The following is a 65,102-nucleotide window of genomic DNA, read 5'->3' on the forward strand; positions in this document are numbered from 1 at the left end:
CTGGGATAGCAGATGCATAATTCGATACGTACGGGACGAGGCGACTCTGTGTACGTGTGGGTCTGTGTGCAGTTCAATATCTTGACAATGGTCATGAATGGGCTTCTTCGGATAGGCCGATTGGACACAGAGGAACAAGCGATCAACGATCATTTCACGATAATAGAGTCTCTCACTTTAGTTCTAAGCCAAGTTGGGATCGAAGAGATTAGCGATCGTAACGCTAAAACAAAAAGCGAAAAAGAAGCAAAAAAAAAAGACATCAGCGTGAGTCAGGCAAGAAATAGGCGAAAGATAGGTAAAGCATTTGGTGTGGCCAGCACAGCAGAAGGAGCAGTCTTCGTATTCTTGTGTATCTGCGGGCTTGATACATACAAATCGCTTAAGTTTTAGCGCTACACGTCTAAACGAATCAAGTCAGCCGAAAATTCGTGCAGTGTTGGGGAGTGCGTGAGATACTGGTGATAAAGGAACTAGCAACGTTCATGGTATAGATTGATAGATAGATGGCTGATACAGATTCGTTGAAATGTCAGCGAAGCCGTTGTCGCTGGAAGGCGTTTGGGGTTTGAATAACGGGGTTTGATAATGATACATCAGTTGGCGAACTAATAAAATGGTATATAGTAAAATGTGTTTTCTCGCATTCGGTGAGATGAATAGTGAAACTTTTAATGAAACAAACGCGACATAGGTATACTTAAGTGTCTATCATTTATATTATAGTTTATAGCAAGTTATAATACTTAATATGGCTTGTAACTGATTTAGTAATTGTAATGGTTGAACGAAGCGTCCAGACTTGTGCTTGTTGCGAAGTTTTCCTTTTGTAAGAACTATCATAATAATCACACAACGTCTGCTAATACCAATACGGGGCACAAGAAGGACAAGGGCCATATTTGCTAAGAGCTGCTCATTTTGCCATCTGGTTTGTACGACTTTGATTCTCCGCTGACCCCTACCCCTTAAGATATATCGAACCCCCTGTTCGCACTGCGCCTTGAAAACGCCTAATGTATGCGTAATATTTTTTGTACGTAATATTAACATGAGAATTTACATAATATGGGTGCCTTTTACTAGTTTCGTGCTAACTTACCTAACAGCGCTACCTAATGAATTATCGATCACCAATCGTTTTAATTTTTCGTTATGGAGCAGCCTTTGGCCTAAAACAAATTCTTAATGAATCCGTCGCTTTAGATATAAGGCCAAGAGCTGATCAAGTCTGGGATTTCGTAATTTCAGACTGTAGGAGCAATAGGGCAGAAGACATTTCTATCGATTGCATACAGATTAAATGCAGGTCCGCTGAGCTTTGAAATACTAGTCATTTATCATCTAGATAATTTTATGAAATTGGCGTGTAAAAGGAAACGCAATAATTTAGTAACTATTCACCGTTAACTACTTGAAAAAAGAAGTTTTATTTTATTTAGTGCGCCAGAGATTTCGTTTCGCTTAAGCACTAATCGGCACCCTAACAGGCACAGTACTCTCACTGCCTGATTCGCTTTTGACTATTCGTGGTAATACTGTTTACGTATGCTCAACTGTTGTTATCGTTGAAAATAACCGGTTTCACGGGATTTTTTTGCCAAATACGGTTCTTTTATGTAGCTTATATGTACTCAGTAGAATTCGTTTATTCAAAGAAAGTTCTAGTTCTAGATATTTACGCTGTTGACCCATGTAATTTCGCAGAAGTGTGTGGTTGGTTAGGTTAGGTTCAACAGATGCAAAATATCGATATTTTTCTTTCTAGTAAAGGCTGTGATTGTGACTGAAAACGGATGCTTCATTGTAATTTAATGGCTGGGTGAGAAATGATGGTTTGTCTTCGATATTTCTTTATCAAGTTCGACTATGCAGTATAAGCGCTTGCGCAGTGCTGAATTTCAAAGTACAGGCATATGCGCAAGAAGATGCGTTTTGTTTGAGAAGTAAAAAGTATCAGTAGCAGGATGCGTACTGTTTTCCAAAAAGCAGCCTTGACCGGCTTGAGTTAGCTATAACGATTGTGGTCATGCATGCTTCCGGTATAAGTAATTAAGCGCGGTAAATTTTGACCCATGACCGTGGTTGTTTGCACTATATATATATATATATCCTAGCGATGCTTTAGGCCGCTGAAGGCGTTGGGATTTGTTTTAAAGATAAACGCTTGTGAGATGGCGTTGAGAGCAACGACGTGTAGCACAATGACTGCAGAAAGACGCTAACTTTATTTAGCTAGGCAAATGTACGTATTTAGTTTTTTTTTTTTTCGATTTATTTGTAAGTTAGCGTCTCTAATTTCCGACCCGATAAATGCTGGAGATGTAACGGTTTTCAGCGCGGTCATATTATATAGATCACTGTACTGACTTTTAGAATAGGTAACTTGCTTCCAGTCAGTAACTAGAAATATAGCTTTGGGAGAAGGATGAAACTTTGCTAAAAATAAGCTTGTTATTTTAGTTCTCCATCGTTCAACAGAAGTTCCGCCTGTTAAAATTCAATTAAAGGAAAAATCTGGTAACGCGAATTTCACCACCTCCGTGACTTGGGGGCCTTAGAAATTTGGAAACACTGATCGTATAGAAGTCGATGTCCTCTTACTGCGATAAAACGAGGCGGCCTATATATACGTTCTGTTAACCCTACCGATAATGACCACACCACATGTCTCAGTGTATTTTTTCAACTAACATGTCGGTTTTGAAGTATTTTCGTTGTCTAGTACTATTCTACGTTTCTTATATGCAGACCATGAAAGCATCGCTAAATAAGTCCCTTGTCACACTACAAAGCCAACCCACCTTGCTTGATATCCCTGTAAAAAAACAAATGCAGGCTAGAGGTCAACTGGACGCGCACGTACATTTGTTCAACTCGACATTATTAAATAAATATTGAAAGTGTCAGTAATAACTTTTTTGTGACAAAATAATTTTGAAGTGTCATCATTTCAATAGCAAACACACAGGTAGATCACACAGATGGAGGCTTCTGTAATTGTTTTCATTATACAGTACACTGTTGGCTGTTCTCACCATACGTAGAATTATTAGCTGATATATTTTGTAAAATTCCGAGCGGCCGACCGCAGACCATACAAATTTGTTCTACCTACGGCCTCCCCTGCAAGATTTGCTAAAGGTACGCTCGTCTATTAACAAGCACTAGTTCATTTTTTCGTAGTTCCAAGAGAATAAGCTTTCAGTTGTCATTTATGTTATAGTGTTCGATGTGGGAATTTGAACGTGGCAACATTTTTCCCTTGAAGTTTATTAGTTACAAATGTGATTTCATCCGTCTGAGCTGTTTGACTCATATGATTGAAACTGTAACATGCATTTTGATAAAAGAAGGCTAGCTAATAATAGCCCCTATTCTCTTAGGGCATTGTGTTGTTAAGTTCAGTAAGTTGTAACATGCTTACGCAGGTAAGCACGTCGATGTGTACAATGTAATTACCGTCATCGCTGCTATATCAGGTTTAAATGATTAAACATTGTGTATGCTGACGAAAGTACGAAAGAATACAAAGCAGACGTTGAAAATTGCGCGCACTGGTCCGGTCTGAAAGGCATTAATGAAGCTCCTGCTCGTTATACTTCCCCTTCGGTTCAACCCGCCGGTGTGAACTGTTGGGGGTGTTCGGCTTTAACGTCAGCTCAAACGTTGTGATTAGAGACCAGAGCCGTTGCCAAGCAGATCATCCATCCGCAGTCTGGTTTTTCAGCCGTGCAGATATTCGAAAAAAGTGATTAATCAGCTTTTGTTATTTTATTTACTCATATGATAATATTTACTAAATGTTCACGGACCTTTAATGACACACCATACCACTGATAGGGCACAATGAGATTCGTCTAAGTCCATATGATTAACCTGAACCTTCGTAATAGGACGGAACGATCTGTAATACCTGTTTTAAGCGTTAATTCTCAAAAGTAACTAAGCCTTAAAATTTGTGTGTAGCCACTTTCGATAACTACCCAGCTCGGCCAGCCTAATATAATTGCTTCGAGTAAGAGCCTTACGTTCGAAATTACATCAGAGCGCCAAGCTTCGACATGACACGGAGGATTTGAGGCCAAAATTCATACGTCGTTATACTAGTATAGCTTTTCTGACCTAGACAACGGTAAATATATTACGAGGCAATGTTGACGGTATCTGCGAGCATCAATACTGAAATGAATTATGAATCAGATCGATCATTCCTTTGCGACATCAATCGACCGAAACCCTAGATTTTTATAGAAAAAAATTAACAGAGGATGGAGTGGTCAGCTTTTCTTCGAGAGCTGAAGTTTCTTTATCTGGAAATGCTTTTGAGCCTTTTGAACATACTTATACGTGCACTCTAACAAATAGGATGCTATTTATCAACAGACTTATTTATAGTTCTAAGTTAAGTGAAACAGAAACGACGTTCAACTTCTAAGTTGATCAGTAAAGCCACTTATATTGTCCTCTATCAGTCCCCATCAGCATGGAATATGAATGAGCATTAGAAACATCGTTGTGACTAACCTGTTAGGTCACTGATGGACACTGATTCTGCCGTATGAATAGTGACGTCTCTGCACTCGGATACATCATAAAACGGAAGCCATTATATGTAAATATTGCAGATACGACATTTGGCTGTCTGTTACTGTCTTGCTCTTCGCAGTGCAGCTATATAAACTCTTGTCTCACTTGTGCACCTGCATAGGTGCGCCATTGGTGGCAGCCATTAACCGGTAAATGATATTTTCCCTAACCACACTATTTGCCAGCTCATTGCAGGCTAACGATTACCTAATTAAGATTCGCCAAACCTCTGCCAGAATACAGCGGGCCCTGAGGCGAGCAAATCTATCTACCGAACTGCAGCGTTTTCAGTCACTACAGAAAATATCAAGAATAACATGGCCGATAGCACAGGCTATGCCATACAGGCGTACACATTCGAGCACTACATTCCACTACTAATCAGTATCGTATTTTTCTTCATATGCCTTCTAAGCCTAAGTTGTTTTTCATAGTATTGGACCCCCAAGAACCGCTTGCTAGCCAATGATCGCACATCCTTCTCTAAGGCGCTAAGCAAACTAACAGACAACCGAAGTAAATAAGGCCAATGTCTCCTATCTTAGTTCGTTTATTAGGTCATCTGGTGTTAAAAAGCAACGGGTCGCTATGGCTGTGCTGTTGTGGGCGCTTGCTCGACCAATAACGTGGTATAGAACAGTCGATCAGCATTTAAAAGGTAAATACTAGTACTACTATGCAATAAGGATAAATGCATAATCAGGCAATAGATTTATCTGCAGACATCCTTCCGCCCTTAGCAGTACGCAACGTCTGTGCCTAGCTGGAGAAGCTCTTTCGAACGAAGAACCCGGGCAGTATCGACAAATGGATCCGCACATGAACGCCGAACGTTAGCCTTTCCATATCCATAAGATAGACTGTATGCTTTTTAACAACTTTAACTCCCGCTATTTGTTAATTAACACGCACGCCATGTACGGTACTTCTAAAAATGCTCAATATTGAAGTCGGCCTTTTTTGCCATTGTCAAGCGGGCTAGAGGTGCTCATGTCGAGCGATAAGCTTTGTCCTTTAATTTCCTTTGATTTTCCCATTACAGAATAAATCCGGCGTGCAGCGTATTACTGAGTCTGATCTGGGATGCCGGTAGCGTGATCATTATCAAAATTGGTTCACAGCATTGAAATATACAACACAACGTTTGTTGGTCGTTATTGCAGCAACTGTTGCCTTCTTAAAACCACAGAATGAGACGTGATGGGTAGAATCCGAGAAAGAATAACCTTAGCGATATAGCTTATACCATTACCTTTCTTCGTACAGCAGGAACTTTTTCATTTTGATTTGTTCCGCAATTGTTATATTGCCGCGGGGTGAAGCACAGACCCGCTCTAATATTAAGAGACATTTGCGAAGGGACAGTATATAATTGGATTTTGGTTTGGCAATCGTAGCTGCATAGGTTAACTGCTAATCAAATATTGATGTTACGTCCAGGAAATCATCCAACTTATTCACGAATCCAAGATAACCGCCCCAAATTATTCTAATAGAATTTAAGCGCCACAGCAGAATGGGGGGAAAAAAAGCTATTTCTTGATAATCGGTTTAATATCAAACTGTGCCATTTTCGTTTAAAATGATCGTTTGTCTTTAACACATCTTAATACATTTGCCACTCATATATATCGTGCTTCCCAAACGATCCCTTCTAAACGTACTTCAGAGCACACGCTTAAAGCGTCTGAAGTATGTCGACTCTTTATTAATGAGCGCTTCTACTGTTTTTAGTTTAAAATATCCTCATACTTTCTGTTCCGTTAGTGCTTTAAGGCAAAAAGCCATGCCATGCTATGCTGTTGTGCTGCATAGATAATTACTGAACAGTTGTAAAATACCATGTAATTTTCATCTATGTATAGTTGCTAAATAAGTTTAATTTGACAACTAAAAAATATTCCAACGTGTCAAGATTTCCTTCCTTCTACAATTTTTACACCAGGTAAAATCTGTACTTATCTTTCCTTATTTTCATCGTGTCTTAGCAGCAATGCGCACATCGGGCCACAAGGTCACGGATAACATGGTACTACATTGTACGCGCTTATATATGTATATTCTTGAATCTTGTCTCTTTTTCAATTTTTTTTATTAGGAACCACATGATAGACAATATGATCTGCGTCCTAGTTTCCTTTTAGGTACATGGGATTCCAGAAGTGAGATGAAATAACATAATTCATAAACATATATTCAAGATCTGTCCACTTCGCTAGTGCCAATAGCTTTTGTTATTGCTTTGGCTATTGTCTTCTTTGCACGTTGAAAAACGATGCGATGGAACTGGGTGAATCACGGGCACGAAGACAAGCGTTCGGATGCTGCGGCGGAACTATAGCGTAAAATTTATGCCGCTTTCCTTCCTTCTTTTCTACTCGCTTCAATGCCCCTCTGTCTGTGCAAGCAGTCGACAACGTCTCCTAGCGAACCAGGCGACGAGGTAGTTACGGAAGGCAGCAAGCAATCGCCTACAACCAAACTGCTTCATTGAGCTTTTCGAACTCAACAACCTCTCGTTAAGCCACAGGGCTACAACTACCTTCAGTATGCGTGTGTCGATTGTCGATACATCGAAGATCATGATCCCACCTCCGCCTAGCATAAACGTCGGATCTGGCTTTGAAGTAGTGCAGCGAAGGTGGAGCACACTAAGGTATCAGGAAAAACTATGCGGATCGACAAGCTAGCCGATCCGTCCATAGCGCAGGATATGACAGGCCAAATGCGAAACGACCATGTATTCGCTGTGTGGTTTAGGCGAACGCGTCGTTGCAACATCGATAGAATGTACGTGGTCTTATAGGAACGCTGAAATATCTGTTGAGCGCAGAGTATTAGTACGCTTACTCTCTGAATAACTAAGTGGTATTCACCGTACACTCTAGCAATTCCTCTGCTTGTTACTCTGGCCGTCCCGTAGCCACTATATCGCAAAATTATATCACCTTTACCCTAGCATGGCCCAACTCTACAAACCATCCCGAGCACCTCCACAGCCGATCTTGTACCTGTGGCTTACGCCTCGCCGCTCAAGGGCGTTCTTTCTATAGGTAGCCTTCTCTTATGTCGCCTGAATAACGCGTGCTAGCTGATCAACATCCAATGCAAGTCAACAGATCAAACACTGCTCCTACAGGCATCGGTGCAATCGACAACATTTACTAGAATCCTCACTGTAGTAATAAGCATATTGGCCAATGTTCAGAATGAGCGATACAACATACAAATGAACTCGCCATTAGAACCATGACCTGTTGTAACCGATTTGGCCCTAAGCCAACCTGGCTAATCATTCTGCGTCAGGTTAGCTTACAAACGCAGTATTATTAGCGCTTGCTAGATAGGCCCATCCGAAATAGGTCTATAATTAGCGTTCTATGCTGCAACGCTATGTGTAATGGCTGTTATATATTTAAAATGATTTAACTAAAATTAAGTTACGGGAAAGCAGAAGACATGCATGTAACGTCGTGCATTATCATAGTGTCATTGAGTTGTGTCGAGATCTTCGATTTGATGTCGGAACGCGTGACATAGCTGGTCTGCTGTACGGCAGTAACCGGCTCGCTGTTGATAGCTTGTCGTGCCTGTGTTACTGGCCGAGAGGGCCCAGGGAGCCGCATGGTACCCGATGGCACAGACCTTTTTTGTATTATATGAGGAACAAGCACTTGACTTCTAACTGATGGACTGCTGACCGCATTATGCCGGCAGCGGTGCCATTCGTTTAGTTGGTGCCCTTGTTGCCGCTTTACGTTGTTCTTGCAGCTGTAGACGAGATCACGTCCCCGCCATCTGGTGCGTACATCTTTCCCGGGCTTCCCAAGCTCCAGGCACGTCTCGTCTACTTGACCTCCGATCTCCCCATACGATTGTCGTCAACCCAACAATAGCTCTCTACGATCACTGAAATAGACAAGTCAGTAGGGGGAAAAAAGTGAAAGGAAAATAGGCGCTGAAAGCAGACCAAGATAGTTAGAGAAAACAATGCGTAAATTATTACGTTATTATAAAAGCTATTTCTTTGAGCGCTTAAAATGTTAGCCTAAAGCGAACGTTGTAGGTTATCGACAAACGCATCGCGTGCTTTTTGCTACCTCAGTGATCTAGCATTGATACCCTTCTAGAAAAACGCACTTGTATGTATATGGCGAATTTCGAATAGGACTTCAATATAACCACCAGGTTATAGACCACGTGCATGAATGTTAAACATTACTGCTATGAACAAAATAGCGAGAGAACAGAATGACAGGGGACTCAACAACCGCTCAATAACGATGCCTGAGACCGCGATTGGTTTGGTGCCGTGGCAAACGCAACATTTAGAATAAGCGAGAACCGTTGCGATTATTACATTGTCATTGCTTGCTAAAATGTTGGAGCACGGCTTTACAACATGATATTGTAGTGACTTTGAGAGCGGAACTTTAAACGAGCATGACGCTGCACTATTTTTTGTGGTACCACATAAAGGCGCAACCGGCCTCGTTCGATTGTACCTCGAAGTTGACAACTTCCAATCACAACAATTATGGCTAAAATAACATAGGCCTTTTTGCGACACCCCAAACATCGTCCTCGTACCGACGGTTCTAACACTTTACACTAGCGTGATCTGCATACGCAACGTAACATTCACGCTACGGGGACGACGTATGATAACTAGTTTTAGTTACAGTCTGCCGTCATAAGAACGACTAATGCATGTTATTAGTAGGTATATATAGCTGGCAGGTTTTTATTATAAACTTACTATAGAGAATAAGTTTGAGCTTAGTTGTTAAGAAACATTTTAGCACGTAAGGAAGCAATAGAAGGCATTTATTCCTTCTCCATTATCAACTTATTAATCGATTTGTTAAACTGTCGGCCAGTGAAATGTTCTGATACTTTAACACAATATCTGTGTCTTAGAGAAGATCTGTTGCCTTAGCAACCGTACTCCGTGGTTTAAAGCTTTCAAGTTATTTCAGTCTCTTGGACAGACAGCATTTGCGTATTAGACACGACTACAGTAGCAAATTTCGTTCTGACCTTTTGGGCATCTTTCCAAGGAACATGTAAGGGTGTCTCGTTTTCGTTACTTGTTGGCACAAGGTACGCAACTTTAAGAGCTGCTACTGACAGAGAACTTTCATAGTTACCTGAGCTGAATGTCGAGGCACGCCGCCTATAAGTCAAGCAACACAGAGATTCTTGGATCGCAGTACTATGACTTGTGGATTACATTTGCTAATGATAAGTTAAGTTTGACATCGTCAACTCGCCCATACAGCGCTCACTGCAGTTACCTGCCTTCGCTGCTCTATGTTTACTAACTAGAACAGCGTCAATGAGATCTAGCAGATATTAGTAATACTTTCATTTATTATATCCATCAAGATCGCGCCGAATTGACGTTAATCAATACCATCGACGTTAGTAACTGAACAGACGTTAGTAGAATCTTTAAAAATATATTGAATTTTGCATACACGTGAGCTTGTGGTGTTACTATACGGACAGAGTTAGTATACCGTAAAAATGTCCGCAGTATTAGATTAGGCCGGTAGACATTTACCAGCTCCCGAGAAACTGAGACAGCATTAGAATAGTAGAAAATTGTGTGATCTAATATATATTTGTGGAAGAACATGGCAGACGCGTAGCATAGCGTTGAACTCTTCAAACGCTGTTTGACGTAGACACGGTTCCGCCATGAATTACATCGTGCACAAGTTTTGTTGTATATCGTATTTGCATACTACAAGAGTAGAGTCCCTTTAACGTTGCGCTACCACAATCGCTCGGCTCATAATTGTGACTCCTTTTCTTCACTCTTCTGTGAGGCTCTAGGTTGACGCGAACATGATACGCGTTAACAATTTTACTAAATCTGGTGGAGGTAAAGCAATCTTCATCGAACGGAAGCGTCAGTGCTATGGCGAATATCCTTGGATGCGTTGTTATCAAAAACCAGTCCTGTTTCAGTTCCCGTAATAGATTCCATAATTTCACTGTTCGGCGACATTTCCTCTACAGTCAGTACAAAAAATGTAATGCCCTCTAGCCTACGCAGCTTTTTAGTATGTTGTAAAAAATCTCGATTTTTCTCGCTCGAGAGAAAAAAGCAGAGTTTGTACGTGATCTTAGAGGCGATCGCAATAGAGATCTTAATCTTATAATAATTTGACGAATAGAAGCTATTGTGTGAAAAACATAAACTAGTACAATTTAGCGGAACGAATGAATAGTGTATCTTACGCAGATACGATGAAAAGAACCATTAGTAAGCATAACAGTATAGGATAGCGCCCTTCAATCGACCACTTCAACTATGTCGGATTGCATGACGCATACTAAATCCTAGGGCATCTCGGAAATGGCTCAGGTATTTTTTAGTGAAACTGTGATACTTTAAGTAGTTGCAACCCGTTTTTCCAATGCTCTCCATTTAATAGTTGCTTGCTACATTGGCAAGGGTGAATTAGCCGCAATTGAAGCTGATTCGGATAGCTACTAGGCATTATTATTAGGTGCTGAGTGGTTGTTCCTCTCCTAGGACAGGACATATGTATATCCACGCATATGCTATTCCAATAGTGCTCTGATGAAGCATCCTTACCTGAATCGTTCCTAGATTCGATCTCTGCAGGCACAGGGCGGCAAGGGGGAGACGGGGCGTAAGAAGGAGAAGGATGAGATAGGTGTTAAGACTAGAGCAAAAGGGATAACAATGTGCCTGTTCTTCCATGTTTCCAACGTGGAAGTAATTTCGCAACAAGTTCATTCCACCTTTCAGTGCATTGACTGTTCACACAGAAGCCGTCTGGTAATATGCCACAGCTACAGGTAGTAATCGGACGTTTCCCGCGGCTATGAGTGCTCTTTATTAGTAAGTGTTGCTTCCCTCCGTTTCTACCTTCAACTCTAACCAGTGAGAGTAGCCTAAACGTTAGGACCAAAGTACCTTACATGAGTGGCGAAAGGATACGGCTGCGAGCAGCAGCATCGAACATTTCCCCAGGGAGACAAGTGTTCCTTCGAGGAGATGGCAATGACCGCAATAATGCCCGAGCAAACTTCGATAGGCAAAGCTAAAGTCGAAAAGAACAACGTAGAGAAAGAAAGAGAAAATCGAGCACAAAAGAAAACTGGACCTAGTGGTCCTGCGCTACCGTCCAGACGCTGCTTCGGCCCTAAACAATATCACAAGTATTAAATAGACGACGTACACGTAATCTTGGATACAGTAACAGTCACGTGCGCGTTTTTCTCCTCACTGTATCAATATATGCATTTATTATTTTAAGTCATTTAGTGCCCCTGACGAGTCATTCATGAGAGATACGGGTAAATTTATCGCTTATTTTTTTTATGCATTTGACAAGTATATGGTCCCAAGGTGACGGCTTGCGCAGCAATGACACTGCGGCAAAATATCACTTATGGGCTGCATCGTAGGTCGTCATGTGTAAATGGCAGTCCTGTTGTAGTAATTGTGTATTAATTGCGTATTATATTAATATTTAGCAGCATTGAAGTGTTTGAAAGCATATATGGACACTGCGTGACTAAAAGATCGGGCTCGTACACTCCACAGATTTGATCGTAGTGTTTAAGGGGACCCCGCAGCCGGAAATCATAAGCAAGGGCTGGCGTAAATTCTAAGGCATTTTGTCCATCAAATTTTTTTTAAGCTTACCACAAACGTTCGCTTATTTAGGACAAGCTGCAACTACACGAGTTTCCTCAAACAAACCTTAATCGATAAGTAGATTGTAATGTTGTTTCACACGAGTAATCAAGCGTATGTTTAAAAACATACCGTTATTAAAAGCACAACTTATCTTGCTTCGCTCACAAGAAACTGTGTTAGTCATATCATAAGAAGCACTAGATGTAATTTTCAAGAATATTTAGCACTTACTTTTTTGATCTAGTTGAGTCGATGGTCTGCGTATGAAGGATCTAAACACATTTATAGTTTTTACATTAATAGATGTTTGGAACAATGGCTTAGACGATCACTCACTAAATGTTTTGTCTCGAATAAAAGTAGTTATCTGTCCTTTGTTTAACCCTGCGTTAAGTTGGCCGGTGGCAGGAACTGAGTCAGTGACCCCCGTCATAGGTAATAAATAGGAAATATAAACAAAAATGTAGCTATATATATGATTCTTCCACTTCGAATTCATTGTACGATGATTTGATACGGTGTGATCTGGCCGAACAACTTATCAGTGCCTTTTAATTAAGTTTGGTAATAGAAGAAATGTGTTTACACAGCGATAGATTCTGTAAATGTGCATTATTGAAGATCAGGTTTGACGGCTCTACGTTAAACCAGGTGGTAGAGTAGCGGGTAGCGTACTTGCCCGATAATCTTAGAAACACCTCGTGGTCTAGGTTCGAACCCGGGAACAGACAGACATTATTTCATGCTGGGAGCTAGCCGTCCGATGAAATGATTAATGTCAATATTGGACGTAAAAGTTGACGTTTTCCTAGTAGAGTAGTATTTGGTAGCTAGCTCTAAACTTGAACTACGGTGAAAAGTTAGAATGTTAAATAGCAGTATCTAATTTATCTATCAAACTATCAGAAAATATGAAGTACGAAAAAACGTCAGGCCCATAGTTGAATAGGATGAAGGTTGCAATATGACGGTGTATCAGCACTAAGATAACAAACTAGCAACCAATCATGATTTCCAGGTTTCCTCTATTGCACCTATCCAGCTATTGTTGATGAAACATAACGTGGTAACTCCTGCTAGCTATCAATTTTTAAAATAGCAAAAAAACTTGGTAGAGGTTCGTGACGTACTAGCTATCTATATATGAAACACACCGCAGTCGGTGCCTCGAGTGAGGAATCAAGATGATGCAAGGCGGGCTAGGGATGAGCAGGACACATTCGACTGATCATTCAAGTAAAGACCTATTCAGCGTAGTTGGAGGACGGGCCAAGAAAGCGATCTTGAAGGTCCCAAATATTTAGGCGCAACCTTTTTCTTCGGAAAAACAGGCTCTCTATGCCAAGGACAACAAAAAAACAACGAAAATATCAATATGGTCAATGATTCAATGTAAATATCACAAGCGAGAAGCATCAAGAAGTGGGGACACAAAACATTGCAACGAGGTACACTGAAACGATAATATACGGCAAGTGTAGAAAACAACCCTGCAGTAAAATTTTTCTACACGGACAATTGTTAAGGCAGTGAACCATTATTGAATCTGCTATGGATAGATGCATTCTGCGAAGCATCGATCGACATATTTGTGAAACGCGTCTTATCTTCTGCAACAGGGCAGTCTCCCTGTGCACAGACGATTGAATTCAGCTGTCGTTGAAACTATGGTTGAGGTACACTTCAAGACGTTTCTGATGGAAACATCATTTTTCTGTTGGTCCCCGATGGCCATCTGGCAACCATTCTATTTTGCCATCTGTCCAGCTGCTCAAAATTGTCGGCTTAATCTAAATCCGTCGTTTCAGTGCTTAGCTGAACATTATGTTTCTTTGGCAGTTTACCTGATTTCGCCGACTGAATGTACAAATGCCAACAAATACGGTTTGTGACCGTTACGAGAATTTCAACTGTCTCAATAGCTGCTAAGAAACATTGTAGAATAGAATAATGACTATATATATATATATATATATATATATATATATATATATATATATATATATATATATATCATGCATGAATATAGCTTACTGTAGCCTATATGGAAACACAGATAGGGAAAAACCGATGGTAACGGTCCTTATAATAGTGGAAGCATTTAGCTTTATGTCTTGCGCTGTTTTGAATCCACACAAACTATTACGAGAAAGAAACACGATTAATGATATAAAATATTAGGACGGCATTTCCCACAATGGAAGATTCTATATTTTGTTCACCATGGAACATGTTTAATTGTTTTTCGGAAGAATTTCGTTGCTAAAATATTATACAATTCCACCTAAAACATGAACCAAAAAACTGGAGATATATTTATTTACTTAAAGCTAACTAGGCAATCAGTTCACGGGCACAGATATAAACGGGCATCTTTGCAGGTTATGGCGGGTAACGATCACCATCGATACGCATACGCTAAATGGAATTATTCAATTAGTTCTATCGCGGAAAGCCTAGAAAAGTTACTTATAAGGCCACACATAGTTATTCAATCTATGGCCTTTTGGAGATCCGTAAAGTACAATCAGATCAGATATATTTCGTAGTTTAAGAGCCATGAAAATTAAGCCCGTTGATAGCATCTATTAGGTACTTGTTTGCGGATACGTTGGTAAAAGATGGCCACGAAACTCGCTGCTGTTCACAAGTAACAACTGCTAGCCAGTGCGAGACAGGTTACAATGATAGCTGGCGCAATGTCGGTAGAAACTCGATCAGGAATAGCTAGAATTAATGATGTCACATCGTTTTGGGAATGTACATGAATAGATATTTTCTATGAAACGGGTTAACTTAAACATACCTGTACGAAAATGACCCCCAGGCTAACTTTTGTATGCTTTATCCAATAGACTTCGTAACATGTATTCCATAAAATGCTGCGATAAGCATCCCGACTCCTCAAGTATAAAAATCGCATATATGAAAGCATATTTACCGTTTTGTAATAATTGAGAAAATTTAAGTAACTGGTTTCCGTACAAAATTGTTCCAGCCAAAATGGAGGCCAACGCAAAAATTGTTTCACTCAAGGTCAACTCTGCAATCGTAACGTAAGACATGTTGCTTGCGTTTTCGACAGGCGCGTTTGAAGTCGCCATACTTTATTGTACCGCATCATATACATAGATGGTGTTTCCCTCCAGAGGTTTTTCGCCTATCGGAGCCCTTAAGTTTTAATCATCCGTAGCAATATAGCGTCTGTACTTTTTAACTTCTTTTTGTCGCAACAGCTTTGCAGTGGTTAATGTTTTCTGATGCCTTTTTTTAATTTCAGACTAATTCGAACAAGTATAAGAGCTTTCTACTCTTGCAGCCTTCAGCTCTACGCTAAAGACCTGGTTTACGCTTATTCAGTTCTACCGAACGCGATACTTGGTGCATTTTAGGCATGTGCAGTGTACACCGATCGGGTGCGGGCCTGCTGTGCTTTATTTACCCTGTTGCTGCCGTCGACGGATGAAGCCATACCGCCTGGCGACGTGAAGAACCTCGACGATGGGGCCTCATGTTAGTGTTGTAGTACTATCGGTGTGGGGAAGGGGCACGCTTTGACCTGAGCCATGGAGTGGAGCGTCATCTAGTTAGCAACAGCCTTAGTGGAAACGATGGCGGTAAGGACCTGCTCATGCCGACCACGTTCGCTGCGTCAGCGGCGATGCGATTTGGTGAGAAAGCGAATGAAAGTAAAGGGGAATACCGGGACTGTACTTACAGTCGGGCCTGGCGCCGTGTGCCGTTAGATTCAAGAAAAGGCAAGAAGACACGACACATAGAGAAGAGAAAGAAAGTCAACTAAAAACCGATGCGAGAAACCTTGACTATTTTACTATTGGAGCTTTCCCTGGCAATGAACAGAGAACGGCAAGGACAAAAGCGCGAAAAAGCATTGCTACTATTGCAGTTTCTTCTATACTTAGGATACGAAAAACTTCCGTCCCTAACAAGGTGCTGGTCTGATCCGTGTACCGAATTATCGTGATACCAAATAGCACTTAGTTTAAATTAGCCAATTATCTGCGTTTAACCCGATACTTTTTTCATTCATGGAAGCTTAAGAAGACTTGAGACGGTGGCCCTCCGGTAGTACACTAGGCAGCCTTATGCCTCCATTAGCTAGAAATAAAAACGTATTTGTATTATGCAACGGATCGAGGCAATCATTTTTGTTTCAAAACTTTCGCCTGATACCGGCCTAATGCATTTCTCCACTTAGATAGTTTATTTGTTTTAGATTTAAAATTCAGATAAATGTTCGATTTAACATATATCGATCAGTGTATTTATTCAACATAGAGTTTCAATTTAGCTCCAAATTAAATTATATGTATATGTAGATACATTTTAAGAGCTTTTAGTCTGCTAGCAAGCTAATCGTGAATATTTAAACAGAACATGCTGTGGCTAGAAGCATACTATTTCTTTACGTCGAATCTTAAATTACTTGCCTTCTTCGCTAAAAACCAAGAAGACTCACACTAAGCCAGCTTATTATTATAGCCCTATGTAGATATATCGACATCGTAATTCTGCGGTCCAATCTCTAGCCGACAGTTGTGTCAGTCCTCTCTGTATGTTGATCTTTGGGATAATTGAGATGTTCACCAAGTGACAACCTCATGTTTAGTTCTATATTGGGGGTTGGCTGACACGTGGGAGGTGTTCCGTATCGTTCTCAGTACGACATCTGCTCCCGGGGGTGTTTGGACGGTGTTTAGGTACATCTCACAGACAGGTAACAATGCCATTATACCCTTCTTCGGTCGCGCTCTAATGGTGGGGTTGTGATGAAGCAATCTGACATTTCGTTTTAATCCCTTTTCAGAACGTTACTGTTAGAAGCAATGTAGTACTAGGTGTTACTTATATAGTTATTATAGATATGTTTATCCAAGCACATTAATACAGACGACTCTTGCCGCCGCTACATCTTCTGCGTGACTGTATATCTTAGTTGCTCATAGACGGTGGTCGCTCTGCTAGTCACAGACAAAGTCTGTGATTAGCCGCTTACGATTATCCACATAAAGATTCTTCCTAAGACACTTCTCGATACATTTCTAGTCTTCGAGAATTAACTTCTAAGTTTGCCCCGTTCTCGTTTGGCGTTCTGTTGCACGCGCTCTGTCATCGAACGAGATACATTCCACCGGCATTGCGCTCATCGTTATCATGTACTTTCTTTCTCAAAGGCATGTTTATCATCATTCGGCGGGGCAAATTCAGTGGCAATGGCAACGCCGACACGTGTATATGTCCATATGGCGATAGAATCTCTATCTAGACATCTGTACATTCGCTGGCATATCGGCTGCTAGGGAATCCGAGACAAATGAGCGCACAGATTCAACGTCCGCAGGGATTCGAAGTTAGGCAGCGAAGCATCTTAGGTCACAGGCTAAGAGCAAGCTCAATAGCACGAGTGCCATTAGTCGCCATGCTAGCAAGGCATTCTTTTTCGTCTTGCCGACGACTGGCTGGCTTGCTTTGAATTCTCTATTTTTATGATCGTATTAGAGAGACAAACATAAGACCGAATGGACTTTGTGTCGGAATTTTGATTTCTTCGTTTCTTGCTACCTCAGCTAGCGGCAGGACCAGACAGTCAGCTAGCTAGCTAGCTAGCTAGCGAGCTAGCTAGCTATTCAGAATGTCATCTAGAGCGGTTAGAGCGTACAGAGCACAACAATAAAATTAAATGTCATCTCCACTTTTCATTGCTGCTTTCCCTGCAATCTCCCGCCATTTCCAGCTTTATTATTCGCTGGGTATCTCTAGCTCCTTCCCTCGCTCCTTAAATTCACCGACTCACGCACACTCGCTTCTTCTCTCTTTATGTTAAACCTTGAGTCTGCCTTACGCTCCCTTAATCCCAGAAAAACGCCACTTTTGCGAATGGAATTTTTGTTCAACCTGAAGTGGAAAATTAGCGCGCCGATTGTGCCCAATGAGAACGGACTGCTACAGTTGTAACTGGAGGGTTCGGAACTCGCGGAAGAACAAGTAAAAGGCAAGCAAGAGAAAAAGCAGTTCTGAGTTTCCGATCGATCGCGATGCAACCGGGACAAAGTATTAAGGACAGCTGGAACAGCGAAGGATAAATTTGACATGTATTAATTCTTTGTTTTCATCAAGAGCAAATGAAAATATTTGTCCTCTTTTTCCCGCTTGCTTGATTGTTTTTTTTTGAAGTCGAGAAAAATCCTCAGTTGTCAATGGGATCGCAGGGAAAATATGATATTCACTTCACCCAATATAAGAAGCATGAAGAGATAAAGAAGGAACAAAGTGTGGAGCAGAAACACTGTTCAGAGAATTTAAAAGTCTTTTTCCGACTCTTCCTGCCGCGCAATCGACGAACGATGATAGAAGTAGTGGAAGTAGCACGCTATGGCGCGTAACGCTGGTGGCCGTAACTGCTGGCTGGGTGCCGGGAATCGTAAATCAGTATCGCTGTTATGATATCTAAATTATTATCGTACTTCTTAAACATGAAACGCAGACCTCCGTAGGAAGAAACGGCATATGTCTTAATCTGATGATTTAATAAGGATGTAGATCACGCGCATAGTGGATATTTATACACATATATGGAAAATAAAATTGCACAGATGTGTACATACTGTAGCTGAGCCGAAAACTAGGTCTAGAAAAATGTCCTTTTCAAAGATGAGAGTAGAATATTTAATTCGTATCTTTAACAGCATCATTCGTTGACTCCTACACATCTGCCCCCGACTGGCACCGGCATACATCAAAACTTAACATTGTTGGGTCCTTATAAACTGTGCCTTTTTTATGTTTGACTGAATTATCATTTTAAACGGCATGGCAATGTGCTCTGTGTTGCACACTCCCTTAAGGCCATAAATAGCCTAAAAATAATTTCCTCTTTTGCTGTATGCTTATTCCAGAGGAAATAAAACGAAAGCATTTGCCGAATAAACATCTGATTTAGTAACTAAATGATTGCACCAGTAAAAACAGGTCGACAGCGGCGTCGCTATTGTCAACGTACCTGAAAATATTTCCATGTGGCACTTTTCATCTAAGATAATTGAGTAATTGGTGCTAAATCCTTTTTTCCTTAGAAGTTGTATGCAGATCTGTACAATCGCTTAATAACATTAGTTGAAAATAAGCACATACGAATGAACTACTAGTTACACCTCCAAAATTAGCTTCTTAAATTTAAATCGCCGCTACTGATGTAGCGGTGAGCGTGCTTCGACACGAATATTGTATATAGCGGATTCCAGACCAGTGAAGCTCGTCGTTCCCTCTTGGGTTGAAATGGATTTCGTGATAAACCCGCTCAGTTCTTATTTGTGGCCAACCCCCGGGGAAAATACCTTCGCTCTAGCCCTGTTTGATCTCAAAGGCAGACCAACTATTATTAAACCTCCATGCGTTCACTGTTTGAGCAATTGTAGAAATGGTGACTATAGACCTAGTCCGAGTCACCATTCCTGTTCTATCTCAGCCATTTTCCTTCGTCGGCTCTTGTTACTTGATATTGGTGGGAGGAAAAGTGACGGTTGTTATGATTGGCGGGTATCATCATAATGATAATGATCATCTCGAGAGAGTCCTATTTTAAAAAACGATTCCGCGGTCTGGGAGAACGATCGAACAAGTCAAAGGTCACGAATATCGTAGCCCGTATTGTTAGGCTCTATAGAAATAGTGGAATATTTCATGAAAATCTATAATCTGCTAGCCAAAAGTCGTATAATAATTCTATTATATAATAAATACGTATTTTAAACAAACGGTGTTAGACGCGGTTGTACTTGATGAGGGAGTCGTTCATTGAGATTGAAAAAGTGGTAAATATTAGACCTCGTTGTCTAAACAGCAAAGGTATTTCAAATGTATTGTTATGATACACGAAGATAGCTTAGCCATCGCAATGCCACAATAGCGATCGTGAAAACTTTCTTTGATACTAGTTCAAAATGGTACTTCATCAATATCTATAATCGAGCACCACACTGCCGTTTTTTTTGTCATAATTTTCACTCGTAAATGTTCACTCAAATTGATTTCTCATAAAAGCAAACGTTGTCTTTAGACAACATCGTTTCTAATCTCTAAAACCAATCAACGATACAACCTGAACTTATACGGTGTTAAGTTAACGGTGAGCATTGTATTAAATTATTTTTATTCCAAATTTCATACGGCATAAGTTCTTGTTGTAAATTTCTGATGTAATCTATAGGATAGAAAAAGTATTTGACGCCGCGCAGCTTTTAGCCAAAGGTTTAAATGCGTATCGTCGTAGTTACCATAATAACTAATAGCTTAGACGAACTCCTGCGTGTGGCAAGGATTGTTTTTCTTCGCCAGACATACTAGCTGTCTATTTGCAAAGATAAAAGTCAATCAACAAGCATTCAGTAGATTTACTCGGCTCTCTCAGCAATGGACTAGTCTTGGTAAAAACAGCTATTCATTACCAGACGGTTATTTCAGACGATCGAATCTGTCTCATTTCGAGTTTTTTTTTAGCTGACATCGTTCGCCGTTCAGAAGCTTCGTCCCAACGTGCATGGCAAACAGAATGCGTGGATAAAAAATTAGAAAAAATTATCGGGAATAGTTCATCCTTTTCGCATTCGCCAACAAGTTAACGGTCCTTGCTTGCAGGACCCATCTATAGGGTGTTCATGAAAGACGCCTATGGACGCCCCTGATCACTTTAGAAAATATTTTGTATAGTTCGGTTTGATTAAAATACTTTTCGCAGACTTACTCGACGCAGTCAGCGATAAGCCAGCGATAAGCCAGCGACAGTACAGAGAACTCGATTATGGCGTACCCGTGAATCCAAAACATAGAGACATACTGCTCAGGCAGTTATTACCGTGACGTCGGGGCTGACGGTGAACTCAGTCAATTAGTTGTAGATAATGACATACAAAACAGAATACGCTTGCATATACCTATATATATATATATACACACACCTGGTAAGAGGTTCTGAAAGTAAAAAAAAAACACTTGGTTGAAATATAATGTGTTGTTTGTGAAGCGATCGCTATCTATCTCCAGTCAGCGCAAATGCTTCTCATAGACTTCAGACCTTCTTACAGAAGGGTCATGAATAAAATTAATTGCCTATGTTTTCTTCATAGCCGCCTATATATATACATATATATAGGAGACTGGAAAAAGGACACATCATTTTGATACTTACACTTGTAGTAGAAATCTGAAATTAGGTACAATCGTTATTTGATAATAATACAATTAATTCACGACTAGGCCGGGTCACGAGTAATAACCTTTGAAGTTGTTGAATACTATTAATAGACATAGTGTAATAATAAAAGGTAAGAAAGATATTCCATATCATTGGTATTCTAACCTACGAACGTCTACGTTTTTATTTTCACGATAAAAGCATTACAGGTATCGATGGCTAGATAATATCCTTGCAGTACGGCCTTTGCGCTCTGTGATAGGCACAACAGTCTATCATAGTACAGAATCCATTGGCAGCTTTTTCATGCGCTGATGATGTAACGATTCTGCCAGAAGCACACACCCTGTGGATCAGTTGCTCATTGCGTTTACCTCATTTCAGTCCTACAAAGGAATAGAGGACGAATAGTAAATCCTGCTTTTCCCTTTTTTGTTCTTATTTTTTTTGTGATTTTACATCATAGCAGCAATCGACAAGCCTCGACACGGCTTCTCTATTTTCTAAATCCTTTTGGAAGGGTTCCTGTCCAGTCTCTGCGTGATATCTTTTCTCACACGTTTCTAACCGACTAAGGCGCCGATTTCTAGCCTTCACCCCCCGAACCTCATATCGGATTTGGTTCGACGGCAACTACAGGCTTTACCCCTTCACTAACGGCCAAAATTGCGCTGAGTTGCAAGCGCAGCCCAACTAGCGGTTATCATCCCTGGGCTTCTCTCGGGAAGACCGACCCTGTTCGTGTTCCAGGCCAACGGTACTGGTCAGCACCAGTCTGACCAAACTAGTGCTGGGTTTATAACGTTGAACAGAGACGGGATCCATCCATCGTCTAACAGCCGACTTTTTCGTCACCCCACGATATACGACGGTGTGAATGTTGTGAACCGCATGTCAGATGGGCCCGTTCAATTAGCAGAGTTAATCTTTTGCATCGATAATTCCCGATTCTTGTAGTAAAGCCTTGCTACTACAGCCCGCTGCTAGCAGTATCATATCATGGAAAAAAGGCCGTTGAATATAACTAGCAAGGACAGTGGAGTGAAGAACGAATGAAAATGGTCCACAACGGTACGAAAGGCCAAGGGCTAAAAGACGGAGCACGAGACAAAAAGAGCTAGATTAATTAAAAGTCGTTAACCGTTATCTGAGAGTAATATTGTAAAGTGTAGCGTGTAAACAGAATGTAAGTTTAGCTTTAGGCTGGTAGTTGCAAAGAATGAGAAAGACATCTGCTTGGTTTATAAAGAGTTGTGAGTCAGTACATTAAGTCGAATAGACAAGGGCACACGTGAAGGCGGAGAACCTGCGCGAGGCTCCGATCGCAGTCCGAGAGGACAACGCAAATTGTAATATTCACTGTATCTCATGTAACGAAAATTCATGACCTAGCGTTCTTATATGTTCTAATAGGGTTTCTCTATGAGTACAAAAATGGTTACCTCATCTGTATTTCGACACCCGACTGGCTAAACTATTCAGAAAAAAATGTTAAACAAACTGTCGTATGTGACCTCGGGCTGCTTATCATAAAATGCATTAAGTTCATAAGATCATTTTGCCGCGCTAGCAAGTTTCGTCAGCCATAATAACGCTACAAACTCCGTTCGAGAACTGGTGTGTGCTAAGAGAGTTTATGCTTTCTCGCTGACAAAATGTACATACACTTCAGATATAGATATCTGAGGGAAAATCAATACTAGTAAGAGCTTGCAATGCATGTAGCTATAGCTATACAGGACCAGGGCTATTTGAACTAAAAATGTTTTTAAAAAAAGGACTTCAAAGACAAATATTATCGTCAAACTCGCAGTATTTTAGAGATGTATACGAGTCAGAAATTTAATGCGGTTCAGGTCGCTGAATTACGGGAAAAAACGCGGGAACGTTTGGGACAGCTAAATGTTTTTTTTGCATTTTATCAAACAATTATCAAGCTATGGAGAAAAAAGAAGCAACTTGTTTATCAGCACTCTACCGTCTGTTGCAGACACAAATCGGCAAAAATTGCGTTTTTTTTAGTCGTTTATATAGGTGTTTATATTAGCATCGCGGGTAACTGTGCTGGTTACATAGGCTTAACTGCTATGTGTTGGCGTTGCGGAACGAAACAAACAGGCCATCATTTTTGAAACAAAATGCAGGTCCTGGGCGCGTTACTATTTGGATTATTCAAAACCCGTCGTGGCAAAACTTTATATGTACGACTGGTTATCCTTGCTCTAATTTGGCAATGAACGTTCATCAAGCTCTTTCTCGAAGGACAGAAAAAGTGTTTTAGTTCCCTTTCGTCTTGTTAAACGAACAATCTATTTGCGCGAAACAATCAGTGACCTTGGGCAAACGCATTAATGCGCTAGTTTTCCCCCTCGCGCCAACGGTTGCCCTTAGGTGCCGCGGAATTTTGGCCCCTATGTAGTCCCACCCTATCATATACATATGTTATTTAAGTTGTACATAATTGTTCATCATCGTAATTGTTTCGCGTTTATGAATTTATTGTTTGTGTATGGTCACCTACTTTGACGCATCCTTACTAGGATAAATCTACTATTTAGAGTACGTACATCCTAGTTTGGAGGGGATAGGATAGAATTACAGGAAAGACGTGGGCTACAGAGGCGGACGAGAACCGAGGTTATAATCCCATTAAAAGTGACGTTGATTCAAAGCGACTTCAGGCAGGCGTGCCGAAAGCAGCCACCGGCAGCGAGCTACGCAGACCAGGATCTCTGCTTCGGGCTTTCTACGTCGCTCTTGCGTTTTTGGGTTCGGACAAAGCCGAAGCCGCCTAGCCAGCTATTAGGAAGAATAAAACGATTTTAACTTAGATCCATTATCTGCCGCTGCATCAAGTTCTCGTTCGCAGTCAGAGTTGGAGAGAAGGAGTCGGACGGTTTATACAAGATGAGGTCCGGTCGAGCTCTGCTTTTGCCTTGTTCCAATCCAACGAAGACGGCGACGAATATTTTCACCTTGGCTTATTCTTTCTATTTAATGGAGGTTGCTGATCGAACGTTCTCCGCTTTACACTGCAACTTAAGTGGCTATGCCACGAGGTTCGATAGGCACCTTGACAAAAAAGCCGTTCACCGTGGTATTACGTCTCGAAGGTATGAGGACAAATTCGAATTTATTAGAGCAGCTGCAGATGCTAACGTTTGTCGTTTGTTTTTTAATCTTCAACAGTTTCAAAGCGACGAAACAAATAAAGAGTTACGGGGAATACCGGCCTTAGAGACATAGTGACATCTAGTGTCATATGTATCAGTTAGAAGAATGATCAACGAGCCAAGAGGTACGTAGGCATTCTGATGGTCTGAGCGGTCGCAAAAGATTTCTATTCCATTTTTATCGGGTAAACTGATCGCCACTGGAAAGTAGGTAGAAGTTGGTCCAAAAAAATGTTCTATTTCAACAGGGTATATCTGTCGCAAGACTAAACAGCTATCTTAGATTCATTGTATCATTCTTACATATGCCAAAGGCAACATCTCAGTGCCTATGTCACGGTGTAAATCGGTTTCACGCCATTCGTATGACTTAAAATTTGGAAATATACCACGTACAAACATATATATGTTTCAGAGTTAACCGTTTCCATAAAAAATCAACTAGCTGGGTTATATTTACAAAAAAAAAAAACTATGGTAATCTCACGGTATGAATAATGCATTTTTTGCATATATCCTACGATACAGCACACGACATATTTTTGTCCAGAGAAAATCTTGTCCAAAAATCGCGCGTAAGAGATAATACTTGCATCTTATGGCAGCAGAAATGCTCGTTTAGGACTAAGACGTCACTCCTATATAAGCAATTCTTGAAAAATGAGTTACGTGCATACCTGTTAGCATTACGGTTAACAGGACTTACCTTAAAGGGATACTACATCTTTACACAGCTAAGTGGTTAGCTATTAAGGCGTGACGATTGTACGTCAGGCCACATGCTTCATTGGTAAGATCGTTTTTGTTGCAGCAGCAGCAGCAGCATTAGGTGCTTACATACGAACTGAGTGAAAAAAAAAAAGCACGATTTAGCCAAACACAACACACCGTGCCCAGAACAGATCTTTGCGGCCTTAACAGGTCCCTTTAACAAATCGAATTGGTTTTATTAACAAACTTGGTAAATTCGTTAGCACTATGATGGGAGACGGTTTTTCAGTGCTAACGCGGGACACTTTTCGCTGCAGTAGTCAATTAGTGTATTCACGAAAGCACATACAAGGCATAAGAATGGAAAAAATGTCCATATTAAAACAATTAAACTCGACTACACGTATCGCTTTAGTATGAAGCTGCTCAACATCACTTAGTTGCGAGACACTCGAAGATGTGATAAATAGTTGATAACTTTTGGTGAGTGCCATCTTTCACTTGCCAGCTCGTTTCTCGATCTCCATGCTGGCCTCATTTTTCGTCATCTCTTCTGCGCTTGACCGTTTTCGCTTCCCCAAAAGGAAGCTGGTATTTGCCACCTCTTTTTTCTGCCCCATCTCCAACGCAAACACTCTGTTTCTCTTTTTGCCCTCAAGCTGTAATGGTATACTTAATTCTTTTGTACGACACTGAGCGACACAGAGGTATCATTACTGCCCATTGGGTGCTTAAAAGAAGGCAAAATAAAAAGAAGAACGATGGCTAAGGATGGAAGTGTTTTAAAAGTAAGTTAAGTGTCGACAAGAGCAAACTGCCGTCGGTGGCGCTGCCGTGACTAAAGAAAGCCAGCGAAACTGCCCTGAGCCCACAACTGCATCTATCGCCACCGCTTCTGGTCAGCGAGGGGCTATAACGCGTCGTAGCCTTCCAGACGAGTAACTTCAGCGTCAGCAGCTGCGGCGTCGTTGGAATGCACTAAATCTGAATCCAGCAGAGAATATGAACAGGAAAAGCTCGAGGTAACATTATTCGGCGAAGATTTACCGCACCTTGGACATAAGGATTCTTCAGAAACAAAAAAAAAAAAACAGCGATTCTGATGAGCTTACTCATGGCCGCGCAAAAAAGCTTCGTGTGGAAGAACTCTGCGTAACACGAATGAGCCGCAAACGTATTGCCTGAACATATGAAGTAATAGTTTACTTTCTGGGCTTCCTGCGAATCATTGATGACGTTGTTGATGTTTCTTCTATTCCTAGAAATAAAGTGGATATTTTTTGGCAAAAAGCATATACGTTTTTTCAAATCGGCTTCGGGTCGGTATATGATAACATGTATTGCAAAACTGTACATGCATATGCATCTATATTTGATTACGTAATCATATGTGGTATCAACTAATACCGGTTTTATCGATATTTGACACATATTTTTTTTTTTTTTTTTTTTTTTTCATACATTTCTGTATGCCTGCTCATTTCAAGTTAAATAATGTGTCAACCTTTAAATATCGCTGTTTTTTTGCTATTATCGGTCCTTCAGGTGGCTGCCACCGAAAACTGTGACAATACGCTCTCGCCTAAAGTACAAAGATCGATGATTTGAGATAGAATCGTTGTTTTCTAGTAAACGCGGCGTGTACACAGCCTGCGGTGCATAGTTATTGATCCGAGACAGAATAGATTCCTTAAGACTGTTCTGGCCTTAGAGCAAGGCTGGATCACCACAAGGCTCCAGCTTAAAGGTTCGGTAAGTAATAGGCAACTATATAGAATGTGTTACTTATAGGAATTGAGGTACATTCATAGGATATGTTTTGGGTATGATGGAAGAGGTTGTCGGCTGCTGCCTGACTTCAGAGTGACTTCAGAGTGACTATCCGATAGCCTAGTTCAGTTCATATCTATTGAGAGTACAAAGATTGTTTACATCTCCGTTTTTTGCGCATTTAATATGGCAAAATGTTTGCGACGTTCGATCAATGGAAAGATCGCTACTCATTTCAGCCTACTCTAATTCGACAAAGCAAAGCTACTTAATACTATGTATCAAAGACTCAATCTTTATTTATTCAGTTATACCTGGTAATGTAGTGAAATGCCCCAAAGACGTCATCTGTCTGCCCTGTAGTACACGTTGAAATCTATACGAAATTAAATTATTAGAACGCGAAATTCTCTACTTAGCGATAGTGTTTTAATAATTTAATTTCATATAGATAGATGTGAAAATTTAATCTAGTACATGTTGAACATTGAAATGAGGCACACATATGTGAAAGAGGACAGCATCGTTTCAACATGTTCATACACACTATTGAAAACAAAATTCATTTGATTGAAATTGATAGAGAACTTCTTTAGTCATCAAATTGTTTGCTAGCAAGGCTTATATTGTTCATGCTATTGCAACGATTTTACACACGCATCTGAGTTCTGAGTCGGGAGTATATTACAACCTTGGCCGAGACTTTGATTCTATCTAGTAGGAAATGGAAAGAAGCAAAAGGGAATAGGGCGGGGGTGGCCAGGAGGCGCGGGGTGTATCAGGTTAAAAATAGAAGCGGCAAACATGCTGCTTCTTCGGTATCGTAGTATTTTGGTATTTCATTGTTCCTCTGAAAGGACTTCATCGTCCTCAAAACCCCTTCTCGTTGACAGAGTGAATGGCTGACTGACGACTGACAGACAGCAGCAGCTGCCACCCAATCGATGGTAGAAGAGACGGCAAGCCACAGGGAAGAACCGTAGCCCTTGAACGACGCAAATGAATTGTCCAATCTCGATGATATCTGTCTCAAATTGCCATCTTGTAACATTGACAGATATCCTACATCCTAAAATTTCCAAAACATGAAATTACTGCTGTGTTCAATGACCATGCTTGTTAGTTAGCATTTTCCGTTTTAAAAAACTCGACTATAAAACCCTTTTGATGGTGGGGTTGTGTCGGTCATTGGGTTATTTAGCCCTCTTTGTAGACAGTTAATAATTACTTCCTAAAAGTTACATCTGTGCAATATAATAGCTGTCAGTTTTTACGTGAGCACGAGATAATAAACAATAGTACTAATAATAGTTGCAAACGAACCGTAAAGCCTTCGATCATTGTATCTCTTTTCCTCCAGATGCCAGTATCCATGCAGGTGACAGAGGGTGAAAACCGCACGAGAAAGACTGACGTATTTGCTGTTTGTTAGATCGAACAATGAGATGATTAGGACAGTTAGGCAAAAAATAAACTACCTAATTAGAGCTCTATCTAAAGACACATTCAAAGCTTATTTCAGCAAACAGCGTGCCTACACAACAGTATCATTCAGTGTTACCCGTACCGCTAGTTGATTGATCTGAACGAGTTAGGCTTGACAGCTAACAACAGGGGGCAAGAAAGTGAAACAAGCTGAAGAGCGCGAGCAAAAACCTGACGTTTTTTTCATAGGCTGATCAGGCTTCAGAGAGCTGAGGTGACATATCGGCACTGCGGATGACCCGTCCACAGTCCATTTCCTCTGTCTCGTCCATATGAAGCCAAATAAGCGACAGAAATAGACTATCAGCTCCGAAAGCGATCGTAATTGGCAATCTTTCACATTTGCTGAGCAAGCTTGTTCACATCAATGATTGTTAGCCGGCTCATGATTATCCTGAAGCAAGGACACTTAGCAAACGTTCGATATAATAAAAAGATATACAAATAGTCGATACAAATAAAAATGTACAATGTACCTGCGTTGCTGATATTTTTGTCGAGGAATATGTTGTTGTTTCGCGTCAGATACGTAGCGGCATTGTTTTTTCGTCCAGTTGCTCACCTTGTTTCAACTTGTAGGTACATTCAGTTACCCAATTGGAAGCCTAGATTCATATATCTTGTTGGTAGAATGCTGTGCCTTATTGTATGAATTATACAAGGCGCCTAATTAATTCTCTTTATCTAGTCGAAACGCTTTGCCGGCGCCTTTGTTTGCTTTCCTTCTTCCGACATAGCACGACAAATCATAGAAAACGATGCAGCTGGACTGTTTGTATCAACACGGTATTAGGCAGTGCAACAAGCTCACTGGCATTCCAACCGATGATTTCAATATATACAGGGGAAAATATCCAACCGGACGCTACGTTTGCCTAAATGTGAAGGCAGAACCTCAATTTGGCGAGTCCATTCTTTTAACTCGTCTTGCCTCCTCGATCCTAATCAACTGTTTCGCTTTTAACCTACGCTTTTCAACGCTAAGGTTTTCCTCAAATACAAATCAATTTAGTTTATCGTCATTATTGCTTATGCAATAACCATTTATACTTGCTGCGTTACGATGTTAAAAAAAATACATATATATATATATATATATATATATATATATATATATATACACCTACTGAAGAGATTTTTGAGCGATGTAATAAAAGAAGCGACAAGTTCAATATGCTAGTTGAAATGATCATTCGGTCTAATTTTATAGAGTTGTTAGAACGTGTGTGTGCTGCGTGCATCCACCATGCATGCACGATGCACCACTTATTTTCCGCTTTTTGATTCTCAAGATCTTTTATTGAATGATTGTATTGTTTAATTATAAGATAAGCACAGTGCTCGGATGAGTTTTTTTGATAAGATAGAGGTGTGCATTGACTAGGAATGACAGAGAGATAGAAACAGCAGCCATCACTTATAGCCTACGCTGTAGCTGTTTGGGAATATTTTTTAGATAGTGCATAGTAAGCGGTGTTACTGTACAGGGACAGATGTACATAAACAACTATTTTCTTAAATACGATCACTTTGGTAAAATCACTTTGATAATATTATAAATCTAATTTGCTCATTCCGGTATTAGTAACTGAAATTTATAGTATTTAACCATTATAATTTATTCGACTAAAAAACCTTTGCTCTGTAAAATTGGTTGGTGGTGGTAATTGGCTGATGAGCTGACGAATGAGAAAACATGTACGATGAGATAGTCTTGTAACGGCACGGAACTTCTGTTAAAATAAAAGTGTGGCAATGTTAATAGATGGTTAGAACAAGCAAATGAATCGAAAGCAGAGTCCTTGAGGAAGGAAGGCATATTTGATTGAGCATTATGGTATAGGCTAGGGGAACATCTCCGTAACGTGCGTTTATTGCTTCTCTTTCTCCATGCTGATAACTAGGATTACAGCCCATTTGAAGTCTCCACAAGCCTATAAAGCACTGCTTTGTCAGTATAGCAAAATTCCATTTCGAAATTGACTGTAAGTGATTTTTCCGTAGAAATAAGACCTCGAACCAAACGAATTATTTTTATGTTCACATCATTAAATAACCTGTCAGCATTTGCTATAGGCTGTATTGTTTCATCTGTCTCACGGTATCACGGAGGGTCAGCCACCATCGAACGGCACCTCTAAAAACCAAAGCATCAAGCTAAGATATCGAAAAATGACATTACATAAGTAAACGGACGTTCAGAACCATGATTTCCAATTCAGCACTTAGTGTTGAAGACGCATACGCCTCATCACTTGTTGCCAGTAGTTGGTTCTCTGGCACTTGTTAGTGCGCACTAGAAGCGATATGTCTCCAAAGAATATAAATAAAAGTGGGCGATCGAAATGGGCAGAGCTCCCACATACTCAACCTTGTCAAAATTGGCATTTAGGTGTGGAACAGACGCCAACACAGATGACGACCGTTTAGCGCTATGGCAGCCTTGCTGGAAGAGTAACAGCACTTTCGAAATTTCACACACGCTAAAAATAGCGACTACTGCTATTAACACCAATAATCTGGCAAGTTCGCTAAGAGAAAGCAATAAAGAGATATGAGCCTGTCGAGAAGGCAGAACAAGTAGAACACAAGCGGGAAAATGCACGCAAGGCTAACAGGGCCGGGTAGAAGTTTTCCAGTGTCAGATGGCCTATTATATGGCTATTTGTTTCTGAACGGGTTGGGTCTCATCAGAACACGAATTCTGGCAGTTCCTGGAACAAATAGCGCATATCGACCCACAGGACGCCCTCTTTCCCACTTTTATTGCATAGTCAATGCGTTATAGCACTTGGTACTCTAATACAAGAAAACGCGACAAACGCACTAGTAGCGCTTATAACAGCAGCGAACCTCATTCTCCTTTAACGGCTATTGCGTTTACAGCAGAAGCAGGAGAGAAAGTAAAAGTGGTATGAAGCTAATCGGGCTGGACCACCTCGACGGAAGACCGGTTCTGCATCACGGTGCTGCATTCAGGCAGATCGACCGCTGCTACAGAATCGCTGCTTTTACGGTAAATTCAGATAGCATCCTGCTGCAGCAGTTGTCTAAACGGGGGAGTTTCGTAGAGGTACAATAGTTTGTCCTGCGAAAAGTCTGACTAGGTACCGAGCTAAACGTGCTGGAACGGAAGTGAAACAGCAGCATTATCGCAGACGCACACATACTCAATTAGGCCGCTATTCATTTCGCTATCGGGAATGCTAGAAAATGGAACACGCATACAGACGACAGGTACGCTGGCGCATCGCTTCACACATTCGTTGAAAGATAGTTCGACTTGCTCTATTCGCTGTTTGCTCGCTGTCGCTGTATAGAGAAGTTGGTCAGACCCCCGGGGCAGTGTGTGAGGGGGTCAGCAGAATATGGCAAATAGTGACAATTGATCCTTACCGATTTATCTCAAGATTAATTTACGTTCGGAGAATATCTAGAAATAGCGAATACAACCTTGCGAGCGTATTTTGCATCTGAAGAAGTACCATAATCAATTACCAGCTAAAGAGAAGACATCGCAGATATCATGCATAGTTCGTAGACGATTTTTGTATATGTTAAGACTTCTGTTATGCGTCTGTCTATCTGACCTACAATCCGCCGACTCAAACCGGTTCAACTCAAAAATAGCGCATTTTCGATTCTGCTAAATGGCGATCGTTGTTGATTTAACACTTCTGCAGAAGCCGCAGCAGTAGGACGATCGCACTGGGACCTGGCGGGAAGCAACGACCCCTAACTTCAGGTGGTTGACGGACACACCCATTAATCGAAGTCCTGACGGCACGACGAACAGTGACGTAAGCCTCTTAGAGCAATGCCAGCCCGACTCTGGCGCACGTACCAGCAACAGCAGCAGGTCCATACTGAGAATCCAGACAGCGGTTCGTCTCCGGGGCCTAGTATGACCTGCAGTGTTTCAAAAACGATAGAACCTCCTCCTCAAACTCGAAGCTTCCATGCAAGACCAACCTGGCAAATTCGGCTGTTCCTAGGACGAGAGCATCGAAAGTCTGTCATTGTTTTTCATTGCCTCTCGTTTTCCCTCGTAATGCTTTGTTTTTGCAGCACTTTAACTCGTTCCATTTTGTTGCGGCTGTTTCCTTTTCTTCTTTCGTCATTTTCCCTGCTTTTCCTCCGCTCGTCATGACCGTGCCTGTGTCTGCCTTGGAAAAGTGAAATTGATCCTATTTTGTGTTTGTTATAGTCTCCGCTATGACTGTTCTGAAATCCGACTCTTTCATCAATACTACAGCGGCATCTGTCAGGAGATCTAATCCGGACGACAGAAGGAGAGGATTCTAGTACTATACTGTTAATCCTGTTCTACTCCTACGTACCTGTGAAGGATGGATTGTTAGTGTATTGGCTGTCCGTCCGACAAGATGAATATCTTGTCGTACCTCCGTGCAGGGAGCAATGTGGCCGCTTTTCACAGCTGGTCAGCAATAAGCATCCTTCTCTACGAGACGCTGTCCGACGTCGCCTCTTCAGTAGATGGAACGAAAGGATGACGACTTCAACAATGATAGGAAGGATGTGACCTCGAGAAATATAATAAAGGCCGAGTGAAGATAAAAGTAACTTGTATCTACAGAAAGAAATTAGTGCAGAAACGCCACCGCGTTCATGCGTACATACGTACACCGCAAGCCATGGTGTTACGAACGGAGTGTTTCAAGGAGTGTGCATAATCGTACACCCTACTTCCACCCCCCTTTCATGTGCTTGCAAACACGTACTGGGTATGCAATTGTTATGATGACGGGAATGATTACTCGTCCCAAATAATTGAAAGACGCACAGCCACATGAAAATGGGTGGTTATTTTTGATACGCTAAGGGAGTTTCTTTCTTTGCGGTTATATCTGGCAACTGGATCATATAAGAGACGCTAGATGTTGGTAGATTTACGGCTGTTAATTTCATCAGAGATTCTATGTCATTAGGGAAGTACGCAACCATCGAGTTCTGTGCGAAAGCCTATCATGTGAAATTCGTCTAATAGAAGTTTAGACTTTTAGCTTCCAGTGGAGTTATTTTTGAATCATTTCAAGCTCAAATCAGATAATTTGTGTACCGGTCGAAGAATAACATCTGCGGTGATCGCCAGGTCTAACATTTGCCTTCTTTTAGCATCGCAGAAGTGTTTCATTGAGGAGAAAAAAAAACTTCTTATATTAAAAAATCTACAGCTAAGTGTAGAAATGAACAATTCCTAAACTCAACACGCATGTCATGCGGCCAGTTACCGCTGCTTCTCCTCATGCCGCTGGACTAGTAAGAAAATGTTGACCTAGATCGGAGTAAGCTACGCCTAAATGAAGAAATCGTGATCGCAATGAATTTCCACTAAGCTAATGATAATATCACTAATGAATGGTTTTTAAGGTCGACTTTTTGTAGGATTCATCGTTGGAATCTGAAGTAGTATTCATAAGCTTGAAGGCGAAGAAATTCGGTTAAACTAGGCATAAGTAAGTACGCTGTATCTTTGTGAGATAGAAATTACCTTTGGTGAAATCTCATTGATAAGTAAAGTACAAAAAGTTGTCAATGAAACACCTGAGAACTTACCGAACGCGCTTTTATTGATGCCGAATCTTTGGAACTGAGAACAAAGAACGAGTTTCGTATATTTTTTTCATACATACACATTTCCACATGCGATTTACATATCGAGAACTTCGTTATTGAACGTCGATTGTTTCAGCGTTCAGATTAGTTGTGCGCTTCGTTATTGCGCGACTAGGACTTGTAAGTTAAAAACCTGGGAAAAACCAATTTCAAACGAGAGAGAAGAAGGAAAATTTACCTTCCGTGCATTGCAAGCTCAGCATAAGATCGATCTAGCTTAGCACGTTCCAGTCATTGTTGAATCATTCACTATTCGCGCCTCCCAACATTATCTCCTAGATAGCGTAAAAGGCATAACCACTGGCGGCATCATCAACACCCAAGCCGGTGTTCGCTATGTTCGGACTGCGCCGCATCAGCGATACTTTTGGCTTCGAGCTTTTCCTGCATCGTCTTCCTGCGGCTCAAGAGGCCGGAAACAACAAAAACACTTCGACGTAGAATGGCAGCAGAGCCTTCATTTTATGTGTAAAAAGCGTTAATAAAAGACGATTCGAAAGGTTCATCGTGAGGTGAACGTTTTCGTCCGATTTAAGCGTTTCCACTTTTTCTGCTCTTTGTTTTTATTCCGTTCTACGCTATTTACCCCCCACACACACATCTGGCGGGGTGACTTGTCTCCCGTCCATATGCTGCCGGTATTGCTGCTTTGCCTTGTCGTAGAACATGAAGTTCCGTGAAGCGCTCGTCCTGTTCTGCTTAGCTGTCTTGTCCCTAACAAGAGCAATCCCGTAGTGTTGGTCTGATAGTCGATCTAAACGGACTCTTGTGTAGCGATAGAAGAGAGCGAATACCAAATACCCGCCCACTCCATAGAACCGATATACTTCGGGTGGTCATGAAGCGGCTGCGTACGCCTTCTTCAATACCGCTACTTTGTTCGCAGTTGTCGTTAATTTCGATACTTGTAATAAGCGCATAGACATGCATCGCCCGCCAGCTATATAGAAATAGCATAACGAAAGGGGGCTGTAGAGTGTATCGCTCTTCCCAGGGCAAACTTGTTGCTTGTAAAGGCGTAGTCGGGCTATTTTGGCAGGGCTGCAACGGATGCTTTATTAGGACATCCGTGCTTACAATGGCAAGTTACTTCGAGTCAGAGTCGAAATGAGATAGGGAAGTTCGGTAGAGGGGCTAAGTTAGACAGTACTACAACGACTACGTTTACTCACTACTTCGATTCTTTGCCGATGGGCAACAGTTGACTGTGAGCAGAGGGTGTAACAAAGCATTTGTTTCACACAACTTGAATTTGTGTTAAATAGAATTGAATGTCAGGCGTACCAAGAAATGCAACGACTTGCTCATGGAAGCCAAGTTTTTTTCATTTATTTTGTCATTTGTTTACGATACTCATGTTGCTGTCGTAAGCAGTCATAGACAACAACTTTTGTTCTAGGTGTTCATGAATGTGCGCCATATAATCTTAAGTTAACATACCGGTCTATACGACTCATACGCCGATTTATAAATTAATTGGAGAGAAATTATATATGTATATATATATACACCATTTATCTACTTTTATCGAATTTATCGGTGATGTTGTACGCTCGTGTGGAATAAGCAACAAATAGATCAACTTGAGAGTACGCTGTTGTCGCTTTCGTCTTAGATAAAATTTTTTTTAAATAAAATATAAATAATATTCGTCTCATTTCCACTTTTTAATTGTCGACTTAATATAGCATATTACATACTGAGTGCAGCTCCCTTAAGCTTTACTGTTACGGGTGATAGAAGGATATTGAGGAGAAAAATATGTTTTTATTTACTTAGGATTCTGCAACGGTTCGAACAATGAACAGAGGAATAGTGGACCTAAATGGAAAAAAATGTCTACGGATTGAGATCACACAAAAGTCAACAAAATTGTCCTATAGATCTCAAAAAGGTCACACGATTCATGTTGGTGGCGCTTAGTTTTTCATACATCCGAACTGACCAATGAGCCAACCCAGCGTTGACGCTAGACAGAGTAAGATGATAGCAATATAGACGGGATATCATAGTTAGGGCAATAGCGAATCCGATCTAATGTTTCTATTAATCTTGATTAATATGATTTGATTTTGTCGCGTAAAAAATTAGCAGCATAAATCAGAAATTTGATATTTGTTCCGAACACAAAGTAATGAACGGATGCTATTCTGGGCAGTACAAGGCTGCTGCTGCTGCTGCTGCAAGCCGACCAGCAACAAAGACAAAGAGGGACTGCCTTTCTAAAAAAAGACACCCATACAACACTGGCAGTCCCCTATTCTTCGATCGGTCGGTCACATCCCGCCGCGGCCTTCATTGTGTTGCTCCTGGTGGAGCTTCAATTGTGAGGGAGTTGGATTTCTTTCATTTTTGCCGATTTTTCGCGGAGAAAAGATAGTCAGTACTCCGACATCCGTGCGAGCTGTGCTGCACGGAGCGAGGAACTCACACACACACACACACACACATAAAACCACCCATGCCATCCTAAGTTCAGAAGCAATGCCCGTAGTTACTTACATAGGACACGTTTGGCCAACAAGCACAGGAACAATGTATCTGTTGACCATTGTCATAGAAACTGTATACAAGAATGCACCAGCCATGGACCACGAGGGATCCTGGCGTCGATCGCAGTGCAGCAGCAGAAGCAAAGAAGTAAGCGTCAGCCGTAGCTCACACCCAGTGTAATCCACATTAGGGCTGCAGTCAGCCTCACCACCGTTCTAAGCGAGCACTCCGAATCTGAAGCCAAAAGCTGAAGGCTAAAGATAGAGAATCGAGATCGCCAAAATGCTCCCGTCTCTCGAATAGCAGCTTCTTTCTACCCTCAAGATTGATTGGCAGCAAATGTTGCAAACCGAACCACAATATGCTGGATGTGGAATGTAGTCGATTCGTTTTGAGCTGATAACTAGCCTGTAGTCGCTCAGCCTGTCTAACTGTCCATCAACAGTCGCTCGTGGAGAATTTGGCCATCTAGGCCCGATTCCTTACAAAGCCTCGCGCCTACTGAGTGTATGGGAAGGACAAAGAGGCTGCTGGTTACGCGGTCATATATAGCAGTCCGGGTAACACAGTCACTTTCAATGTACCTGCATTGTGTCGATTGGGATGCTTTTAGGGCTACTTTTCTCGCAATTATTTCCAGTATGGCTATGTTGTTCGTTAAGAATCTGAATGTAAAGGACCGACGTGTTTACGCTGGCTCTATAGTAAAAAGTGTGATACCAACTTTCGTTAAGCTAGAGCGAGCACAAATGCAGGCAGACGACCAAAGGGAGAGGATCAAAAGGAACCTGAACGAAGCCTTTCTCGTTAAGCACTGATCCAAATGCGGCGCCTATTTATTGAAATCTGGATACCTGCTATACTACCTCGATTTTTTTCTGTAGCAAACAATTGTTAACGCAGCACCTTCAACTCATATAATAATTGAACTTTTACACAGAAGACAGCAGGAATATTTGTTGTCTTGCCTCTATCTATTGTCTTGCCAGTGTTGGCAATGAATACTCGACAAATCTGATACATCCTAATCCGACATTCATTTAACCTGAACGCTTAGGCAACACCCGCTCGCGCAGATATAAGATCTGGAATTATTTTAAAAATCTCAGTTGGTTTTGGTTCCATTATTATTATTATTATTACTATCAAAATCTATCTTTTGTAGATTTCCTACGAATGAGATAGTTTGCGTTTACGTGCAAATATTTTTTTTTTCCATATATACATAAATGCAGAATTTCGTATGATTGACTTAATACGATATACGTACCGTAACGATGGACATCGTTCAGCGTAACCTGGGTCTGACTACAGCAGATGAAACCTTGAGTACGTCTACTGTTTCTTAATGTAGGGAATGTGTTACCATTTTCTATGAGAGAATTTGCATGATAAACCTCAATGTTGGATCCAAAAGATGGCAAACTAAACATTCATAGTTTTTTAGGGCTCTTTGCTATCGGGTGCTGTCGCAATTTCTACTCAAAAAAAGCTATTTGTTTATCTCCAAAATGTAGACGGCGGCGGAATATCTTTTCTATTATTCGGAAGTAAGATCAGAGACCTTATTTTACATGTCGTCGGCTCGTTGGCTGACATTTGGGAACGAACCATTTAAACCTACCCGGGCACAATTACACAACTAATGAACAAGCATATATTTATAGATTAATACATTATCTTACGACGCTGCTTTTGTGAATCTGCGCCCCCGTACAGAAGCGTTATTAAGGACAACGTCGTGCTCACGCCCACAACGTTAACCTGTAATAACCGGTACTATTAATGCGCATGGCCGAGATTTCATATTTTGCGCTAAAAGCTAGCGAAGTGCTTGTAAAAACATTTGTCAGCGTTTGAAAAGATATCGACCGCCGGTGTTCGATCAAGCAGCTAATTGTAAGCCTTCGTATGTATAAAATACAAAATGACAATATAAGGGTGCATATGATTCTATCAGGACTCGGGCTATTATACGTACTGGTCTGAAGTTCCCTTTTAATTAAGGAGGCCTGTAGCAGCGTCGTTTGTGCTGTATCAGCAGTTGTAGCAACGGCCAAGACGACAGTAGCGATAGCATCGGGCAGAAATTAATAGTACAACCTTGTGGTTTGTGGTCTGGGCTTCGGTGACCCCTCCCGAAATTCACGAAGCTCTCAACGCCTACATCGTTCTCAAGCCATTTCCTATTGAGCAGTATAAGATCTGGCAAAGCCAGCAGTCAAAACAGAGCTGTAGGGGGGTAAACAGCAACGTCTCACTCATGATGCGACTTAGTAGTCGTCTAATTGTTGCCGCTGACCAATTCTTGTGGAAATACCACCACAAAAAAAGCTAAGAAGATAGATTTGTTCTTGAGAGGATAAGTATCGTACATGTATAGTTATGGGCCTAATTATCTGCAATACACAGAGTGTAGCTTGAGCTAACGATTTGTTAAGCCGGGTGCCTTCCTACAATAATGGTTTATAAATATGATTGGCGTTTCTGATCGACTCGTGCATTATATATATATATATATCGTTGTATAGTTTCCACGGACATGAGGTAACCGCGAGCGTAACGGATGTCAGTGCACGAGAGCCAACGCAGCGAGTTAATCACTCCTTAAAGGGGAACGTAAAGGGGAAACGAATCGGCAAGAAGCCAAAACACGACGGATACTCGTTACACGAGTCAGAGTCGCAGTAGAATCTAGGTCGTGGTAGTCAAACTGTATTCACAAATACAAATTAAGGTATAACTGTAACACACTATGGTAAAAATAAAAAGTAGAGATTTCGTCGAGCGAGTTAGTCCTTGGTAAGGAACCATGCATTCGAAGCCTTAGTTCCTACTCAAAAAGCATCTAAATAAATTTTTTATCCATTTATTCAACCCATAAGAGCTCTGACAACGAAAAGGCAAATTCGTGTTCGGTAGAGTTTCGAGACTGTTAATGACGCTATAAAATGAAATGTCAAAATATATCCAAACTCCTATTTTAAGAATGAATTTATTCAGATGTAGCTCTCAATCGTGCTGAATAATCTTAAATTCATGACGCTTTCAACTATCGTTCCGCTTGTTCTCAGTAAAATTGGGACGTTCGATTCAATATGTCCACCCAGCGCCGCTGCCAGTCCTGCTAAAATTTCCTTTTGCAGATTAACCTCGCGGTGCGATATAGAGACGTTATCGGTTTTCGCCTTGTTCCACTTCACGAGAAACACTCCTGAGGGTGTGTATATACGGCTGATTACTGTGGTAGAATTTTTTTCTTATGTTACTTTTGGACGAACCGAGCTGAGCAAATGTGTCGGATTCATTTATACAGACCCATACATAGCTACATAAACACGACTATCCTGGAAAGGCTCATGTCTATTCGATATAGCGAAAGCTCAAGGCAGTCGCATTCTCTGATCTTTGACCACTTCCTTTTCACGGTCGCCTGTTGTATTCGATGAGCTCTGATGTACATTTCATGTATGAGTCTGTTGGGTATGGTTGTAATGGCTTTGAATTTTAACGAGTTCCGTTCAATTGAACAGTTTCGATCTTGTGGGAGTGATAGCGAACCGAAGCACACTTGTCTGCTTGGACTAAATCACCTATTTTAGAAAAAAATAATACACGCTCTAAAAGACTTCGGTTTTTTTTCGAACAGAAATGGTGGATTCAAACGTGTTTTTTTTTTTGCGCCTAATATACTATCTAGTGTAAGATATTTCAAAACGCTTTGTCTGTAATACCTCTAGCTAAAAAAAGAAAATTTAAAAAAAAAGGATGCTGAATTCTGACTTAAAGTAGATATAGTATTTGAGTGCTCTTGAAAATAAACTGCCTAAAGATGTTTTTCTATTAAAAATCTGTCACTACAGGTCAAAGTCAAAGTGTTATAAGATAGTAACTTTTTAAGTAGATAATTGATGGTAAATGTATGAAGTAGGCATACATGATGCAGATAGCCCGTTGTTAAATTGTTGTCGGTGTTGAACCCACTAAACAAATTTACGTATCTCCTTACTCTAAATAACTTACATAGGCTCAAGTGGTTAATAGATATTTCACTAATAAACAAATCAAATGATCAGGGTAATGTGTAGCGCCATATGATTATCGCTAGCCCAAGTTACCAGCGAATCAAGTCTCGCTTCCATCCGCTGGTGACTGAAGGTAGCCTTTAGGCGGAAGTCACCTTTATGTATATATAAGTACGGGGAAAAAACTTTTGTCTTTCTATAGTATGCTCCGTCAGTTTTAGGCCAGCAGTATTAAAGTGAGAAGTCAAAATCATAGAGGATACAGAACTACGTAGGCCACGATCTAAACTATGTAGTATAATTGCTCTTACGATGTTATTATTAAAACTAATTGCCCCAAAAAGCGAAATTGGTTTTCTAAGGCAGTGCTAGGCACTGGCCAACTTGGGTCGGACTAAAACGAGCATTATATCTAATGTGATTTATAATTTCCTGGCGATAAACAAAGGCACGTAGAGCTTGCAAAACCCTAATGCCACCGTCTGGGGGAAGAGCAAATAAATTTACCAAATATATTACCGATTATTTAAAAAAAAAAAAAAAAAAGTTATTTTTTTCATCACTCACCGTTCTAGAGATAAGAAGACAAAACAAAAAAGAAGCTATCAATGTTTCGCACACTTTTTAAATTCAAAGCTGTGAAATAAAAGCTCGTGGTCTAAAAAAATAACTTTTCTTTTTAGTTTAGGCCTATCTAATAACAGTTTCTATAGTGTTCTAATATTGAAGCTGAAGCTACCGGCGAATGTCACCGTGTTCGCCTATAGTCAGCTAGGAAGCAGATCAACTCGTCTACATACGGAACAGTCAAAAACAGGTTTCAATTTGCGCTTTACAAACAATCCCTTTCAAAAATTTGCCATAAAGATAGTAGATGAGGAAAGCATAAGTAAATAAGGAAAGTACGTGAGAGGCAAGTATAGGATATTTGTCTAAAGACGTCGCGTTTTTTGCTCGACAATATATACGGAAATGCTACACAAGAATATAGAACTCGTATTTGCGCAAGAAACATTTGCCGAGTAATGTTAACTCTGCCTTACATGACGTCATAAGTTCAGGAGCTCTAAAGTTTTAGCAACTTCTACAATTTAGTCTGTGATAAGAAAAACTGTTTCTTTTGCGAAGTTTAGCTTAAGCTTCTTGTTAGTTTGCCAAACTCATATATCGTGAAAGAAGCCAAAAGAAATATAACTTTTTTTATAACCTTTCTCCGCAAGCTAGGTTATCGATACACAACACGATGTTGTCAATAAATCTGACAACTTAACGAAACTCTCTCTCTCAAAGTAAGAACCAGTAAGTTAGTGACTTGACGAATAAGTATTTTATAGGATTACGAAAGGTAGTTTCCATGCGATTTTTCTGTCGTTCGAGCTTCTCACCGAGGTTTAGGTTATATCCTGCTGGTATTTATGTATCGCCTCTTTGTTTTTCTCCTAACTGAACGATGTGTTACTCTTTGGGCAAAAGGGTGAAGGAGAAAATTAGCGGTTAAGGCGTTGAAAGCAACAGCAAAGCATAAAGCGTCCGACCATGTGTCATTTCTCGATCTAGCGGCAACTTGATTACTCTAGTGTTTAACTTCTTTTGTTTTCTATACTTAACAGCTGTGGCTTGAGAAAGGCAAGCAAAAAGCCAACTTCGAAGAGAAAGAAAGAGGTCTAACCAGCGTCGCTTCTGCCACACACAGGCTGCTATGAGGAAGAGCTCCGGCTTCAGTTGCCTCCCCAGCTCGTTCGTACTGTGATACTTGTGCCACTACAACCATCAGTAGCAGGACGATTTACTGCCACAGCTAGCGTGACCATATTGAGGCCGATTCAAGACAGGAAACAATTTCTGAGAGCTAAAGCCGGTCCTATCACAAAACAACGCAACAGTCCGATAATGACCTCTCTCACGTTGGCTTTTTTCCGTGAAGATAAATGAATAACGCTGCTACTCGTAATCATGCTACCACGAGCACCCTAGCTACGTTCTGGTGTGTCTATGACAAACTAACAGGGCATAGCGGCTTCGCACTGGCCAAAGTTCGCTGACAACAACAGAGCTAGCGCCGGAGTCGACATCTTGTCCGGTGTGGCTTGACTGACACTGTCAAGAGGCTTGAACAAAAACTAAACGGAAAACTTACGACCGATTGACATCGAACAAGGCCGAACGGCCGTAGCCTGACAACAAGGAAAGAAACGACGGAGACGACGACAGCGACAGATAACAATTAATAAACGTGTCATTCTGCTGGAAGAGAAAAACGGACGGAATCCTTTTGTGACTGTTGGTGACTTCAAATCTGTCGCTGTTTTTCTGCAGTCTATTTAGCTAGTTGGCCCTTTATGGCGGCACATGGAAGAATAAAATAGAACGAAGTTATGTGTTTTTGCGTGTGCATAAACATCTTATCACCGGTGAAAGTTTTTTTAATATTTAGCGTTTTCGTTTCTTGGTTAAGGGCTGATATAGCTGGATCTATAATCTTACAAGTTTAATTCGGCTCGTCATATTACGAGTTTATTTTTTTTTATTGCCATAAAATGTAGTAAAGTGTCGATTTAAACTGATTGAAAAAGATCATTTAAATAGGTTCAGTATTTTTTAGCTACACGACCTCATCGATTCAAAGCCTTTGATTGCTTCCCTTAAAGAGCCAATCTACATTTATAGGAGAATTCTCATATCAAAACCATGTCCTTACATAGTATTGGTCCAAAAACAAATGCATGCGTTTACTACGCTACGATAGGCCATAGCACCTCTTGTAGCAGGATCCTACACTTCTCTATGAAGTAGAGAGCGTAAAAAATGATGATAATACTGCTTAGTTACCTTCTAAGAAATAATCTATTTCCAGCCAAAGGTTGCTTGGCATACGCTTACATTCGGAATATTTATAAATACTGTTATCTATCGTTTGCTACTTTTATCGGTATAAGCGTGCTGCTCCTTCTACGCACGTACTCACTTTAGCCTTGCACGTCCAAATTATTTAAATGGTACATTTTTTTTTGAAGGATTTCCGGCCACTTGTTTTCTGCTTTCATTCTTCTTTTGGTTTCTGTGACTATAGAAATACGCGTTCTATTGTAATAATAATGGCACGCTTTCGTGAACGCATCCGGGTGCGGATATCCTTAAAATCTTCCACATAAACGTTTAAATATAAGTATTTACTGTAATACTTATTTAATACACGATCACACAACTATCGAACTTTTGGCAAATACAGTTTGCGTATGCCAGTTTACGTAGGTAGGTTCGAGTTTTTTCAATAAAGGAATTCCTTAAAGGATATGAAAAAATTAGATAATAGGCTCAACTTGGTTTGTGTACGCCTCAGGCTTTTAGTGATAGTCGAAACCTCTGCAGATTTGAATTTGCCATAAAAATGAAATAATCGTAATTCCAAGCAAAGAAATGATGGTATAATAACTACAGTGATCAAATTTGGTTAACATATCCCATATGTATGATATGAACCGGATTTGGCCGTCCTATAAATTCTGTTTTTTTAAAGTTTATAATATGAATGTATGCACTTTCGGCGAAAACAAACCAAAAATTAAGCGTTACATGTTTGCCGCTACGCGCCTGCGCAATTAAAAACTACGACGAACAGAAATTTTCCGCAGCAAAATTATCTATAGGGCTTCACTTTTTTGGTGTTATAGGTAGATGCAAAATGTTTTTTTTTTTTATAAGTAAACGCCTTTATTTAGTATGAAATAGAACGAGAAATTAGATTGCCTTCTACTGCATGCGTCAGCAAGGCGTTGCATATTTTGTTTAGATTGCCTCCTTCATTGGTTACCCAAACAGTCACCCCTTTTATTAATGATTAGTTAGTATAACAGATAAGATACAGTTCACGAGGCCGACAAACAGTTAGCTATGTGCCTATCGTCTGAGAACGCTTACTGTTTTTGGCGTAACATTCAAACTATATTAACCAGAACCAGATAACCAGAACACGAGTATTATGTCGCATTGGTTAACTAAAGTTAAATAGTCCATATGTAATAGACTGATGCGCTAGACGCACACATTTCCGTAGGTGCACAGCTATACGACAACCCCATTGGATGTTGGTTTACTATAGTAGCAGGCATTATTGGCTGTACAGACTTCCATTGTGAAGCCGGCGGTTTCAGACAAGCTTCTTGATGTGACTCATACTTCGGGTAATACCTGCTAACATAATAAGCACATTTATCCCTAGCATTCGTGATGATTGGGAGATCAGTGCACACCGATATACGGTTAATATAAACCGACATTCTAACGGGACGGGCAGATCTGTCATACTATGCTATGCAACTTGAACAAAAAGAATGGATCTTACGTAAGGACAACGGCGGAATGTATGGAACGCTAAGAAGAAGGGGAACCGATTGGGGTTTGTTCGGGGAAGAGGTAAGAGACAGCAAGGCCAGGGTATCGCATGGTGTAGTCGACCATTGACATGGAGATGTAGATTGCCTTGCGATAGGCCGTTTGGTGTTTTGTGATGTAAATTACCTCTGCGAAGCTCGCCGCTCTAGCAGTCACAACAGGCAAAGCGAGACATAAAACACTCTAAGTAAGGTTCTCTGCACCTATTCTCTGGATCGCCATACTGGACCCGAGTAAGTCCAGTAAATTTGAGCTGATCATTTGATTCTATTCCGTCCAGTACAGAAAATACTGTACAACTTAATGCAGACAACTCAGTATCACCGGGCTGAGGACACTTCGATAAGTTAAAATAGAAGAATATCAGTTTTATGCTACCTGCGCTTGTTGCGTTTTAATTAAACCTGTAAAGGTGGTTCCAGTGTCGGGCACTCGGATGAAGCCGTACAGGCAAACAACTAAGGGTGACTGATACCTTATTAATTTATAAATGCATATTTGGGTAAGTTATATTTTTTATCTCCATTTCATTTGTCGTATATTAGCAACGCATTTGTACGTAACATAAAAATATATAAATAATAAGAAAATGTTGCTCTAAAGTAACTATATATTTCGATAACAATTTTAAATACAATGTTGTCTTCGTACCAAAAATGCCATCAAGTTCTGGTGAAATCTAGGAATTAACGAAGTACGAAATGCATAGAAGTCCTGCGCAAAACTATATATATATATATGTATATATATTATTAAAAGGGCTTGTATTTTTGCTAGATATACACGATGTTGGGTGGAGGTGCTTCACACAAATACGCTTACACAGACGGCCATTCGAACGGGACAGCCAGATCTTACAAAAGTAAACTACAATAGCAATTTAGATTCTACATCATTCTGAATTATTAAAACACGTCTTCGTTTTAATAGTTCTTCAGATGTGTGGATAAAGGAGGAATTTAGGTTATTAATAGGTTATTCATTAAGGTTAGGGTATTGGTTAGACGACGAAAATATGACAGATTTTTACCAGCTGATAGCTAACGCTATTCCAGTTCCTCTCATACTTTTTATCTCCACAGCGTTCCTTTTAGCTGTCGGGCGTATGGCAAACTTTGTATTATCCAGCGTACAAACAGCGCAAGAAAGACATTTATACATATGTCGTGGCCCCTTTAATTGAGTACGTTGAACGATACGGGCCCGAGACAGCCTAACATTTATATGTAAATATATGGGAGTTTTATTTATCGTAGTTTCGAATCAAGATCGTTGGCCAGTTGACGAATGTATCAGTGCAGTCTCACGTAAATACCGTGCACGAGTTTTCCAAGAACGAGTTCAAAGGGCATCTAACGCCGGTTGTTGCTGAAATCATTTCTTTAAATATTGCCGAAGCACTGTTATCCACTTTCTCCCTTTTACAGGTAGAATGTATAACATGCGGTACCTATAGACGGAATCAAAACGTTCTCGACTTCGACGAGCCTGACGCCATCGTACTTTGCGTACGGCTATTGATCATCTTTAACACATTTGTAGACACTGTGGCGACCTTTCAAAAACGTGCACAATTCCCACGTAAGATTTTTCCCTAATAGAGCTAAACTTATAATTGCTATGAAGAAGCAAAGCAAGACATAAGCGGCAGTGTAACGAGATTTCAAGATCTGCTAACAAAGGTGGCTATTTGGTTTGAATATGTTAGCTATGCACTTTTGGCTGCTTGCCCAGACGTCAACGCCTCGGTTGAAATTAATGAATCCTGGCAGGAAAAGCGAAAATCCGGCACCAACTCGAAATCTACGGCCTTTGTAACTGGCCAAACCAACGGAAAAGCAATTTCTCATTGCTATTATGAAGACAGTAAATCGAACCAGCCAAAGTCAACTTCTGTATAAGTAAACGGAGGTGCCTGTTCGGGTTTAAAACTATTCATTGACGGTACCTGAACAATTGTGGATGTGCTGTGAACCTTATGCAAACTTTCCTATGAAGACCAAAAGTTACGTTTATCTGTTGTGTTATTTTGCAAAAGTTAGCGCTGCTGTCATATTTTTTTACCAAGATCGTATATTGGCTACCTAATCCAATCAGCTATAATAACATCTGCACCTTGTCTCTACTAAGCACTACTTTGAAAAATCGAATTGATCCTGGAATTTTTTTTGTGTGTATTAATGAGCTATCGTGGAAACACCGCTTTATCACTTCCGATACCAGTTATATTCGTCGTTCGCAACTTTGAACAAACGTTTACCATAGATAGCAATTTTTTTTCCATGATAACAAACAGCCCATGTTATTATCACTATCGTTACTTATCATAATCATCGTAAGCCTAGCTCGACCCACAGTAAGCATCCGATAAACATATTAGTAATTAAAACAAGACTAAATGAAATTGAAGCTATAATTTAAGTTGTTTCCCAATCCTGAGCAGGTTCCAAACTGCAACAACAGAAGATACGATGTAATATAGGGTTTGGAACGTACAGATGTTTTGAAAGTGTTCGGTACTTCGTATTGCGTTTTTCTGCGAGAAAAGCAATAGCTTTTGTGACACCGAGTTCGTATACTCTCTCCTCGTGTCTCACCGGATGCTGCGTAGCACTATTTTAGATATTTCAAAAGATTATATATAAAATAATGATACGATTAGGAAAAGCCAATGTTTTAGAATGTTAATGGTTAAGGCGATCTTTTTGACTCACGTTTTCTTCATCTTCCAGCGCTTGAAGTCGTCGAAAATTTCGGTCCGACAGTATAATCAATTTAATGAATCACTATTAGTTCGATTAGCAAGTGGACTCAGCGATAGGCATGTTTGAACCAAGTATAAGCTTCGTGTTGTTACATAAAATGGCTAAATGCGGCCAGAAAAGAAAATCATATCTTCACCAGGTTGCGATTTACTAGATTTTTTAATTAGGTAATTAAATTTTACCACTGTATTATGATAACATTTACTAGTCTGTTAGGGAAATTGTTGTTTTTTTTTTAACTACTACCACATAGTTAAATCGGTATGATTTGTGAAACAACTTTATTAAGTAGATAGAGTTCTCTATAAAGAAATGTCTCTGACCAACATTTTAGAAAGAACTATCGGCCGTATCCTCAATAAACTGCACAGCAACTGTACAGGTTTATTGTTAGATACGGAATTGGAGTCGTTCACTGACGATTTGCATCTTTCGCTCTGGTAAAAATACGTCTCGTATCACCTATTTGTATATTACACTCGTCGTGTTAGTAAAGGAAGATGGAGTTACTTTCTAGTACAAATAACCCCCGTGCACTTCATACCCACTCTATTCGTCGTAGGTTTGAGCCATCGATCGTATTGGCGTGTTCGTCTTCCAGTCGTAACACACCCCCGCAATCGTTGAAGAACGCGCAATCATTAACTACAATGATTGACAGCAAATGGGCCTTTATAAAAGAGCCAGGAGCTATCTGAATACAGCCGTCAAAAAACAAAGTGAGAAAAGCCCAACTCAAGAAAATCAGTTTTTATTACGAAGGTTATATGACTTGTGTTGCCGTTTATCTATAGCTTAATTGAAATGTTCTAGAAATGCTTCCGCTCTATGTGTTAGACTACCTCGAACTTTAAGCAGAAATTCCCATTCGAAGAACTATGCCTATGGCATACTTTGTGTAGCTATATTGTCAAGTGTAGAATGTTTCATCTCTTTTATAATGTGTTTGATCTCACGCGGCTATAGTTCATTCGAAAAGGCTATATCTTGAAGTGTGCAAGCGAGCGTCTCTTAATAATGTACGGCCGTAGTAACTAGCACAACTTTAGGATACTTGAAGTGGTGCTACTCGGGAAAAAGAAACTTCGGAACGCACCTCATAAATAATTCGCTAACCTGAATGCAAATACTTTGTTACACATGAATAAGGGGTCTTCAGGTTAATCAATGGAAGTCAACAAAGCCATTCTGCGGATAACATGCTGCACTGTGTTGAGAATCCATACGAACCAAGCGATTGAACACCTGCGTAAGGCTCTTCAAAGTCCAATGCATATACCAAGTAAGCTCCTATGGAGATGAGAAAGAGAGACGGCGCTATGCCAAGCGGCACCGCGAAGAGATCGACCGCCCATACCGATAATGGACATTTTATTCAAAAAATCCGCAACCAAATCTGGTCAGCGTATTTTATGCATCACATGAATATGTCTGTCTACGCGTATCTACGCTTTTAGAACGAAGTCGTAACTTACCACAAACAGAGGGTAATCGCGATGCAAAATCATAGAACACGGTTGGCGAGGCACATGATGCTATAGGGCGACACAATCACAAACGCAGAATGGCACACGACCGAAGAAACCTCAATTGAACGAAATATTTTTACGCAATTTTAAAGCTTCACGTATAGATCCCTTTTCTTTGGTGCTCTTATGCTCTACCGCAATGTAAGCGACTAGAAACGACGAGAATTTGTTAACTTTCAAGTTTTTTGAGACTGGTGTCAGCGCTAGATCTTGCCCAGGACTACAGAGATCAATCTGCTACTCTTGTAGAATAAAGTTTGCATCCTCAAAGACCAAGGAGTCAGTTAGCTCCATGAAGAGTCCTAGCACCCATTATATATATGTTGACGGTCGTTTGACTAACTTAAGCGCTCTTATTAATAACGAAACCCGTGAGCTTACATACCGTGTCCTAATTTCTACTTTTGTCCCAGCTAGCCTTTCTTCCGCCGCTTTTTGCAACCTATTTCGTCACTAAGTAAAGGGTATCCTTCCACCTAAAACAGTGGGTAGTTATTTATGCAGAAGCAGTTCATGGTGACTTCCTGGAAAATAACGAACATTACATAATCTTCGTGGATGAAGGCAGTTCTCATAAATCTATCGTTGAAACGCGCTCCGTTACTAAACCAGCTCTGCGCTGATTCCAGAAATAAGGGCAGGCATAAAACAATACCATACGACTAATACGATTGGGACTGACGACCCATGTTACACCCAGTCAAGGCCAGCTAGAAACGCGGAGCCTTCGGTGGAAATGAGTTGCCGATCTTTAATTCGATACGTAGTTATTTAACTATCGATGTGTACGTACTGGATGAGTATAACTCGAAGCAAGTCTATGTTAATACATAGAATATAGTAATATGATGCTTTTTTTTTTTTATCGTTATACACTGTTTATACATAAAATAGTTAAAAAATACTGCCCGTAGAAAAATACAATACGTTTATTTGAAAGCCACTTCCGCAGGCCATATATTTTGCTCAGCCGACTACGATAACAGAGGTTCCTAACCTGCAAATTAACGACTTTTTCAGTCCACTCTGGGAGTAACTTTTGAAGTTTCACTTGCATTTGTAGTACGTCAATTTGAAGTTTGCCGTGTCGTTTAAGTCGGCTCAGACACGCTCGTTGTATGAAGCTCACTACAGTTTGTCGGGACCGCATTTCAGTTTATCTATGTAACAGGATTAGGATCGGAAATGCGTGACCACCTAAAATCATCAGGAAGTTCACGAACAGTTGGGTTGGTTACTGATAACAAAGCTGTAGTTCTTTACGATTGGACATTCAAAAAGACTGAAATATCATACAATAATAATACGCACTCTGTAATAATATACGTATATAATTTTTAAAAGAAAATTTAGTAAACTACGCGGTTTTCGATGATATATACGCGACATTTTGCGCGTAGCGTCAGTCACCAAAAGGTAAAACCATGGAGCTTTTCTGTGCATTCGAAGCGCTAGATCAGGAAAGAAACATATGCACCTCTATACGAACTTGTTTTGCTTATTGTGATTACTCCAACGTTTGTAATATTAACGATCATTAAATCGATGCTCACTCAGACGGGACTAGGTCATTTACATCTTGTACTGCGAAGACGCTGTTAAAATCATCTCTTTTGATTCCCGAACGAACGGCTTAAGAAAACTATATAATTGGTACGAATTAAGTTTTGTCATAATTTACCTTGTAAAAACCTTCATTAAAAAAACAGTTACACAAAAAGCATTGAAAAACACAGAGTTTCATGTTATCATCTTTGTTGTTCATATCTTTTCGTTGATTTCAATATCTTCTTTGTTTCGAGATGGCCCATTCGTTGTCCAAGTACTTACGGAAGAGAACAAACTTGGTTTTTTGTTATTTAAATTCATATGGAACGAATACTAGCGAGTGCCAGTGTTTGTGCATAATGAGCGCGAATATTAATTTCTATAGACCATGTTGGCAAAATCATTTTTCAGTCAGCTTTACAGGCAATCCATAAACTGCCTATATGTGTACTAGGTACTAATACTTGCTTCTCTATTTAGGTGCCTAGATACGTCTGCATGGGGTTCCAATGAACGTAACTGTGCAATAATGTATTTACTTCTTCCCATTTCCTTTCTCTCGTTATAGATACAAACAGCGGAGATTGGAGTATTATTTGATTTCTATGCTTAGCCACTTTTGCTCTGCACTAAGTATGTGCCGTGTCTAATGTGTGTGTTTGTGCGCGCGTAAGTGCTGTATGTTTATGCAGACAGGCACGAGCCGCATGTAGAAATGCCGCCTTCGTCATAAAGGCTTGTAGTTACCATCCCGATACGCAAGTTGGTTTCGGCTGAGGAAGCACCAGCTCGTTCGTCCGACTACCGCTGTATGGCCGCTTCCCTACTTCCCAATCCCAGGTCAGTGCAGCCTGCATTGTGCTGTTCTCCTGTGGGTAACGGCCTGACTGCGTTCTCTGACTATGACTAAGGCTAGAACTTAGGCTAGGACGACGTTGGCAATGATCGTCGCCGTCCACGTCGCTGGGTAGGTCGGCCCATTGGAGGGCGATGAGCAGTGAGCAGCAGTCATGGACTCGACCTCGAAACTCGTCGGTTTGACCGACTGACTAATGAGGCAACTTTTTACCCCTAGGGGCAGACGGCGGCGATCTGCCAACAGCAGCAATAGTTGCACCCAAAGCCAGCCACAAAGAGCAGTCAGCGGTTCACCGTCGAAAATGCTTGCTAGATCGCATGCGGTGCGCTCGGTTTGCATCTCTCCGCGCAAGCGGAACAGTTCTGCGGCGAGGAGAAACCGCCAACGGTGTTTAGGCGGGGACACCACATCGCGTCAATGGCCTTGCGCGAACTCTCCACGGTCAGCGTATTAGTTTCATGTAACTGGACCCTCATCATAGGTTCAATTAGAGTGGCAATGGAGGGTTCTCTGAAAATCATTATTATGGTGATAGTCACACAGAATAGGGAAATGATAATAGGCCTTTCGACACAGATAAAAAGACAGCTTGTTTTATTGGCTTTCAAAGTACAAGTTGAATATAAAAAAAAATGTTATCCAAATATTTTTTAGAAAAATGATAAGGCAAAAGAAATCTCTGACACAACAGAATAAGTCAGATACGTCAGGCGTAAAGACACACGCAACAATAGCATTAGCGTACCATATATATAGCACATAATATATTCAGTGCTTTTGTAAACAAAAACTCGTACAGAATATCCAACGATTTCCTTTAAGAATCTTATATTCTACCTACCAGATCATCATTTGGTTGGATGAACCCGTAACAGCCAAGGAGATCTATTGACGATATACAGCTTACACTCGTGGACACCTTTCGAATAAACATCACGGTGAAAGGACGGCATTGAGCAGCGTTTTATTCTGAATTTCCCGTTACACGTTATTAGGTTTTAAAGCTTAACGGTTTTCGTTTGACAATTTCTTTTTCTGATCAGGCGACCTTTAATTTTAACGCTTGTACGTATTTTATTTTAAATCGAAATACACCCCCCCCCCCCCTGTTATTTTTCACTTTTTGCTACCCCAATGGTGATTTCTTTATTCTCCTGCTGTGGAAGTCTGGCGTATGACGGCCTATAAAATGTAAAGACGTCATTTGAAAATCGATTGTACACAATAATCGATATACTAAAAAAGATGATAATTCCTGGTCAGTATGATGGATGGCAGGAAGTTTCAATTCTTGCCGCCGGAATCGACCGTTGTCATTGGTTACCTCTGTTACCTTGTTAATGCAGAATCTCACGACTCATCATAGAGGTCGATTTTTATCAGTACACCTCATCGAGCGTAACTGACATATTAGGACACATAAAACCGCCGTAAGTAACAGCTGCATTAGATCACCAAATAAATTAAATTTACTTTAGTGTGAAGTGGCGCCAGTTTCGCATTTACCTACTGATGTGACTATCTGCAATTATCGTCCTTCTAAATTAAAGTAAGGATATATAGCGTAGGAACAAAGAGGAAACTATCTTTACATATTCGTTTGCTGAAACCATGCAGTATTTTTTTGCTTTAGCTTATCTATTTAACAAGGCAAATAATATGGTATTTTTACGTACACCGAACCCAAATGCTAAACCCTGCAAGCCTTTAGATGAATCGGTTACTGTTTGTTACTCGCTTTGCTATTTGTGTCCGCACAAAACTCATTTTGCAACTCAGAAACCACGGCTCAGAGCATCTCCACAAGCAGATCTTTCTCTAGCTACAAAATGCATCTCTCTCTCTACATTGCATGCTCTAACTACATGGCAAGCTCTAACCCCTGCCGTAGTTTCAAAATGGAGCCTAAGTTTGTATTTTTCCAATCATTGCAATTCAACCCCTAACAGCCCCTTAACTATGCCTCTTATTATAAGCACACATGCGATACAGATATATATACCCGCTGGTTGTAACGCTTTGGCATCTTTGTTACACTTTCTTTTCAGTCGATATAATATATGATATAACTTGCAATGAAAAAGGTAAAATCTGCAAAAGCCAAGACAAGCCTCAAACTGTTCCGTCAATCATCACTTTGCGCAATGATTTATCTTCATCATTTAGTCAAATGTATTAACTAAGTGAAACGTTTCTATGCCACCTCCCCTGCGGCAATGACCATGTACAACTTTGAGCAGGGAGATATAAATAAAAAAAAGGAAGTCATTGTATGACGTTAAGTTTTAGTTTTGATCTTGTTCTTACTACCAAATAAACGTATGGTATATTCGAATCAAGTTCCTTCAGCAGAACTGTAGCGTACACTGTTAAGCAAAATGAGTTATTTCTTTTTAAATTAGTGAGAATTACCTTCCTAGTTATCATCTAGGTAAGTGTGTCAAACAGTTGGCTGGGTCGAGTAGCAAGCATCGTCGTAACAAATACCGGATCCATTCTTAGAGTCATCCTTGAAAGATGAACCATATGTAGAAAAGCACTTTTGACATGTGTCAGAGCTTTCTTGTTTTGTGTTTCAGACTCAGACGAAATTTGTTTCGTATATATCACATCTTTGATAACGTTACTGATTAGCTCACAAAATGAATCCTCTTACAAATTGTGTAGCCTCTGCAAAGATGTAACGAATCCATATCTAAATAACAATGCGCCCATATCTAAATACTGCACAGACTTGTATTTAAAACCTATTCATTACGGACACGACATACCTGGAAAAAAGAACATAAGAGGTGCAATGAATGAATTCAATCTGACGCATAGTTAGCAAATGCAACAGTGGCGATAGCTATTGCATAGTCGTTCCTGTCACGTTCTGTAGCTAGCGCCAGGGCATTTGTCACGGAACACAAGCACTGCTACCATTACCACGACAATTATTACTGCTACTAGTATACTCCCATTAAGGGAAAACCCAGTCAATTTTACTGCCAGCACACGATTATTTTAAAAAGGACATCTATCTAGCTATTTGCCATTGATATGACACCCTGTGCCATTGGCTTTTTGGTCTGACTTTCACGTACCGCACGCTTGGATGCATTATAGACGATACGTTATTGCCATCATAAATCGAGACATATTTGTCAGTACGGCCAGCGCTAACCGTCAATAATCCGTCGGACGTATCGGCCAGATAGCCTCGTTCTCTCCTCAAAAGGTTCCACAATAGTGCCAGATTCGGCTAAGCGATACCGCTATAGCCGGTTAACAGTTAGCTTTTTTAGAGGCATGTCGCGGATGTTTCGGGTGTGCAAGTGGGAGTGAGATGTTACGCGTAAGAAATACAACGCCCAGAAATAATCGTCTTCTTTTCTTTTTAGCGGAAGCTGGTGGAACGAACAGCGGAGACACTCACACAGCCTCACACACGCTCACACACACACACACACACACACTTGAACAAAGCTCGTTGATCCCATGCATCCCCGAGATCGTCCATCAGCAGAAGCTTGTTGAGGCGTGCTAACACTACACTGCAGAGGGAAAGTGCGTATGATTGTGAAAACCTCAGCGTTGAGATCGGCTTAAGGACTTATTGTGTGAGCTGTAAGTAGGACTGATTGAAATAGGAGTATGTCGGGGTGCGGCGACACGTCTAGCTGTAGAATATCGTTAAGATATTCGGCGATTCCGCCGCTGTCGCTCGTTGACTACCGCGTCATGCTAATGACTCAAATGTACATGATGTTACTTGTTCAAGAAAATCCAATTTTACTGTTTTTTTTTGTAAGTATACTATCAATCCAGATAGCAATTGAATGTTAACTGTCGTCAGTATCGACGATTTTTAAGTTGACCTTATTTTTCAAAAATCCAGCCTAAACGAGCGAGTTTCGGCGATAAATAATGAGGCACCTAGATAATTTTTTAGATGCGTCAGTCTAATCAACGTAGTTACGTTTAGTTGCACATTACGTATTGTACATTTATACGGTCTTCCACTGAATTCGCATTCGTTTTGCTTATGGATCGTTTTCTACGCTACTTAGCAGAGCCCATTTTTCTACTCTTGATGCATTGCGGGTCCATCTTCGCTGAACTCCTTAATTAAAATTTCCACGAAACAGAACCAGACTGCTTACGAAAAGAACCGATCTGAGACTTCTTCGTTCTAGGCAGCCGTGTCTTCCGCATACGATGATATTGTTCATAGCCGAACTGTGAACTGCGACCGGAGCAAGAACGAGCTCTAGATAAAAAAAAAAAATGTATGCTCTCTTTGCTACGTATTTTGAGTCCTTTTTGCGTATTCCCTTTTTTAGGCCAATTACCCGTGTCATTTTTTTCAGCGAACGTTAGCATATTTGTTTCACTGATAGTATCGATTTCCGTATGGGTCGATGTACCTAGCTTGAATGTATGTCAGAAATATCGCTTCCCGTGGCCGGTCAGCATAACAAAAAGTTAAATATACCTGACAAATAATTGTATTGTATTGATATGAAAGATAATTTGACGGCCAAGGAGGATACCCAAACGTGCTTCGTATCGATATTTAACGTAGTTTTCAACGAGGACGACTACTGAAGCAAAAATGAAAAATGGCTAAACAGAGTGAAAAGATGGCGGTAGATATTTTGCTTTATTTGCGCGAACTTTAGAGTATGTGACTCTGGATCGTTGCACTCGATGTGAGGTAAATTAACAACTCATTACTCCAACTGCTTTTTTTCTATTTAAGGCAACCCTTTTTGTGTGGGACTAGAGGCTACTCGTTCTACTACTTCGAAGAAGAAACCCATCACTCACCATCATAAATGAATTGCGCAGATGTCTCAGTTCTATTCGGAGTCCTCATATGAATGTCTCCGGAACCTCCTTCTCGGCCATTTTTTTTTTTGTTTGGAGGCTTTATTTCACCGCGATGCTTTGAATCTGCCTACGAGAGAGCTGCTCCACTTTCAGCTGCATCCAGGAATAGCAGAACTCTACGTTCTACATGAAACGATACCCAGGGCTATTGCTTGGTCAACAACAAATACGACCTCTTTTCGAAAGCTCCGCGTAACAACTCTGTTCCTATGCACTTCTGTATCGCACGTTTGGCTCATCCCACCGTAGACACTACCGCGTTCGGTAGGTGTGAACGAACATTTTGACTGCTGTCCTAGCATTTTCCATCTTAGTATATCGTAGTGGCTCATTCGAGAAGGCCGTAAATGACGACAGCGACATAAAATGAAAGCGAGAAAAGAGGCAAGGTAGACATTCAACTGGGTGACACTGAGATACCGACTGCTCGCTCACTGTGAGCCCAATAGCTACTGCGTTTCCCACAGTGGCGTCTGACATCGTTACGGCTCCACTGATCACCTTTACGAACAAGCTTAGTGGTAGGTCTATGTTGTCCTAATCCTATAGCTTGAGAGCCTCTGAATGCTACTAAGTGCTGCACAAATCTGCTTTAACTAGCTGTTTTAACTGTCTCGCGCTGGCACCACTAACACATTTGGATCCCAGGAATGGAGTGAAGTTATAATCCCTCTCATTGAATCCCTACCCTGATTCAGTCGAGACACTTCAGCCACAAATCCATAATAACCTGCTGATACTTTGCTACGGATTGGTATCGCTGCCAGACATCGTATGAATATATACTAGTGACCAGACCGGTTAGCTGGGCGTCAATGGCACAGACTGCTGTCTCGAGCTCCTTTCGTTAGTGGTAGCGGTGGTTGTACTTCCGCTGATGTATCCAGACTGTCTACTTAAAGTTAGGATTTAATCGCGCTATATAGGCGTCAAGTATCGTAAGCACAATGTTGTCTGAAACGGATGGACGAGTCGATGATTGAAAGCAATGGCGGGAGGGAACTTGAGATGTCGCGAACTCAGTAGCTACTCATTGGCATCAATGCCTACCAGTTTACGTATGGAAATAGATACGGCATACGTGATTCCTACCAATGTCCTGGTGCTGTCGCAGGCAAGAGGCCAGCCGCCTGAAAAGACCGGATTGTAATTATTTTCGTGAGTGTTCCAAAATCAAACAGCGTTAATTAGTAGGAGAACAGAGTGGGTTATTAGATCATCCGGGGAAACGGCTAGATGCGGCACTTATCTGATGTTTATCTGGAAGTTATTTGTGATTTAGAACTTTTACTTCGGAACTTTTACCGGTATAACTATTAATAATTTATGTCTAATCAGAACAGGAGTCTTAATTTTGAACTGAGTCCATGCCGAAGGATGCTGCAATAAGTTAAAAAAATACAATAATTTGATAAGTTTTAAAAAGAACTAGAAATAGCCCGGGTGAAAAAGTAACGATTTTATAATCCAGATCTCGTAGCCTAGCATCATTCGACCATTTGCAGGAGGAATGAAGTGTCATATAGCGATACTTCTAAAATAACGTACACTCTTTCAGACCGATATAATCTAGCTCCGGTACTCAAAAACGTAATGAAAATAATAAGCACTTTTTTCGCCCACCCTTGAACTAGACTATACGTTTTTATTGAACCCACATAGTAGCGAAGTACTTTGTAGTGTACAACGATGGTAACAGTCAGGAAAATTATTTTAATTAAATGCAGTTATCCGCCTTCGATCTGGTCGAGTTTTTAGGTTGGCTTTACTCGAATGAAGATCTTTTAACGAGTTCGGCAAAATCTTGTTTTTTTCTTTGTCGATTTCTGTTTAGTACAATGACCTAATTGCTCGCCAAGTAAAATTCGGTTTCTCAGAACCGCTCGGGCTTAAACTGGGTTTAGCCTGTCGGTACAACAAGGTTTAGTTAGTAAATTATAATCGTTTTTTTCACCGAAAATAGAACTATATTCTAAGTCACCAAGTTGTCTTAAGCGTCTGAGCCTTTTGTTCTCTCTGCACTGGCTGCTGAGGGCAATTCTGAATACTAACAGCATTGGTAGAACCTAAGGTTCCAAGGTAAGAAATATTCTCTACATGCTTAGTATTCAGTGTGAATAAGATATTTAACTTCCATTGATTTTTACAATACTTCAAGTTTAGTTCTGTTTATCTGCATCTTTTTCTAGCCGCGCAAAGTGCTCGGCAAACGGCCCACTTTTACTGATAAAGCTGGAGTCTATATGAGTGTGTTTTGTTGTCTCGTTGCTTCCGCTTCTTCTGTTATAGCATTGCATATGAAGGGCTATTTATATCCTACCATCTAACTCTATACACATAGATCTTTGTATTATTACGCTACTTAGATTCAGTGTCTACCCCCTTCCTAGCATCTTCCCAGCTAAGAATTTTGCTGCAAAAAAGTTGTTTTTTGAACCCGATTTTTCGGCCTTCCTCATGTCGTCTAATGTCCACAGACATCGGTTCAATAGTTCCCGAGAAAATGTACTGGAAAATACGTAAGCTTCTGGGCCACGTTGTAGAACTTATAAACTAGCTTGCATTTTTATTGACTTTGTCTTTTTTGACTTTTATTCAAACAGGCCAACTGTTAACAGCTAGTTTGCGGCAATGTACGCCTACTTTGTACTCATTTGAGAGCCATCTTCGCTTTCTGGTACAGGATCTCCAATCCTACAACCATGAGAACCCTCTACAATCTTATCGCTGCGGCCAGCAAACTGCCTTATGGGGCACGCACTTGTACTACGCTTCCGATAGGCTTTCAGCTGAATGATGGCGAAAATCGAGCGAAGGTCTTCAATAAATTTAGAATACTAGAAAAATATCATAGAATACTGAGAAATTAACCTGAATATTCTAAACAAAAGGTCTTCTATCATAAGGATAATTTGTTTTTCTTGTCTAGTCTAGCCCACGATTGTATATCCATTGTAGGAGATTGCGTTTGAGAGCTAGGGAATTAATTGTAGACCGAAATACCAAAAGGGATCATCATCATCAATATGTTATTTCCTAAGTGTTGTTTTGAGATTTCGGAATATAATCACTTTTGTTAATGTCTATCAAATGTTTGGTTTCTAGAAATGTTTAAGTTATTGCACCCACTGCATCACAGCTATATAATTAACTCACAAGTTAGATGTCCCATTTATATCCAGCAATTCGTCCGTACACCTAACCTACTTTATACTTACTTATGTGCGGTGGAAAATACTGTTTAGTTTGCAGTAGTCCTAGTCTATTTCGTAATATCGTAATAGGTTGTGCATTTTTTTTAGTGGTATTATATTATTAGGGTCTGGGTGACCACCGTCATTATTGTTTCTCAATATAATTACATTCATAATGTATAATGTTGAATTTATTCTAGTCTTCAGGCGTATACCATAATGTTCTATTTGGGCAAAGCGTCAGGTCGTGCGGTAACGACGGTTCAGCACTACTCGTAGAAGCAGCTATTAAAAAGATAATTATCTCTGTTTGTACGCACAAAGACGTGTCTGTTCGTATGAAAAATCTGTCCTTGTGATCTTCTATTAGGTATTGTTATAGCCAGCTGGTAAGGTATTTGATGCTATTTCGAAAACGCATCTGCGAATTTATGCGCATGACGATCATGATCGGCTTAGATAACACGCAAGAAACAGGCAGGACGTACAAAATGACTGTATATGGATTTCACGAGCCTTTAGCAAACGATTTTTGGTCAATTTATACATTGTATGTCGTCTTTGGATATCTGCAATTATACTCTGATTGACTCTCATCAGACAATATTAGCTACCCTGTCGTTCAGTTATGCCCTAAGTTATAAGGTGCAAACATATTGGCTTTAGCGAAACAACAGTTCATTGCTCGTGCAATCTATTTGAGTTCAGACTTCGAAAGGTTAAGGATCATACAAAGGCTCGTTACAGCTTCGGGCCTTAAATGAAAAAGAGAACTCCTATTATCACTGCCGCTTTTAAGCGAAACGGAACATGGACAGTGCATTTTCGCTCATCTACAGATAGTGAGGTGTACTTTTCAAAGAATAAGCTGATAGAGCGGCTTCAGAAAAAATGAACTTAGAAACTGAATCTTGTAAATCTCTACCCGTCTGCTAATAGCGCGCAATTAAAAAAATACTCAAGTTTTTAAACACGCTCTGATGAATTGGATAAGCTGATATATTTAAATACCTTTTTGAGAAGATTTATATTTAACAAATCTATAATTTTTAAAAACGTGTACTTTCATTTATGTTTAGTGCTGACGAATTGGAAAATGACATTTTCTTCTGGTTTGTAAATTTTTTTAGTAATATGAGGATCAATAGAAGTTAATATCCAGGTCGTACCACTCGGTTAATTGAAAGAGCGTTCTGCATTTGGCATAAAGCGTGTCCCATCGCAAACAGACATATTAAGGAAATGTTAAAAATATGTTCCACTAAAACCCATAATAAGCAAAAGCAGCCAAAATTGTACAATAATTTGGGTGTACTGTAAAAGTAACTCAGTCCGGTTCTCAAAGTTTTTAACACAATTCTGTTGAATTTCCTTCCTGGCACCCAAATATCGTATGATCCATTTCACGTAGTTTTTTATTGACCATTCTCTCATTGATCCGGTAGCTTCGAAAATATGGTTCTTAATTTATGAATTGTTATTTTCAAGCGTTTAAAATTTTTCATGGAAGATCGAAGTATCGTGCGAGAGGAGCTCTGCAACTCTGATTATCGCACTTAGCCTTAGGCAGACGTCGCGATATCAGGAGCCTTCTTACTAATAGAATATACAAAGAATATGCAACATGAATTTCTGGCATACCTAATAGCGCACGACTGGCCGTTTGCGGAAGCGGGCGACGCTATGTGCAGTCAACGGTAGGTGATGTAGTGGTTCGACCTCATAATCCGGAAAGGATAGACGTTCTTGCGTTGTTTGCTTTTGACCACAGTCCTTCTCCAGCCCAAAGTCATATTACTTCGCATGTAGCAAAAATGCGCATTTCAGAAGGCGTGAGTCGACAACCTATCTAGAAGTTCACGCGCACATCCCAGACTTATTTTACTTTCATTCGGTCTTTTAACCCCTTATTACCTGAAACGAGGGTCAGTTTCAGGTAAGAAGGGGTTAAAAGGCCAGGAACAGTAACAGGGACGAACTAGCCACTCCTGCTTCTCATTTCACATAAAAAATTCCTTTTGCTCCGTCTGTACGTATCCGGGATCATCCGCCACACAAAACGGAGGCTGTCAGGGGATCTTCGGGAAGCGAGATTTGGTGTGTCTACGCGTGCGTCTGCAGCGAATTCTACTCTGTTGCTAGTAGTCAGGATATTTCAGTTAAGCCTACGAAACAAACGTGGTGGAGAGTATTTTGTACACGTTCACTCATATAAAACAAAGTGTATCAGCCACCCACCGCGCACCAGTCCACGATGGTGCATGTAAAATACTATAAAAAAACTCTCAATTAAGTAAGCTCTGATTAGGAAAGGAAATACACACTATGAGCGGCTGCCTATTATCACTGCCGCTGTTTACCAGATCCAGCTGGCTGACAAATGTCAACGAGAATGTTATGATTTTTATAGCCATGTACATACCTATAAGTGGTGACGAAAACGAATACCGGTTTATTGCTTTTAGTCTTTATATTGTGGTTCCGGTGGTTCTAGATGAAAAACAGGAAACTCTTTGTTTAAGATCAATGGATGCCCGCTGACCTCGATCGCGGGACAGATGATTCTTGTTTCGCTGTTAAAGATCAACGAATGTGAACGAAGAACTGGTAGTCTGCATACGTTGGATAAAAATTTAGATTAGTATTTTTACGCATAACCCCTTAAAATCTCAGTAGTAACAGTAGTTGGTTGTCGCTAGCTGATGGCAATGGATTGTGCCTTCTCTGACGGCGGCTGGCACGGTATCTCAAATAATAAAGAGGTTTTGCGATTGAAGAGCTCTGTCATATGGTGGGTGTGCTCTAGATGGATGCGATGCACTTGGTAGTCACCACCATAGTCTCACGTGAGTTAGATTGATTCGGTAGGCTTTACAGCCTTCTCAAGACGTGGCACCTGGATTTAGCCTACGTCCTTCTCCAAGCCGGTGGCCAACCTACGCCTACTGGCTCTTCAAGCCGCCTGCCAAGAATACTACGCGCTGTTGTTGGTTATAGTTGGTGGGTATTGTCGTTGTTTCGGGTGTGGAAGGCCTGGGAGGTCCCTCAAGTAAGCAGCCGTTTGCTTCTTTTTGGCATTTCGGTGGTATCGATTGCCTTTTATTGGCTAACGATGTTGATAGACGAGTTCGACGATGCGTGCATGCTTTCCGTTCAATTAAGACGTCATACCAGTAGAGTGTGGTCACCGGAAAAGGGTCCATTGATTGTCTATGTAACAGAAATACGGAACGTGTTACTCAAACTAATAGGGATAGACAGAGAAATTCTATATATCTAGCGTTGCGGGTGTGTGACAGATAATTAGCAGATCAGCATCGTTGTAACTGGGATGATTAAGAGAATTGTAAATTGTAATGTAAAAATTATAATATAAAACGAAAAATATTATTCTTTGTCCAGAGGAGGCCTTTTGATATAAAAATACCTCCAGTTGTACCATGGTATCATTGTAGATAGTAGCACAGCCAAGCGTTCAGAGATCCACTAGTTCTTGGTCGACCGCATATATGCTTACCCTAATACTAAATCCAGCAACAAAGGCCGGGAACAGCAGCATAAAAAGAATTATAGACGCATAGAGACATTGAAGAAAAGAGTAACTGTTATAAGATATTATTCAAACACTTTCCAAATCGGCTGTTGTAGTATGTCCAGTTCTTCAATACGATTCGTGAAGAACAGATATTTAGAATACTCTGCATGCGCCATACTTCTAGAAAGCATTGAACGGGCCATAAACAGCCTACACAACCCTTCGAATTTCATCCTTCGAGAATTTTCGATATGCATTTAACATAGCGCCAAGAGATCCTGATCTTCCACAAGCTAGCTTGTGCAGTAGTGTCTGACAGTATCGGAGACGATTCAAACTATTCGACATAGGGACTTAATAATATTTTATTCGAGATTACGAACTCAAAATCAGCGGCGTAGATCTGAAACTGGAACGATAACGGACTCTGTGCGGAGAGGATAATGGCAAGACCAACCGGCCGACACGCTGTCACTTGCGACGGCGCTAGGAATTTACCTGGCTATCAAGACGTCAGAAACGAGTGCCAGTGCTGATGATTCAAGAGTTTATATCCTCCATATCTGGATCAACACCGTCCAGCAACGACTCCCCTCAAGATGCGGCTCACGTTTATGATTTGATACGTAGTTCTATGGATCAGTCACTCATTTATTTTACTTCATTTCATATGATTGATTTTTATTACACGTGTGCATGGATGACATGTCAAGTTCTTCATAATGTTCTATATCTGTTTGATGCGTTTCTATATGTATATGCGGATAGGCTAAGTACCTCTATATTTATCAGCAATGTCTTATGTGATATAAGTCCCAAAAAAAATGGCTCTAAATTAATGTTACTTACAAATGAAGGCGTATGACGTCTCGCACGTATTCAAACTGTACCAAGATATAAATTATAACAGAGTAAAGAAAATGAACTTAGATATTTTTGAGAAAGCGCTTAATTAATTAATAAAAATTAAGTTAAATCTGTTTCAGTTGGCCATTGAAAACTTAGTTGGAAAGTTACTGGTTATTCTATTTGATACTGACAAAGTTAGTCACTCTGTGGAAGATTAAGTGAAAATAACCTTTCGTGCTGCATTTTCTTCTGTTTTCCATCGAATGCGAATGTAACCAGTGTGGTTGTTTCAAAATAAAAATCATCCATGAAGGGCTAGGCAGTCATGATTTCAGCCGAACTTTGACGTGTACATGTACGTGTATGTATCACGCTAGTCACAATAATATGATGAAAGGCTCACCATGAAGTAGCCTTGAAATCTTTTGCTCAAAACAATTACTTATATTTAGAATATTCGTTTATTTATCACGGCAACGTGGCTTGTTCATTTTTGCCAGGATAAACAAAAGCTGGCGAGCCGTGGCGTTATATTCTTGAAAATAGCTATCGGTGGTTTTGTTGTCGTGGAGATAATCTTATAGATTATGTAGTGGGAATAGCTAGCCTTGTGTAATTCACTAGACGCAATCTAAATCAGAGACATAGTTTCATCAAGATTGGTCTTAATTACGACTTATTTCTGCATTAATAGAAAAATTTTATTTCGTCATGGCCAGCACGGAGGAAAAATATATGCTGATTTTATTCTTCTAATTCCAATATGCATCTTTATAT

At 40.4% G+C, this 65,102-nt stretch overlaps 1 protein-coding gene and 1 long non-coding RNA gene across 5 annotated transcripts; one reads left to right on the forward strand and one right to left on the reverse strand.

Annotated features, from left to right (window-relative positions):
* Positions 1 to 27,411: 27,411 nt before the first annotated feature.
* Positions 27,412 to 56,806, reverse strand: LOC111263964 (uncharacterized). Of its 4 annotated transcripts, none has more exons than XM_022839505.2 (3): positions 56,685 to 56,806; positions 28,463 to 28,560; positions 27,412 to 28,208 (listed from the first exon to the last, which is right to left on the reverse strand). In XM_022839505.2, exons 1-3 carry the CDS (start codon positions 56,731 to 56,733, stop codon positions 27,918 to 27,920), a joined length of 438 nt encoding a protein of 145 aa, XP_022695240.1. In that variant the 5' UTR covers positions 56,734 to 56,806; the 3' UTR covers positions 27,412 to 27,917. The 4 variants fall into 4 exon arrangements, 3 of the variants coding, with proteins under 3 accessions (XP_022695240.1, XP_086826009.1, XP_022695241.1); XM_086969883.1 differs by lacking the exon at positions 56,685 to 56,806 and adding an exon at positions 54,959 to 55,095; XM_022839506.1 differs by lacking the exon at positions 56,685 to 56,806 and adding an exon at positions 54,644 to 54,952.
* LOC111263965 (uncharacterized) lies at positions 55,348 to 59,652 on the forward strand. The gene is made up of 3 exons (XR_002682548.2): positions 55,348 to 55,481; positions 56,617 to 57,268; positions 59,351 to 59,652. It is a non-coding gene; the product is annotated as an uncharacterized LOC111263965 (long non-coding RNA).
* Positions 59,653 to 65,102: the final 5,450 nt, after the last annotated feature.

This window comes from Varroa jacobsoni, unplaced genomic scaffold, assembly GCF_002532875.2.
Source record: "Varroa jacobsoni isolate VJ856 unplaced genomic scaffold, vjacob_1.0 scaffold_805, whole genome shotgun sequence".
Lineage (NCBI taxonomy): Eukaryota > Metazoa > Arthropoda > Arachnida > Mesostigmata > Varroidae > Varroa > Varroa jacobsoni.

Excerpts from the sequence above, each read along its gene's own strand:
- LOC111263964 (XM_022839505.2), bottom strand. The coding sequence starts at position 56,733 with ATGAGGACTCCGAATAGAACTGAGACATCTGCGCAATTCATTTATGAT. Across the intron at positions 28,561-56,684 it reads TGCGCAATTCATTTATGATG|CAAATACGTCAGTCTTTCTC; the intron begins GTGAGTGATGGG and ends TCTAACAAACAG. Across the intron at positions 28,209-28,462 it reads CAATGATCGAAGGCTTTACG|GATGTAGGATATCTGTCAAT; the intron begins GTTCGTTTGCAA and ends TGGAAATTTTAG.